We start from the raw sequence: 72,089 nt of genomic DNA on the forward strand, positions 1-72,089 counted from the left end.
TTTTTGTTAGATTTGTATCTTGTGTTTGGAAGTACCAACATAATTAGGGTGATGTAATTTTTTTTTCGTTTTTATTATTTTTTTTAAACGGCTTATTATTATTGTTATTATTATTATTATTATTGCAAGATAGTTTTACAAAATTGTTATCTACAAATATAAAATAATTTTTATTTATTAAAACATATATTTTTTGTACTTAATATCTATACAAATCAAAATTTACTTGACTGTCCATATGGTAAATATAAGGGGAAAATTGTTGGAAATAATACAAATAGAAAATCTGAATCACAATTATGAATACTAGATATTAAAAAGCAAAAATAATATAATAAATAATTATTTAAAATTTAGGACGACATGTTTAGTTGGATCAAAACATGCAAATGCACTGTCTTTAGAGAATATACACATTTTCTATGCTCGATTGTTTAACATTCCTCTTTTAAAATACAACGATTCTTTAGAAATCTTTTGTGTAGTTAAGAATTCCTACGAACTTTTTAAAATACATGTAATGTTCATAATATATTTATATGCAATATATATATATATATATATATATATATATAATCTTTCTATGGTCAAGTCGGATCTGACCAATATGATACAGACAAAAAACATGTCAAAAAATTGGACCATTGGATTCAAATGGTTTTACTCAGACTGCTCAGATTGTAAGAAAGCTCACGTGCTAAAAATTGTCATTCGCACCGAGTCTTTTCTCCTCTAATACCTATTTGCACCATACCTCTTCTCCTCTTATTCCCATCCGTACTTTCCTATTCTCCTATAGTGTTTTTTTCCTCTGCTTCCACCACCATCTCCAGCTCGCACACAAGCCGTTACAACCTTGCCTTACCAAACTCAAACTTACCAGGAAAAGGAAAGAAAAAGAAAAAAAATTACCTAAAAAATTAAAAAACTTTCAAAAAAAATTTCAGAAACTTTTTAAAAAATACATAAAAATTTACAAAATTTACAAAATTTGACGCTTTTACAAAGTAAAAAAGTTGGTGTTGGCCTTCCAATTGTTTTTGTTAACTTTCAATTTTATAATTTTCAATCGGCCTCCAATTATATATATATTTTTTTGTTAACTTCGAATTTTGTAATTTTAAATGATGTTTGTAAAAGTACCAAAAAAATTAGACAAAAATTGCAAAAAAAAAAAAAAATTACAAAAGTCGACATTTCTACATTGTAAAAGCGTAGGCTTTAGCCCCTCAAATTTTTTTTTTGGTTAACTTTCAATTTTGTAATTTCCAATCGACCCCGATTATTTTTTTTTATTAAGTTTGAATTTTGTTATTTGAAATAATACTTGTAAAAGTAACAAAAAAATTTTAAAAATTACAAAAAAATTTAAAAAAAATACAAAAGCCAACGCTTTTACAATATAAAAACGTTGGCTTTGGCCCTCATTTTTTTTTTTTGTTATCTTTCAATTTTATAATTTTCAATCAACTCTTAATTTTTTTTTGTTAAATTTAAACTTTATAATTTTAAATAATATTTATAAAAATACAAAAAATTATAAAAAATTTACAAGCAACGCTTTTACATTGGCTTTGAGTTTGAAGACAAGTTTCGATATGCTAAAGCCTATAACGGTAACTACAAAGGAGATAGCAACGAGGAGGGCCCAAGTTTAGAGAATGCCAAAGCCTATAATGGTAACTTGATTGCACGTCTTCCTTCCAAAGTTGGAACTCCACTCATGCCAAGGAAATCATTGGACACCTACCTCTTCGCTCTATATGACGAGGACTTGAAACCTGGTCCTGCTTCCAAGAGAGCCTTTGGGTTATTCAAGCCTGACCTTTTCATGACTTACGATGTTGGTCTCTCCAATAGCAATAACCAGGACAAAATCTAAATTAAAGAATTAATTAATTCAATGTGGTTTATTTATTTAATTTTAAAAAATTAAATTGCTATTGCCTTTTTCAGGCTCCTGCAATAGATTCACCAAAAACCCCAGTGAATAATCCAGTGCCAAAGCCCCAGAAAAAGGCCGTATGATGTGTGTCTAAGGCTGGAGTATCAGACGCTCAGTTGCAAGCAAATCTGGATTATGTTTGTGGACATGGGGTTGACTACAGCACAATTCAACCTGGCGGTGCTTGTTTTGAACCAAACACAGTAGCATCGCACGCTGCTTATGCCATGAACCTTCTCTATCAAACCTCTGGTAGGAATCCATGAAATTGTGATCTTGCATAGACTGCCACAATCTCCTTCAACAACCCCAATAAGTTAAATTTCTCCAACATGAATCGGCATTTATTTAGGAGTAAGGTTCCGAACTGTAAACAAAGGCTTTTTTCCTTTTTCTCTTTTTACAGGTTATGATGGATGCGTTTACCCTTCTGGAAGTAACTGAAAATGCGGAGACTTCAATTGCATTTAGCGTTAATTAAACAAAGGTTTTGTTGGTCTCTTTGCGTTCACCCGATCTGCTATTTAAAAGATGTTCATGTCATTATTGTTCTCCTCTCTTGTGGCCAAGGCATCGTCTTGGTTACTTTTGGTGTTGTTGAGGGAGTAAGCGAGAGCTTTGGAGATCACTCACAGATCGACTTGTCCTCAAATTCAAAGCCGACTCTTTTAAATTGCAAAATCATCGGTTTTTGTATTTTTTTAATTATTTTATTTTTTAATTTTTTTATATATTTTTTTTTGTATTTTTACAAATATTATTCAAAATTATAAAATTTAAATTTAAATTAAGGATAAATTGAAAATTATCAACCAAAAAACAAAAAAAAAATATTGGAGGCCAAAGCAGAAGCGTTGGCTTTTGTAATTTTTTTTTAATTTTTTGGATACTTTTACAAGCATCATTTAAAATTATAAAATTTAAACTTACCAAAAAAAAATAATAATAATTGAAGGCCTACTGGAAATTACAAAATTAAAAGTTAACCAAAAAAAAATTGGAGGCCAAAGCCGACGCTTTTACATTGTAAAAGCATCGTCTTTTGTAAATTTTATAATTTTTTTTGTTATTAATCGGAATGATTTCTAGCATCCACCACCATGAGTGTTTCTCTATCACTCTCATCATTAGTTAGAGATGCGTCTTAAATCAAAAACCTCATAAAGTTCAAGGTAGTCAAATAAAATAACATTTTTTATTGCCATCTCTTAAAATGTGCTCCATTAAACTTCTTTGATTGCTTAGCATAATTTGAAGGCATAGCAACCCGTGCATGAAGAGTCATTTGGACTACAGAATTGGAGTTGGCACTTGTGCAATGGGCACAGTATCAAAAGTCACATTATTAGATCCACTTGTTATTTTTATAAAATCACAAAAATAGAAATCAATTAGTTGTTATTTTAAACCCCAACGAACTAATTAAAATCAATTTCCAATAAGAAATTAGAATAATGTGATTTTTATGAATTTTTCTTTATACACTTGCAAAATTTCTGTATACACCACACCAAAAAATTGTTGTATACACTCGCAAAATTACTTTATACACCTACTAGGGGATGACATCATGATGATATTATCGCCGATGTCATGCTGATGTGGCACTTTTATGTGGTACCACGTGCTAACGTAGCAATGACATGGCACCTGTTGACGTGGCACCCTATATTGCTGTGGCGGCTAGCTATTGGTAGTCAACTGATGTATCTCGATGATGCGGCACCCATGAGCATTTCTGCCCAATGGAATTGGGGCTACATGGCACACAGTTACGAGGCTATGTGTCGCACAGTGGCAGGACCATCCAAATGTGGGGCCACATGTCAAGCAGAAGGGTGGGCAATGTGTTGCCATTGGCATTGGACACATGTCTGGCCAGGTAGTGCCACGTATTAACTCCAATAGGAGACATGTGTCGCACTGAGGTTTGGCCATGTGGTAGCTATTGGTGACACCTCAACATGACATGTGGCGTGACACATCAACTATATTGCCACATCATCGCGACATGTCAAATTGATATCACACAAGCCCGGACAAATCTATCAACACCAACAGATAAACAAGTTTTGAAAATTTGTTTCTTATTATTCTATAATTTTTATTTCCCTTATTTTCCTACAAGCTTAAAACAATTTTCACCCTATAAGTGCAGATGGTTCAGTGATACTCGTCTCCTAGAATGCAACGAATTTTTCAAACCTTGGACACGACACAACCAAAGTCTTTCTCTGCAAACTTTTAGTACCAAAGCTTACCATCCATACTGTGTAAAACTCATTCTCTAATTTTTTTTCTTTCTGTTTCAAAAGAGGCTATTCCAGAAAATCAAAAGCCTTTTTTTTTGTTTTTTTGAAAGGCTTCTTTTTGTCAAAATCTCTTATTTCTTCAAAAGCCTTACGTTCAGGAGAAAAACCAAAAAATCATGCCATAAATTCACATAATGGCCCATTAAAGACAAATCATTGAGACCCATTTAATGGAAAAACGTTACAGTTTCAAAGCAAGTTATAATCTTACAAGAGTTGGTGGTGTGGTTAGAAACTCAAAGGGGGTTTAGCTTATCAGTTTTACTATGAACCTGGAGAATTCTACCTGTCTGTTGGATAGGTTATAGGGACTTTTTCTTGGTCCAAAGTTGGTCCAAGAAAGGAATTTTCATCATGTTGAAATTGAGATAAGTCTTCTCTTATTGTTTCTTGGGTTACTAATTTAGTTCAGGTTATCATCCTTGCTGTGATATTGTCCAAACTAGGCAATCTTGAAGAGGAATCTCAATTACTTCATCAAGAATTTTTTCCGTGAATTCAAGCGAGTTGCAAATGATTTAACTAATCTGAGTTTAAATCTTAGCCTTGATCATCATATTTTTTATTTTGTCCCTATAGATATTTTACATTTGCTTTTTTTGGACTATATGCGAAGTTAAGTTTTTGAAAATAGAGAACAAAACAATTTTAAATTGTTTTGGAAAAATAGAGAGCGTTTGGCAATCTAGGAACTCTAGGTTATTGTGAGATTTTGCAATGTACAGATTGTTCGGTCAATCTTAATATTAGGCCATTTAAGCATATCCACATATTGGACCCTTTTGGGTGGTCTCAGGCTTTGGGTCCATTTAGATAGTCCTCGGATATCAAAGGCCATTTGGTGTTCTTGGGCATGAGCCCACTTTGACGATCCCGAGCCTCAATTCATGTGATTATAGGCTTCAATCTTGTTTGATGATACTAAATTGGTGATCTATATGACTTTTTGTTGTATTAAAATTATTTTTAAAACAAGGAAAAGCAATAAAATGTTGTTTCTTAACTTATTTTTCACTGTTTTTGTTTTCAAAAATTATTTTAAAAAAAAAAGTTAAATACCTTATAAGTGTTTTAGAAAATAATTTTTGTGTTTGAAAAAAAAAAAAAACTGTTCTAAAAACAAGAAGCCAAACAGGTTTTTAGCTTCTTAGGAATTTTTGTTTTAGTTCGCTTTTTCTATGTTCCCTTGTAATCAAAAAATAAAAGGAAGAAGGAAAACAATGTGGAAAGTAAAAAGGAAAACCACGTCATTTTGTCCATTATTAAGAAAATTAATATTAAGTTTGTATTAAAATAGTGATTTTGAGTTGAAATATAGTAATTTGATCAGTGATATTAAAGATTGAGAGATTATTTGAATGATGTTACTGACTAATTTGGTTGTGTTTTATTATTACTTAGTGCCGTCAAAAAAATTTGCTAAATTGTTTTTTAATAGAAGCCGAATCAAGTGGTGGACCGGGGCTACATCAAATAATATTTTTTTATCAATCAACTTAATTAATAAAAAAAAAAGAAAAGTAATTTTAATGATAGTTAACTTGAATAGGACTAATGGATTATTTTCAAATGCGGTGGATTGAGTTTTACAATAAAAAATTAAATAATAAAAAATAATATATTTGTTTGATAGATATAAAAAATTCAGAAAACAGATTAATACTATATTTTTACAAGTATTGAATCTAAATAAAAATAAAAAGTATAAATGAAATTTATTTTTTTATATATATAAGATAAGTATTCTATCCAATTAGGCTGAAAATAACAACCATACGACATCTTGAGTACTAAAATATTGTAGCTAAAATGGGCTGCTAAATTACGCGGAAGGATAGATAGAGACAGGGGGGAGAGGTGTCACCTCAATAAGCAACAAAGTCTCCACTCAACAGAAATGCAGGTAAAGGCAGCGGCCGCCCACACCTAATCCCTTTTAAATTGTTTTATTCTTTTAATAACTAAAATAAATTATATAAAATAAAATATAAAATTTTGGCGGTTGCTTTTATATTTTTCTGGTTCTTTTGGCTCCAAACGTGGCGCATCACGAGGCCCCATTCACTCTCTCTCTTTCTAATCCAATCGCCTGTGAATGGGAAAATGGGTCCCATTCCTCAACAGCTTTTACACAAACACGCCGACTCGCCGGCGTAACTGTCTGTCCCTATCGACACGTCACCCCACGCACATATCATCTATGCATCCGTAATAGGCATTAAACTTACATTTTTAAAGAGTTTATATTAATTTAAATTTTGATAAATTTTATAAAATTTAATTAAAATTTTATATAATTTTTTTAAAATTTAATAGTATTTAAAAAATTATTAATTTTAAAAAAATTTAAAAAATAATATATTTTAATATATTTAAAAAATTTTAATAATAAAATTATAAAAAAAATTATTAATATAAAATTTAATTTTAAATTTAAAAATTTCTTAGCATTTTTATAAAATTTGGATGAAATTTTTAAAATTTTATAATAATTTATTAAATTTTTTATAATTTATAATTTATTTTAAATCTATTAAATTTTAAATTAAATATATTTTTTAATATTTTTAATCAATTCGTTTCATTTTTTTTATGTCTTTTTGTACTCAATTTTTTAAAAGAATAAAAAAAAATTGTGATTTTGACATGTACCAGTAGAATCATGTTTTAACCCGCTCATCCTAATCCTAGATTCTATCCGACTAACGACTAAACAATAATATTTTAATATTTTCTAAGCTAACTTTTTAAGCCGCAAAAAATGAAATTGAAAATTTTATAATTTTTAAGCTTTATTGTTTTAATTATTCTATCGAGCAAAGTTTTTATTTTTGGCAAGAAAATATTCGGAGAAAATTTATTGATATTTAATAAAATGGCAAGTTTCTTCTTCTTGATGATATAAAGCCGATGACGAAACCAATCTAGCAAAGGGAATCAGTTACAGAACAACTTTAATAGGGACAAATACTAGTGGAAACTTGAATGATTTTCCAATTAAAATTTTTATTAAGACTGGGTTGGTTCAAGGGTAAATATTTTTACAAGATTTTGTTAACTTAATCACGTAAAAGAAACGAGAAAGGAAACATTGTTTGATTACATCAAATTTTAATTTTAATAAAATAAGAAAACATATTAGGGGGAATGAGAAAACAAAATCTTGTGCACAAGATATCTTCCATCCACTGACCAACAAGACCGGGCCCACCAAAAGCGGCAGCCGCGCTCTTCCCACTTCCACTCCTACCGCCCGCCTCCCAAGTGGGTCCCAGCTTTGTTTCCTTTCCCACTTTTTTCGCGTTTTTGAGCAACCTTTTAGTTTTTTCAAGCAATTTGATTAAATCATTAAATTTAATTTTTTATTTTGTTTTAATTGTCATAATAATAATACTCAACTCCAGCAAAGATCGGACGGCCATATATCACGTGCAACCGGGCTTCAATCACTAGAACCACTCGGTCAACATGGAATAACTTTTCGGTCTCAAACCCAGAAAACCATCCACGATCCTCTCACGCGCTTTGATAACTATTTCTGTTTCACTCGCTGGACGCATCTGTCTACACGTGTATAATTTGCAAAAACCAAAATACTCATCTCATTATTTTATCCTTCTAATTTTTCATATAAATTATAATCGCAAGAAAACAATATTTAGATTTTATAACGTGGTTTTCCCATTTCCAAGAACCACACATTCTTTAGATAATTATTAAAAAAAAAAAAAAAAAACTTCACATACTTCTACATTTATAAATTAAATTATCCTTTTCTTCCCTAAACCAAATTAAGTTCCAGAAATTTAAAAAAAAGAAAGACTTAGAAAATAAACTGATAGAAAAGGCCATTAATACATATTAAAAATGTTTTAGGTATTAATCATCTTCCAGGGACGTACGTTTGTTCCTTCCGGGTATTGGTAATTAGGGTGGACCGGTTTTGACGAACTTGATATTCAATCCAATATGCACAATAGCAGATTGTGTTGAATGCTTATCCACAGTATAAGTTTGTAATAGATTAGACTATACTTAAGAAAATCCATACGGCAGCGATTCCCACCTGGGCCACACACTCGATTTGATTTTCCCTGTCCACCAAACAATTAAAACTCCTGGATTGTCCTTACTGACCTGGATATACCGACGGCCATCCATGAAACGATAATCTTAAAACCCAGGAAACAAATGAAAAGGAGACGATGATATTGGACTTTTCAGTGTCAAATTCATTGATGGAGAAAAAAAATTACCAAAATGATATTACAACTGAAAAAAAAAAGAAAAAAAAAAAACTAATTGAGAACAACAGCATAAAACTCATCGTTTCTGTGTTGCAAAAAAGGGCGTATGCACATGGAAAGTGTTCCTCACATTTTCAGCTATCAATTTTATTTCATTTTTTTGGATTTTGGTTCTAGTTTATAAGCGAAATGAAAAACTAAAACTATGGAATCTAATAACCTGCAGCGATGGTTTTATCGTCTGAAAAAAAATAAATAAATAGTTTTAAGCCATTTCTGGTGGCGGGAAATTAAGGTCCAGATCGAGAACTCGGCGAGGCAAATCGTCATGGTTCAGATCAATGACGGAGGACGAGTCCGAATCACTTTGGACCCCACCGGCGAAGGCAGCGGCGTGCAAGTCACAGGACGCGTGGTGATCAAATCTCAGCTCCTTATACTGATGACTCTTCATCATCCCTGCGCGAACAACCGCATCAAAATACAGAAGGTGGTTAGCCGACGGCATACTGAAAACGGCTCCGACAGCCGGCACGTGAGGGAATGGGAATCTCACGCCGGACGCAAATCCACCACCAAGTCCGCGGCCAAGATTGAGATCCAACGGCGAAGAATCAACCATGACAGCCGACTCACGGCTTGAGGACTCCACCGTACTACTCTGGCTGGGGCTCTGATTATTATTCTTACTGTTGACGATACTAGCATCGATTTTGTTGTTCTTGTTGTTGGCATTCTCGGAAGGAAGTGGATAGTTCGTCTTTGCCTTAGCGCCACGAAACTCTCGGGCGGCGGCGTCGTAGGCTCGAGCGGCTTCCTCAGCGGTATCGAAGGTACCGAGCCAGACGCGGCTTTTCTTGCCAGGGTCTCTGATCTCGGCGGCATATCTGCCCCAAGGCCTCTTTCTCACCCCTCTAAAATGCACCTCCTTAACGTTTCCGTTAGCTTTTGTGGCTGCGGCGGCCGTCTTATCCCTCGGAGCCATTTTTTTTCAAATTTAAGGAAAATCGAAAATCCAGAGCTCAAGAAACTGTGTTGTTGTTTGGCTAGCCGGAGAGGCATAAAAACGAGGTTGGCCCGTAGGGACGCAATGGAGAAGTGAGAAGGCAGGGGTTGGTTTTATAGAAGAAATGGGTGGGAATTGAATATAGAGAGAGAGAGAGAGAGAGGCCCAGTCAACGAGGGATTTGACTGAGATGGGTGGGGAAGGAAGAACCGAGGAGGCGGCTGCTCCTGAAGGGAGGGCGTGGAGGAATTTTTCTTTTAGTAAATATAGTTCCCGAAATACGTGGCATGTGGGTTGTCGAGAGAGCATACCATCGTCATTATTATCATTATCTAACGGCTCAGAACGCACAATTCATTTGGGTGTGGTTCTGCATCCACCTCTTGTTACGCTCTCTCTTTGCGCGTCTTGTCCACTCTTCATCTCTTTTTTCTTTTTTTTTAATTAATTTTCTTTCTCTGGTATTTATGTGCTAAGCCACGTGGGAATTTTATTTTTTTTTTAAATTATAAAACATTTATTTGCCAGGCTTGATTTTTATTTCGCACAATGTTAAATTTTTTCCCAAAAGTGACTTACTACCTATTTATTGATAACAGGTACCTGATTAGCACCCAAAGCGATTGTTCGTTACAAAAGTTTTATTCCCTGATTTAAATAATAACTTGACAAATAAAGTTGGTATAGTAATAAACTTTTTCCACATATTTTTTTAAATTTTAGATTCAATTATATTTTTTTCAGTTTTCCTTTTAGTATAATATATATATATATATGTATATATTGTAATATTGGGAAAAAGATCTAAATAATAGCTTTGAAAAATCTTTTTTTTTTAGGAAACATGATCCAGCTAAATTATTTAAAACTTTTATGTGATGTACAAATTAGTTATTAGCCAGTATATAATCTTCAAAATTTTACCAATTTAGTTCACTGTGAATGTTTCTAAATTATTATTAATCGATAAATCTTTATTGATTCATCTTTAAAAATATTAAAAATCACTCCTTTGCATAGTCAATAAGGCATAATCAAGCCTACTACAATGTAATTTCTCTTTTTTTTTTTATAATTCTTATTAAATCCAATATTTTGGTTAAATAAGTTTTATTTTTGTAAACATTTACCTTTTTTTAGCAGCATATTTTTAAAATAAAAAACGAGCGCGTGACTACGGTGTGTCCGAATGGGAAACTCGTTCCAGCAGGTTGAACTAGTTGTCGGCACAATCTGCTATCTCGCCGCGTGACTTGGATCAATTTTTTTATTTATTATTTATTTATTTATTTTGATCCTGATTTTCTATTGAGCGGGGCTGCTTTGCCACTTCATTTTGCTGTCTCTTCTGTCTTCCTCCCACGCTTTTATCCTCCCTTTTGAATCGCTCGCTCGGACCAAGCGGTGTATCACACCAGCCAATTACTTCTCAACACGCGTCCCGATCAGGGCGTGTTCATGGCACCTCAACGCAATCACAGCGCAGTCTAGTTTCTGACAGCGGTACCAAATTCATCCGACAACTCCTCGTTCAAGGCTCCTCAGGGTTTCGTGGTTTTAACGCGCTCGGAAGTTACTATTTTGTTCACGCTGCCCCTCGTAATGACTCTTTTATCCATAAAAGCTAATTTACTTTTTCCAGTCTCGAGCCTTGGGTCAAAATGGATAGAGATGGCAATTTGTCCCCGATTCCTCAATCCACGTGGAAATCGGCCTTTAATGGGGTGGAGAATCTCTAATTAAACAGAATCTGAACGGAAATGGGGCCAAAACTTTACACCGGATTGGAGTCGGGAGTTAGGAATTACATTCCCCGCTCCTCTTTACATATATATTATTAATAAAATATATATTTTTATATTAAATGCAATTATACTTATAATTATGTATGAATATATAATATATTTTTAAAAATATTTATATTTTTTGTTAACAAATATTTTTAAAATATTTTTTATTAATCTGTTTTTTCATATCAAGAAGGGAATTCCTATTCCTATCTTGATCCGTTTCTCTGCTATTTTTTAATTCCCCATCCCGTCCCAATTAAAAATTAATCAAATTACATGGTGGGTATAAAAGTATTTTTAAGGGGCAGGGCAGGATATAGGGGAGGCCGGCCCGACCGCTTTGTTGCCATCCTTAATAACGGGGTAAATTTTGTTCCAGTGGTTAGGTAAATTTATTTATTACTATTTGAGTATCGGTCGGTTTCAATTATGGGGATAAATTTTGAAATAATTTATAATTAAAAAAAGAAGAAGCTATATTTCAATTTTTTTTTTTAATTATTTCAATTTCTGTAATAAGTATCTTCTTTTTTTTGGAAATTTATAATTTCCATGATAAGTAAATTTTGTTTGAAATTGATACTAATGCCTCAAATCTTTTTTCCTTCTTTTTATTTATTTTTTAATAATTCATTTATAAATTATCTAAAACAATAATATTAGAGTGATGAAATTCTTTTTTAAATTTTTCGATGTAAACATTTATGACTAATTAATTTGATTATAAAAAGATTTTTTAAGCAATAAATATAATGTTATTGTTTGTATAAATTATTATTAGTAAGATCTCGTGCCTCCTTGCCATTCTCTTAGTAAAGTCAGGTGTGATAATTCCATTTATGCTGTTTTTTTATTATTTATTTATTTATTTATTTTGTGAAAACTATTGTAACTTATCTTACTATGGTTTATAATAGCAGGAGAGTTACAAGAATACTAAATTAGAGGTCAATAAATGGTAACCCTGTTGAGTTTTTTTTTTTTTTGGGAACCCTTTTTTACCAAATAAACAAATAATAATTAATTAAATGCTTAATATTTCCAAACAATTATTTCTTCTTTTTGGGGCATTTGAAGTTTCAAGTAGGTAATTATCCAACAGGTGTACAAAAATAATGTTTGATATAAATTGTAATGTGAATTTAAAAGCTAACTTATACATTCCTTTTGGACTCCTTGAGGATATTTTAAAGGGATGTATATGGATTAAAATGAAATTAAACAATGATTTTTACTCCTTATCACACTGCAACCAATTCTTAAAATAGTAATTTAAAATTTATTAAATTTAACTTTTTCTTTTATTTTATATTTTATTTTTAATCCTTAAACTAAAAATCTGACATAAAAAAGTGAATCCACAAAAATAGTCAATTAATATGCTACATGGCATATAAATCCTCCTGTAATCGGTCATCCGCATGGACAAACAACATTTTTCTTAAAAATGTGCTGCAAAAATTGGGATGAACAAGCCTCCCCTACAACCCACACCTTGTACTGGAAAATGCTGCCTAATTAATAGATTTCACAGTTGCTCATAGGCTGTATTTCAAGGCGAATATAAATATTTAAAAGAGTAATATTAGTCATATTAATCAAGGGAAAATGAGTGTCTAAGAAGCAAATTACTGGATTTATACATCAATAGATTGAATAGGATATGATGTCAAGATTTAATGCTTACCCAAATGAGAATGCTTCCAATTGCACCCCAACAGCTAATCTGTCGTTGTCATGTGTCTGTTATTAAGTTTTGATAATTTAGGCAGCGTGGCCTCTTTCGATGAAAGCTTTGGTAGGATTTTTTTTTTCTTTTCTTTTTTAAGAAAAATACAAAATACAAAATAAATCAACTAATTTATTTAATGCTCCCAGAATATTCTTAATAAGACATATTGATTTGCGTATAACAACAAATTGATAACATAATTAAATGAGGATATGGAGACACCCAAAACGATCTATACATGTAAATAAATCCAAAAATAAAAGATAAGAATTTTTTTTATCGAATTGATTTGTTACATGCATTATTATATATTAGGATCTTACAATTTGTTGAATTATTATTGATGATAATTATTAATTTACATGATAAATTTAATTGAAATATTTAATTTAATTATTTTTATACTAAAATTTTAAAATTGAACATTTTAATGATTACTATAAAAATAACCATTTAATATGAAAATCTCATTTGTCACCCTGACAAATAATATTTTTTGATATATTATATTATAATGCATACAGTAGGTCAACTTGATATTTTAATATTAGATATTTCTTTATAAGTTATTATATCTTTTTAAAAATTAAGATTTAAAAATGCTTTACATGATCTATTTTTTTCAAAAAAATTTAATATATCATTAAATTTAATATATTTAAGTCCCATATTGGAAATAAACTAAAATCTAATAAAAGAAGATATGATGATCTTTATGCTAAAACTATCAGACCCTTATATAAGATTAACTCTCTCTATATATATATATATATTAATAAATTAGAGCATATTCGATACAAATGCGAATTATAAAAATAAATATGTTATATAAGTAATATTGATGTGTTTTAAATAAATTTTATTCATGATATTATCTAGAACGTATGCAAAGTTGATGTGGCTTAATATTATTATGATAAGCTTTTAAAAGCTTTGTTAGACATTATAAAATTTATCAAACAATAAGATTTTTTTTAAAAAATAAATTTTTCGAAAAATAAAATAAAATATATAATTAATTAATACTCATAAATATTTTTTGTGTATATTACAATTAAGGAACAATTTTAAAATTCCATACATTTAAAGTATTTCCAATGGAGAATGTGGATTTTTCTTTATATGGTATAAAAATTAATATTATTTAAATATATATGGTATAAATGTATAATTAATTTTAAAATTATTTTTTAATAGTAATATGCATAAAAATATATATATTTTAAGAAATTTTATCATATTTGATGGACCTGTAAAAGTAGAAGGTCACCTTAATTATTTTGTTTTCTATTTATTTATTATTATTATTTTATATTAGTTTGATAAAGTGTTTACAAATTCATCAAAGAAGTTTTATTTTTAAAAAAATTCTATGTTTCTTTTTTATATGATACAAAAATTGAACAAATTTATTAAAATATTCTTATTAAATTTAAATTTAAATAATATTAATTTTTATACAACATAAATTTAAAGTTTACGTTACATATGCTCTTTTATGAGAAGAAAATGAAATGAAAATGAAACTCAACGGCTCAACGTACAATAAATTAAATGCTATCCCGTTCCAAATTATACACACTAACCAATATCATCTTTTCAAATTTATTAGGTAATGTTTTGATAATATGAAGTCCATCGGCCCCATGGAGTTCCTATATAAGCCACAAAAACTTTTTTTGTGGACATGAATAAATTAAAGGAAATATCATGTTCAAATCCGATGATTTGCAAACAAAATCCAATATTAGTTTGAACCACAAGGCACTTACGAAAATATGTCCAATTTTCTCTCAAACTTATATCACTTCCTTATTTACCAACCACGTTAAAAATCTATTTCAGATTTCTATCTTAGGAAAAACTATAACATTTGGATGGTATGCCACCCGCTCGTACTTAACATAATTCTTCTCCTATTTGTTGACATCATCCTGAGGAATCAGCAGTCATCTTACCTACGAGCATACATTTGAGCGTAGACTCCATCGTATAAAAGCATGGGCAGGGCCATTATTATTTTATTTATTTATTTATATTTATGTTTTCTAGAACAACCACCGTATCTCACACTTAAATCTTGGCCTAAAAATAAAAATCAATAAAAAATAAAATAAATAAACAACAATATATTTTCTGCCGGGGGTTGAGCTGAAATGGTCCCCACCAAATATCCCCCTCAGGATTGACTTGCTTGACTGGACAGAGGACATCTGTAAAACCTATTTTCATTTTTTATTATTTTCAGAAGAAAAGAGAATAATAATTTGAAAAGGGTCGATGAGTTTGAATGAGAGTACGTGGCAAGCAACGGATGGTGGTACTGTAGATTAGCATGTTATAGAGAGGAGAACAACAAGAAACACGTTGACTGCCACGTATTCCTTTTAACGTGTTTACAGGCTGCACCTACTTTGTGGCTACAAAGGGAAGAGAGGGATTGTAGCAACCACGGCAGCGAACAGCAACAGCAACAGCAGCGTCAACTAATTCGGCACTTTGAAGAACAGAAGCCAACAGAAAAAGAAGGGGTTCCACCACGCGTCAATTTCTTGGTCGACCACCATTTAACGTTAGTAGGTGTGAAAAGCCAAGTGGCGGTGCTTTTCTCGTCATGCGTGGGGTCCATCTGTACGCGTTCGGATTTTTTATTTTTTATTTTATTTTTTGTGGGGTCAAGTATGCATTAGGATTTAATTTGCCAAAGTTTTGAGTAAGGGAATATTTCATGTAAATTCTTTTAAGTTTGTATTAATTTTTATAAATTTTTTATTTTTTTTTTCATATTTCAAATAGTTTTTATTTCTTCTTAATTATTTAATTTATATTTTTTAAAATAATTTTATATAGCCGGATGTCAATTATAATTTTTTAAAATTTAAAAAATTAAATTGAAATTAATGTATCTTTAAAACATTTAAATAAAATATTCCTTTGCAGTAAATTATTAATTTTTTTTAAAATAAATTATTTAAATATAAATTATTCATTTTTCTTACTTTCTATTATTCGAATTCATACTACCACTTAATCTAATTCATATCGTCCAATAAATTACTAATTAAACACGCCGTATTTGCGTGTTGACCGTCAAAATTAATACTCTCTTTGTTTTGATTAAGGTTGATTGGACTTGCTTCCTTTGATTTTCGCTCCTGGTCAAGGGAATACTGTGTGAGAATTGGACTTACTGATCTGCTCCTCCTGGCTAACAAAAGGCCCAAAATTAAAAAGATCTTTAGTTATTCTGGAGCCCAATAGTATACTTTTGTTTGAACAATTTTTGGTGTGGTCCCACCACTTTTTTTATTGAAGGCCCATAAGAAGCATTTTTGTTGCCCTTGATAATGCAACTAGACACCTGCCAAAAGCTGTTTCCCATAAACATACATTCTCATTTCTCCACAGCCAATACCATGTTTCCTTATGCAAACTCTAAAAAAAGGCTGTTTTTAAGAGACATCACATATGACAATTACCGTTACCGTTAACTTCCAAATAATGATTTTGATCACTGTTTATGATATATTAGAATTTTTTATAATTATGTAAACTTTCAAATAATGATTTTGATCACTGTTTATGGTATATTAAATTTTTTTATAATTATCACCTTCAAATTAAATATTAATTCAAAGGGAAATAAAAATAAAAATAGATAGACAATTCTATTGAAAAACAATAATTGGTTCTAATGCCTTCAATGATTAAAAGGGAACTTAACATGTAAAATCAAGATCTTGTCATCTTGATTATGAATCAAAGGGATTAAATGATAATGGAATAGTAAATGACAAAAGAATAAAACAATGAAACTATCCTGATTGATGCCAAAAAAAAATAAAAAAATTAAAAATAAAATAACTTGATCCCAATAGTTATCATACACTTATCCAAAATTTCCATCTCATATAGACCAATTTAATTGTGAATAAATATATAGATAAATATGTTTCTTAGTTATCTGCCTAAATAAAATATTTACTAAAATAGATGTATATATATATATTTTATCAAAATATATATTTATTAAGATAAATATGAAAAATATTATCCACAAACCGATGCTAAAAATTTTCTATCCCACAGTTTATCATATATCCCCCCCCCCCCCCCCCCCCCCCAAAAAAAAAAAAAAAAAAAAAAAGTTGCAACTTCCAAGTTGATCTCTAGAATGAAATGGAAAATGGTCGACAAGTACTTTTGACTTTGTGAGAATCATCGTTTTCGTTTAGCTGTTTGCAACATTCTTTCAGTTACTGTATTTGAAGTGGTATGCGTGTAAATCACGAGGCAAAAGTAACTTTTAAATTTTTAAAAAGTCTTGTAAAAAAAGTGATTTCGGTATCATGTTTTCATACATTATACTCAACTTTAGAACGTGCCGAATAACTTTATTATGAAAAGAAAGGCTTCTAGAGCGGTGGATAACTGGAAAAAAAGAATATATGAGTTATTATTGTTACAATAATATTTTTATTATTTGTTTTTGTTTTTTTGTTTCTACAGGCTTTTGTTTTTTTTTTTTTTTTTTTTTTTTGTGTGCTGGCTACAATAATTAGCTATATGTGTCAGCTATATATGTCAGCGTACATATCACTGCACTGCATCATGGTAATTTTTTTTTTATTTTTATTTTTATAATTTTTTTAAAGAAAGGGTCAAAGTGACTATTACTCACAATGGATCCGACTTTCAAAATCATGACTGATGGTACGGTTGTTACAAAATGCAAGGGATTTGATGAAGGCGAGTCCATATTTATTGAATATGTTAACTCCGTCGACATTCGGAAAATGTTTTCGGAAAATGAATTTTCCGAAAACTTGCTAATTTTACATGAACGGAAAATGAATCTTTTCCAGTAAAATTTTATGTATCGATTAATTTAAAAGAAATTAACACAAATTTTAAAACCAAAAGATTTATGGCCTTTCAGAATGCAAAGAACTCCAAAATTTATGAGCCTTGTATGCCAAAGCCATGCCTTGCACATTTTGTACGGGTGAATGTCACGTGCATTCGTGTAGAACGCATATTCTCATCACGTGCCCATGGGTGATTCAAAGTTCAAAAGTCTCCTTTAGCGGCGCAGATTTAACTTATTCAGAATGCTAACGTTGGCATTACTCTCCCGTTCCTGGTCGTAAAAAACTGAAAAACAGCGTTATTCAATAACGCGTTGACACATGGAGCACAAAGAAGTCTGTTGCCAGCCGCCTTCTAGTCTTCGTTCACATTTTGTCGGAACATTGAATTCCAACTGCTAAATGCCAGTCACTCACCGTATTACAGATTACAGAATTTCATTAATTAAAAAAAAAAAAAAAGAATGAAAAAGAAAAAGAAAATTATCTTTCGCTCCCTCTCGTTGTGGACTTTTGAAAACTCGAAGGCTTAGACCGAAGACCATTTCAATGGGTCTTCTTCGTCCTTTTCTTTCTGTTTTTTTAAATTTTGCACGACATGTGTACTTCATAGAGAATCCGCGAAAAACCCAGAAATCCTCTTAACTGCTGCGGAATTCATCAGAGTCCATGGCTTTCTCTGCATTCAATCCGCAGTCCGCGGCAGATAAGGCGGTTTCGATTATTGGGTTTGGGTACGATCTCTGCAACGATATTCGTTTGCCGTCGTGTAAGCCGGGTCCTTCTGGTTCAAGATTGATTGAATTTGATCAGACCCAGACGAGGGACCTCGTGGTCCCTGGAGGGGTTGTTGTTCCCGATGTTTCCACGTCCATCAAGTGCGACAAAGGCGAGCGCACGAGGTTCCGCTCCGATGTCTTTTCCTTTAACCAGGTTTCTTTTTGTACCTTTATTTTATTATTTATTTTCTTTTTATGTGAGAGAGAATAAAGTAGTAGTCGATTTTGTATTGGTATTACCGGCTGAATTTAGTTAGTAGTTTTGAAATTTGATATATTTGCAATTAGTGATATTTATTCGTTTGGGGATTGTTTATTGATAAAGAATTGTCAAAGGTGTTGCTTTTTTTTTTCTTTGGCATTGCTTGTGTTTAGAGTGTTTTAATAAATGGAAGTGCATACTTTGTTTGTTTATGTGGTGTTTGTTGAGAGATTTCAGTTGAGTTGGTTTTCGTAGAAAATGAACATTTTTATTTGTTTTTTGAATCTGTCATGCCTAAACATTTTCAAACATGGTCTTAGGCGTTGTTCCGGTGTTTGACCTTTGCCAAAACCAATACATGCTCATTTGGTTTCATCGATATGTCTAGTAGAATGGAAATGCTTTTTTATTTTTTTATTTTTTGTCGATATAATCTTGCTACTATAGATTTGAGGACAAAGTGTTCATCTGTTTCTATGTCAATGCAACATTTCTCTTTAATGCAGTGGAAATGCTGAAAATGATGGTTAAGAAAAAAAGGGCCCTGAATAGTGTGGCAAGCCCCTGTATGGTAATGTATTTTGTATGCTACTTAAATCTTCTATATATTTGTTGTATTCCAGATGTCAGAGCAATTCAACAAGGAACTATCCTTATCTGGTAAAATTCCATGTGGCCTGTTCAATGCTATGTTTGATTTCAAAGGCTGCTGGCAGAAGGATGCAACTCCTGTAAAAAGTCTTTCTTTTGATGGTTGGTTCATAACTCTGTATAACATTGAGTTGGGAAGATCTCATATCACACTGTCCAAGCATGTGAAACAAGAGGTTCCTTCTTCATGGGACCCTTTTGCCCTTGCTGAGTAAGAATTTTTTAAACTCAAAAGCTCAATGTCTGAATGTCTTTCATCATGGCTTCAGCAGGAGTTTGTTCCCCGTCAAACTGCCATGATAAACTGAAGGGGAAACCCAAAAAAAAAAAGAAAAAAAAAAAAGAAGAAGAAAAAAAAGGGTGTTTTTATAACTTTTAATAAAAACTACCACGAAAAACTGAAGGGGGGGGGGGGGGGGGGGGGGGGGGAAGAAAAAAAGAAAATTTGTTTCTATAATTTTTTATGAAAACTGCCATGATAAACTGAGGGAAAAAATTAAAAGGTGTTCCTATACCTTTTTATGAAAACTCTAGGGGCTGCATTTTTAAACTTTTTCATTAAAGCGTTGTAAATGAGAAGTGAAACTGGTACTTAAATTGATTCTTTTCCTTCCTAATGGGATTTTTACATTTCTCATGCTTATCTGTTTTCTCTTCCTTTATTATTATTATTATTATTATTATTATTATAATATTATTATTATTTATTTAAGGTTCGAAAATATAGAATGTGAAATAACTACTTCATAAAGTTAAAAGTTTGGAGTTTGGAATGGAGCATGCACTGCCTTGGGATCGTGGTGTAAATTTTAAGTTGATATAATTTTGTCTTAATAAAAATGTCTTAACTCTGTTAGAAAATCTTCTCCACTTGTGATGTAAGAAAATCACTGTGATGTGTAACTGATTTTGGCATGATAAGGCTTTAGCACTAGTTGTTACTGTTTTATTTTTAATGTTTATTTACTTTTTTCCAGGTTCATTGAAAAATACGGTACTCATATTGTTGTTGGGGTACAGATGGGAGGAAAAGATGTGGTTCACATAAAGCAGCTACAAAATTCAAATCTTCATCCCATTGAGGTGCAGAAACAGTTAAAGCAATTAGCTGATGAGAGGTTTTCTGAAGATGTAAATGGTAATTCTGCATCAAATCCTGCCGAATTATCAGGAAAAAGGAAGGTAGAGAATCTAAACTCAGCTTCATCATTATCTAGAGCTGACATTGCTTTTATTCTTATCCTGAACATGGCAATAAAAATGCATGAAAATGATGATTTATGAGATGGGATATGATTAGTAAATGACTGGATGTGTGAAACTTAATTGATTCATAAGTGAAGACTACAGAAATAAAAATATTCTTCTCTCTCAACAAGCTTTTAATCATGGTTGACGGTTTTTACTTTTATCTTAAATTTATGTCCAAATCCATGACCGCGGAATTATCAACTTATGATGAAAAAGGATAAGGTTCCAAAAATCAATACCCATACAATTTACTCTTTGAGAATATTCTATATCTTGCCGATACCAACTTAAAGCATGCCATAGGTTCTATGTTTGATCTTAATCTGTTTTCTAATGTTCTATATGCTACTATTTATTTTGCCTTGATTTGTACTGATAGCAGTGGACTTTATTAAAACAAGAAACTGATTTACTTAAAAGTGGTCGTGTTTTGCTTCTATTGCACAGAATTAACACCTTGATCTGCCACACCTCTACCATTCCCTGTAAAAACAATAATGAAGAGTCAAAAATTCATATGGAGAAAAGAGAGGCAAATTTGTGGAATCTCCAACCTAAATTACCACGTTTAGCTATTTCAATTTGCAATAAGTTCTTTCTTAACTTATTTGACAGGGTATTCGTGGCCATGACAAAGATAACCAAGAAACATGGGAACCTAACATTTTTCTATAAATATGTTTGTTATTTTTGTTTATATCTTTGGTGACAATGCTGGTAGACTTTGATTTTGAGATTACTACTTTACATTGGTAATGCTTCAAGATATGACTTCGTTCTGTTATTGTTAGTGTGGAACTTTCATGCAACAATATTCATCTCGAATTGTGGAAAATTCTGTTTGTATAAATCTATATTATCTGAAATTTTCCTTTCTTACCTTTTTACTTAACTTGGAATTCTCCAACTGCACATATTGGGGAACCTTGTTAATCAGACTTTGAAAATCTGCAAAACTTTGCATTGTCGAATTTTCATGGAAGGTGGATCTTCCTGGAATCACATCTTTTTAAATTATATGAGAAAATGAAATATTGTACCATGCAAATATTCTTTGTAAAATTAGGGCAGATTCTGCCCTTTTTAAGATTACTGTTTATCAAAAAAATGAAAATATTTGTATAATAATTATTGTTGGTCATATCTTACAAACTTTTGGGATGAACTAATATACAAGAGCGGGAGTTAGATATTTCGGTTATTGATACGTTGACCAAGTTGAACTTCATTTCAATATAGAACTGTGTACTATTTATGAAAGAGGAAGTTCAGAAAATGATGAAACAGGTTGCTTTTATTCTGACGGATATATTTCATCATTTCAGGATGAGCACTTTCTAGGCTTGGATCTCCGCAAAGCATTTGCTACCTCAACTAGACCTCCCATCATTACTCACTCAAAGAATGATGTAAGTTTGTATCCGTTATTACAGTTGCTTCTCAAACTGAAACATTTTCAATGAATGGATTGAGACTTTTGTTTCTGCTGAATTTTTATGTAGGATATAGTGAGTATTAGTGTCCGCAGAGGAGGCATTGATATTGGTCAAAGTCATAACCAGTGGCTTTCAACTGTATCACAGTCGCCTAATGTCATATCCATGTCCTTTGTGCCTATAACATCACTCTTAGGTGGCGTCCAGGGCAATGGATTTTTAAGCCATGCAGTGAATCTCTACCTTAGATGTGAGTATGCAATTTCTTATTATAAGATCACAAAGGCCATCTGCAGGTGTTAATAAGCAAGACTTTGTGTTTCTGTCTTTTATGTGAGCAATCAAAGTGTTCCAAGCCTTCATTTGATGAAGACATGTGTTTCCCAGTTTATGATTTTCACTTGGTACAAGTCTGGCGACTCTTGCTGGATAGAATTAAGAATTGTTTCCATTTTTCAAAAAATATTTGTTAAGTTACCACCAGTCTCATAAGCTTAAGGTGATAAAATTTGGCCAGCTATGCATATTAATAGCAGTAGTAGTTCCAACACTCCTCTTTGCATGTAGGCCTACCCATTAACAAATGATTGTAATTGGGGTGTAGAACAATTAATAGAAATAGTTGGAAAGATTTGAATACAAGAATGGACAAATAACCAAAACTCTCTGATACCATGTTAAGTTACCAACAATTCTATAAGCTTAAACTGATAGGAAGGATGTCCAACTATGATATATATCAATTTTAACAATAGTAGTTGTTTCAGCAATTTTATTAGAGTTATTTTTGTTTGTCTAAAGACGTTTCGTAGGTGGTAGGCTTAGTTAATTCTCTCCAGCACACAAAAAATCCAGTTGGTGTTGAAGGAGTTGTATATTTCCTTTAACTTCTGCAGTTGATTTCATCTAGAAAATCACAATTTGGTTCTAGTTTACAAATTCCATGTGGGACATTGATGTGATAAAAATATTCAGATAAACCACCAATTGAAGAACTCCATCAGTTCTTGGAATTCCAGTTGCCACGACAATGGGCTCCAGTGTATGGTGATCTTCCACTCACTCTAAGGCGCAGAAAACAACCTTCCCCTTCATTACAGTTCACTTTTTTGGGTCCCAAGCTTTATGTGAACACAATGAAGGTAAAATTTTGTTCATGCAGCGCATAAGCATTATTAGATTAAGATTTTCTTTTAAGAATGTGAGAGATTCCTTTTGATTTTGAAAGAATACACATTATTTATTTTTTACGTATGATAGTCATTTTAGGAAACTGAATGATTTACTAAATTTGTGTATCTGAGTCCATAAATTCTACAACTTACTTTAAGCATGCATAATTCCAAAAGCACATTAAAGTTGTCCATTTGTGCAACTGTGGTCATTATTTTTAATGCATGTTGGACATTAGTTGTGGAGCCTAATAGAAATTAAATTTTCGGTCAACTAAGTGTATATGAATAATATTCTGTGACCACTTCGGTATTCTTATCCTCGTGTAGGATTGGGGCAAATACAGCTCATTTTGATATTGCTGTATTACTTTCTTCCCATCCTTCAGTATCATATTGATTCCATTATGTACTGGAGGCTGCCTCTCTGTGCTAGTAATTATTACAATATTTCTTTTTACTTTAAAATTATTGTGTCACCTATCCATAAATTTCTGATTACATTCCGGTTTCTAATTCTAAACTTTTAGGTTGACTCAGGAAATCGGCCAGTAACAGGAATTCGTTTATACCTGGAAGGTAAGAAGAATGACCATCTGGCAATCCATCTCCAACATCTTTCAACTCTTCCCAATAACCTACAACTCTTGGATGATCATAGTCATGAATCCATCAACGAGCCTGTAGAACGGGCATACTTGGAACCTGTCAAGTGGAGCATATTTTCACACGTGTACACTGCTCCAGTACAGTACAATGGTGCCTGTATTGATGAATCTGCTTCTATTGTGACAAAGGCCTGGTTTGAAGTTAAAACTATTGGAATGAAAAAGGTTTTGTTCCTTAGGCTTGGATTTTCCATGGTGGCATCTGCAAGGATCCGTAGATCAGAATGGGAAGGACCTTCAAACTCATCACGAAAGTCAGGGTTCCTCTCGGTGCTGATTAGTACAAGGTTTAGTTCTGGATTAAATCCACCGCAGAAGCCAGCAAAAGTGGATTTAAATTCAGCTATCTATCCTGAGGGACCGCCTATGCCGACAAAGGCACCAAAACTGGCGAACTTTGTAGATACCAAGGAAATGGTACGAGGTCCGGAGGATCCACCTGGATATTGGATGGTCACCGGAGCGAAGCTGTGTGTTGAGGGTGGCAGGATTTCAATCAAAGTGAAGTACTCATTATTGACCATAATGTCAGAGGACTCTATGATGTTGATGTAAAACTCATATAGAGGACCAGTGTTCTCTGGTAAATGTTGAATTGTACATTGTTTACTCAAAACTTTATTTGAAAGGAATCATTTGGCCAAAAGCCATCCTGATATATACGCCATTGTTTATATTTGGGAAAGAACACTTTACATTTACAAATGACCTTTTTAGCGACGACTTCTTGACTTTTTTCATGCTTTTAGCATTATTTTTAAGTCAAAGCTTGAGAATAACAGGTTTTTAATGCACCTTGCCCTAATTAGCCTGATGATTCGCGTTAACTTGCAAAAAAAAAGAAAAAAAAAAAAAAAGGAAGAAAGCCAGAAAACAGAAGAAAACAATTTGCAACTATACTTTTATGATATATGATTGTTATTCTTATATATGAATAAAATATAAAATAAAATATTTATAAGAAATGTTGGAATTATATGGTATTTTAATACCACACTAAATGGTGAATGAAATTTATAATGGTATTGGCTTTTATGATGTCAGATAAATTGGATTAATGGTAGATTATTTTGATAAAGGAATGTTTCAAAATTAATTAGAAGTTATGAAATTAATTGAGATATTATAAAATTAACTGGTGGAAGTAAAGAGCCAATTGTAGTCACCCCTGCGTGGATGCTTATAAAACAACGTCTATTCTTAGTTTCGAGTGTGGAATTTTGCTAGAAGCTCTCGTGCTTTTCTTCAATGTATATGTCAAATAACCTTTAATGGTTATATGTACCAATGTGATACAGGAAAGACAATTTCAAGTTCGTATAAGATTTTGAAGCTTCTATTAATCCATTGTAAATTGGGAGGCAGGTGCATCTGGATTCACTGGCATCGGTGAGTGGTGAATCTGTGTTAAGGACACTAGGTGAAAACACAGGCCTCATGTCAAAATTTAATTCTACATCCAATTTCAATTTTACTGGTTTTATATTAATATTTTGTACATTTGTTTATTTATTATTATTATTTTGTTTGTCAAGATTATACAAGCTATTGTAAATATAGCATGTTTTTTCATAGGTTGTTTTATTATTTCTTTAAGCTTTGTATATTTTATATTTATAAGCTTATTTTAGTAAGCTTAATATTTGTAATATTTTTATGTAAGCCCTATATCCTTGCTATTTATTATCTATATTTTGTTTTTGTATAATTTTTTAACAAAAAGTATTTTCTTAAATTTGAATAATAGTTTAATACAATAGAGTAAAAAGCTATAAAAGGAATAATACAAATTTATTACAGTACTATTTAGGAAAATTTTTAAAAATTATAATGATATGAATAATACCATAGTTACTATTTAGTCTACCAAGTTATTTAAAAATATATGCATATCGTTATTTAATTGATTTATATTTAATTACATTTATCTTTTTAAAAATTGATTTATTTATATTTAAGTTGTATTAATATGTTAACCAATCGAATAATAAGATATGTATATTTGGTAAATAACTTGATAATTAGACAAATATGTAATTATTTTAATTTATGCTAATATTTTCACTAAATTTTCACATAATTATTCTGACAAGTTATTTTAAAAATAAATAACAATTTTTAGACTTTTTATTTTGTATAATACTATTGTCAAAAATATATTTAGTTAAGCAACATCTAAGTAAAAAATCAATATATTAAGTACATAGGAAAAATGATAAGTTAAATCAAAATTTTAATTGCAATAACATAAAATTAGATATTTTGATAAAGAGTATTTCTTTTTACACTTTTATTTTATCACTATACAGTTTCATACATTGTAAAATGTCAAAAATATCCAATTATTATTATTATTATTATTTTTAATACTGCAACTACTAACCTTAACTATGTTTCCAACTTAAAGCAACATAGTTTGATTTGTCATTTAAAATCATTTTTCTCATCAAAAAACATGTTTGAAGCTGGTGGGTATGAGAGGATTCCAGCAGCAGAGTTTGATTTTCATCACTTTTTTCACCATTTTCAATATATATATTTTTAATTAAACCCACCTTGCCATTTTCTCACACCAAAAAACATAGAAAAAACTGGTGGATGTGAAAGGAATCCAACAACATAGTTTGATCAAACTCACCTAATCATTTTTCAGTAGTTTTTGGCTAACCGAGTACTATGGCCAAGAAGATCGACAAACACAAAGGTAATGATTTCGTCATTGGAAGTCTGAAACAGGTGGCAAATGGGGTTAACACTGCTATGGCTGGTTGGATTGAAAAAAAAAAAAAAAAAAAAAAAAGAGAGTGAAATTAAAGTTTGGACATTTTTGATATTTTAAAATAATGGAACAGAATAAAGTATTTTTGAAAGTACAAGTAGAATTTCAATTTGATAAATGAGAAAGGCACTACAAAAAAATTAGGTATGAGCCACAACAAAGCGTTCTTGCTGTACTATTTGGCCACAACCTTATACATTTGTTGTCGTTAAGAATGCTTTTAGCTATTACAAGTTGTTGTTGCCAAATGTCAAGCAATGGGCCACACTGTATATATTGGCCACAGTATTTTGTTGCAACTAAATGCTTTAGCCACAGCTTTTTCATTGTAGCTAAAAGTAATTTAATCACAATATTTTGCTCTTGCTAAAGGTGATATAGACCTGTATAATTTGTTGTGGCAAATCGTGATTTTGCTTTAAAATAATTCTTAATGCATATATATATTAATTTTAATTTCTAATATTTTTCAAATATTAATAATCTGTCAAAAAAATATACGCTTAGAATAAATTTAAAATCCCATGTAATGTTGGTGTTGCATATATACCCCACAGTGCATAGCCTTGACTCTGAAATTAGAAAGTAGAATGAATTTTAGATGCATCCGCAAGACTAACATGACAGTATGTTGAGAATTTGAGATACAAGCTCCATATAAAGGAATAAAAAATAAACAAAGCTTAAAGAAAAAAATAAAAAATAAGGCTAATCGTACTCGCACAATTTTAAAGATAAGTTATAAGGCATATATAATTTATAAAGATAAGCATATATAATAGTACACATTCACAACACTAAAATTAGAAAGCAGAATGGATATTAGATGTATCAAATCTCATTGCTAGGCTAGGCAAACATGATGGTATATTGAGAAATTGAGATACAGAGCTTCATATAAAGGAATAAAAAATAAACTGAAAACTAAAAAAAACATAAGGCTAATCAGTAAGTTCACACAATTTATAAACACAATTGTTGTTGATATTTTCTAAATTTGTTATTTGGATTTCTTCCTAATAGATGATTAGTTGGACTTTTAGAGTTGCATATATTCCATATATTCCAAACTTTCGTACATAGCTCTCTAACTATAGGACATAATTCCATAACTTAGTGCTGCTATAAAAGACGTCCGAAACTCACATGATATGTATAACAAATAATATTAGAGTTATCATCTTTTATGCTAAGCAAGCAGAAAATAATACAAGAATTATGGCTGGAAATATGAAAATTTTGATTTCCATGTAGCACATATAGTGGTTTTATAAGAACCTAACCATACTTCTTGTTGATTGCAAGCTAATTTTTCTTCAGCTACTCTATGAACAATCATCAAACCTATTTCTATGATTAATCATCAAATCTAATTCAATAATTATCAAATCTAAATCAACAACCATCAAATATGGAAAAGACAAAGAAGTAAATGAGGGCTTCAACTAGGGCTTTGAGCAAGAAGGACATGAGGGTTTCAATTTGCAAATTCTTCAATTTATAGCCAAATGAGAGAGAAAAGCCTCATATGAGCTTCAAAGCTTCATATGCGATCGAGAAATTTAGCAAGAGCTTTAGAGCGAGAAGAGCTAGAGAGCTTCAAAGCTTCAATTCAGAGCAAACTCTCTATCCGTTGCCAAGCTTTCCTAGAAATTTGGCCACGCCTCGCAGGTAAATTAAAATGGTCTTTTATCATATTGCCCTTACAGTTGGTGACGAAAGATTTTCAAAAGGATTGAAAGAGCCATTGCCAATACCTTTGTTCCTTGCAGTGAGGGGTAACTTGTAGCGACGAGATTGCTAAGACAATCCAACTATGTTGACACCCCAAAAACAAACCACAATATAAATTTTATTAATGAATAAAAAGAAACAGATTAGAAGAGGAAAAATTAAAGAAATAGCTGATAGGATCCAAAACAAAACACCACCAGCCTTACAAGTAAAGAAGCCAGAAGAATATTACAAGACATGGGTGTATTCAATTTAGAATTTGAAGGATTTTAAAAATTTCTAGAAGTTTAGAGGTATTCGATTTAGATTTTAAAGAAGTCCATATAAGTTCAATGATATTCAATTCAGATTATAATGGATTTTACTAAAATCCATTAAAATTCAAATGTATTAAATTAAAACTTTGTAAAATTCTTTTAAAATCTACAGGTATTTAAAAATTTATTGATTCTAAAAAGTGATGAATTTCAATAGATTTGAAAGGATTTTAAAAATAAAATTGTGAAGAAAATTATCGATATAAAATCTAACTTTAATCTCAAAAATTTCGTTGGATTCTTATTAATTCGTTATGGAGTCTTTGAAATTATATAACAATCCATCAAATACTTCAAAGTTTATAATTCATTTTAAATTCATTAAACTTTAAATTAAAACAAAATTTAAGGTCTAAACCCTAAAAGATCATTCACGTGATGTTTAAGACAGAAATTTGGAACTTGGAATGACCAAGATAACATAGTTGTAGTTAAGGCACCTTCACAAAAAATATGAAAAACACTGAAGCCTATGAAGGACAACCAATATAATATAGTTGCAGTTAAAGCAGCTTTTGAGAGAACATCAACCGCATTTCCTTCATAAAAGATATGAGAAACTTTAAAATCTAAGGATGTGTTTGGACCATAATAATAATTTTCCCAATTAATATTTTTAATCTATTGAAATATTATTTTTGGAAGATTAAAGAATTGGCATTAGTCCCAATTAATTAGAGATGAGAAGTGATTGATTTGTGACAACTATAAATTAGAATTTTGAAGATATGAAATATGCAATCTCAAATGGGAAGCACATGAATCTGCTATATATTCTCTCCTATACAAATTGAAGTTTCATTGGCATTGGAGAGAGACCCCAACCTTTACGCATCAACCAAACAAATAAATGACTTAGTTTAATACCCTTTAGAATTTTAATTTAGTTTAATTAATTGTTCATCATTGTTCTTAGTTGAAATTTTATTTTTAAAATCTTTTAATTATTAAGGCATTTGAACTTTGTCAATTATTTAAATTCTCCAATAATTAATTACATTCTTTTCTTTAAAATGTTTTTAATTTGTGGTTGCATGCTTGCTCAATAGGAGACGAGAGATAGTTGACTATATTACCAACATATCTTTTGGGCATGCTTAATAAGATAACAATTTCAATCGAGAACGTGTTTGGAACACGATTGAAGACTCAGATCTCTGGCACCCACAATAGTGATAGTAGCTGAAACATGTCGAATGAAGCTAGTTAGAGAGATGGAGTCAAGAAGACTTCGGATACAATGGAGATGTTTGTTGGAGACACTATCCATGAAATGTCTTAGAACTTCAAGAATAGTCAATAGAGAATGGAAAAGTTATAGGAGACCTAACAACAAATAATGCTGAAGATTTAATGGGTGATGGCTGAGTTATTCAAAGGTCTCTAGATTGTATAAGAGAACACTTGCAAGCTACCTAGGTTGTACTAAATGGAGTAAGGTTAAATAATGGCTAGGATGAACAATAAGTGCCAATCTCTTTCACCGTATCCAATGACAAAATGTTAAAGACTGAGCCACCGATCTTTCAAGCCGCATTGAAGTCTAGCCTTATATTTCCCCATTGGTCAGAAACTAGACATATTCCAAGGGCATGTTGAAATCAAAGGTAGAATGTCAGAGATAGTCAAGATGAACAGGTGGTATTTGCCCCTCATGCTGAACCTAATGCTGTTTAAGTTCTTCAAGCTGCATTTTATGGTATGCAGGCCCCTTAGGTTGCACACAATGATAATGAAGTAAGGGTAGACTTTTTGCCCTATGTCTTCTCAACTGTCCAGAATCAAGTTTATGGTGAAGGCATAGCGACCATTATAATCAAAACTTTAAAAATGGGCATAATGAGAATCACTATTATCAAACCGGTTATTACTGTCTGGCATGGAGGAACTATCATAGTGTCTAAAACTGGATGAACAATGGATATGGTAATAATAAGTCTACCCATATATATTATAGATATAGTACCATTAGATAATAAATCTCTACTGAAGTTATTTTTGTTGACTATGTGAAATCAAACGATAACATTGCAGAACTACTAACTAAGGATTTGAATGAAGAATTAGTTGATAAAATCATCAAGAGGAATAAGACTAAAGCCCGTGAAATAAAAAGTCTATATAATGGTACCTAACTTAGTTGACTAAAGATCTCAGATTTATATTTAAAGGGACAACCTAATTGTAAAGATTAAATTAATTCATTGTTGGTGTTAATCTCTTATCTATTCCTATAATAAAACAATGATACCAGTTGGAGGAAAGGCTAAGTTATGATTTTAATGGTTCAAATGCATTGGGAAATCTAAGCGAACCAATGCGGGTTACTTTTAGATAAGAAATTAGCTATGTGAAAAAAAAAGTGGAGAAGCTTCAAAGGAGAACTATATAGGACTCAGTTCTTTAGGAACTCTCATAGAACCAGTAGCATTTTTGTGGCCAAAATGAACATAATAATGAATACTGAAATATTTTAGAAAAATCTTGTGTGAGATATATCACATTTATCATTTAGTGAATAAAGTAAATGTGTTCTCACAAGAGAAGGTTCAAAAGGTAATACTTACCTATTTTATGTAGATTTTGACCGTCGAACACCATCACTAGGTTCAAACTTTGTGTCCCGAGTTTCTTTTTGTGTCAATTTGTTAATTTTATTCAAGTGGGGGACTGTTGGAAAAATATAGTTTAATTACCATGTTAAATGGTATCTATGAAGAATGATATTTAGGTGAATGGAAATTAATACCCAAATTATGGCATAATGGCTGAACATTTCGATAATTATTGTAGAATGTTTTGTTTTAATAATAGTTATGGGATTAAATGTTTGTAGCAGCCAAGTGACATGAATTTCTAAACAGTTTTGAGGATTAGCTGTTAAATGTTTTAGACATTTTAAAATTAATTGGAACATTTTAGAATTAATTGGTTGAAGGTGAAAACATTCCTATATGGAGCCAATAAATTGACTTCTTTATTCTCTATTTTTGATAAAGTTGACTTTTCCTGTACTTTATTCTCCAATTTTTTTTTTTTTAGGAGCGTTAGGTTTCTAATGTGGTGGAGTTCAGGTCATTATTAAAGTTTACCAAATAGAAGCTTTGAGGGTGTAACATATTACAGCTTCTAACGATCCATTGTATCATAGAAGATGGAAGCTTCAGGCTCACAAGCATTGGTGAGACAGAGCGAATCTGTTTTAAGGATATTGTGTGACACACAAGCAGCCTTAGATTCAAGTTCTTCCTTCCATCTATAATATTGTTGGTTTTTCCAGATTCAAATTAGTGTAATCCATTTCCAAATTATTTTTTGAATATTGGTTTTTGTTCATCTATCAAGCTTCTTGTATACATGTTATTTTTCTAACGAAAAATAAAAATAAAAATAAAATAAAAGTAAAAATAAAACTCATCCATCCTTTGTTGTAAGGTATGCCAAACAATTAATTTCAGGGTAATTGTGTCATATGGTTCATCGACCCCAACTACACCAACAAAGTGCTGTAATATTTTGTGGGTTTCATTCTTCCAATTATTTTTAGTGTAAATTACATGATTAATCTCCAAGGCATATCACTATTTACAAGTTGTTCCATGAAATTTTTTTTTCCAGCATTTTAGTCATTGAATTCATTAAAACATTGCACAGATAGTCACTTCATCTAAAGTCATATTCTTTTAGAGAATAATTCATAACACAAGATATAGTTTGGGGATTAATTTTTTAATGCCTGACATAACTACATATTTAATGTTTAAATTATAGAAGACGTTATATATTGATCCCCACATTATATCCTATCTTACAAATTGATTCTTACCACAAAATTTGCATAGTTATTTAACAGTAAATTATGGACATAATAATATCGAAGAGCTAATGGTTTAATATTTTAACGAGTTCAGAGATTAAAATGTTAAAAAAAATATTTAAGGACCGAGATATAAATGACACTATAGTTTACGAACCAATGATATGATTTACCTTTATTTTTAAGTAAAAAAGAATTAGAATGAAATCCCACAAAATGGTGAAGTAAAAAAGAATTAGAATGCAAAAAAACTTATTTGGCATTAATTATGACCAATATTTACAAGACAGTGTAGCTCAAAATTACAGCTAAAGCCGTTTGAGAAATTAATTCAAACTTATAATTATTGCAAAAGAAAAGATGTTCAACTTATAATTTTATTATTTTTGGTAATTAACTTATAATTTTATGATATAAACAATAATAAACCTATAAAATATATTTTTAAGGGGTCACCGCAGCTGCAAGCTACCTTTCACTTTGCTTGAGCGATCTATCATCCTCTTTTCTATTTTTCCAGCTCTACCAGCCGACAAATCCCAGAAAACTGAAACCGCAAGGAATATATTGCAGAATTAGAAGTATAATTTTTTTTTTCCCCCCATAAATTTTGGTTGGATGCATATATTTGAGTATGCATGGCAGTTTTATAGCGAGAAAACTAACAAAAGCGCAAGGGGATTATAATATCCAATTCAGCAAAAAACATGAAAAAAAGAAGGATTTTATCCAAAGTAAATTGAAAAATACCCTTAAAGGCTCTCTTAAGAAGAAAATAACAATAATAATAAGAAAATTTGGATAATCTTTTGTTTCGTTCCTAAGCAGCAAGTATATATTTCCATAACAGAGGTAGATCATATCCCAAAAAGAAATTAAAGAACTGAAAAAGGAATAGTTTAAAACTGTCAAATTGAACGAAAAAGGATTTATTTGAAAGATAAACATATATACATATATATATAAATTCCAGATATAACGAATGAATAAAAAAGTTGCGGATTACTGAGATTACCTGAGAGATCTAAGGGCAAACTGCTGAGATAAAAAGTGGAAGAAGAAATGGGCTCCGTGAAGGAACAATACAACTCCTGTGCAACCCAGCACAAATAGCTCCAGCATCATCACCTTTTTCTACACACAAAACGCACCCAAATAGCTACACAGAGATTATAGATAAGAAAGCAGAGCAAGATATCAGCTTTTTCTTTGTCTGTGCCCCTGATCCCTTCCTTATATCATATATGATGATCGGATAATGACATATAACTTTGGGCTTTTTGAGCATGGTAATGGTGGATTTCATCGGTAACATTCTAGTTGGACCTATTCTTCCACACCATTTAACTTTAAAATGGAGAGCTGACGTCATATATTCCAATTTTATTGTAAAAGATGATCCATTTCCAAGCGTTTGTTAAATAGGTATTTGTTTAATTTCTTATTAGTATTATGAAATTTTAAAATTAGGTGAATTCAACTTTAAATTTTGAATTGTTTAAATTTAATTTTAAAATTTTAAATTTATTGTAAATTAATTCAATTGATTAATATTAATTTTACGATTATGATATCAATTGATATCAACATGCTGATACCAAGTTGATTTTATAATTCATTTTTCAGTTAAAACTTTTTTTGAGAAAATAAATTTTTTATTTAAAAATTTTATCCATTCCTATTTTATTTAAATTAAAATTTTAAAAAAAATTAAATGTTTTTTAACCTAAAATTAGATAAAAATAAAATTGAAATTTTTGCTCTAACAAAAAAAACTTTGTTCGATCAAAAATTAAATAAAATAATTTTACTATATGAAAAAATAAATAATATTTTTTGTGCCTAAATCATAAAAGAATTAGACCAAAATTACAAAAATAAAAATTAGACTTAAAATTAAACAAAAATAAAAATAAAACTAAAATTGAATTTTTTGCTCTAGTAAAAATATTTTCATTAGGCCAAAAATTAAATAAAACAATTTCAAACCAAAAATTTATAATAATTGTTTTCAACCAAATTATATAAAAATAAAAATTAGACATAAATAAAAAATAAAAATAAAAATAAATTTTAATTTTTCTAAAAATAAATTTATTATTATTGATTTTTTTAATTTTTAATTTTTAATTGGTTTAATAATTTATTTTTATTAGTTTTACATCCTTATCTTTTTAATCAAACTTGGTTCATTCTATTTCTAATTTTTTTTTAATAATTATTCATTCTTTATAAAATCCAGTTACTCACAAGTTAGTTTACGTTTTACTTGAATTGTACTAATTTTTATAATATTAATTAGTAAAAGGTAAGTTTATCTACATTATAAAATAAAAAAACTGCATCACAATTTAAATGATTTTTTAAATATTTTTAATATAATATAATTTTTAAAATATTTAATACTTAAATAGTCTTAAAAATTATAAAAATAAAATTTTATTAGATACGCTACAACAATATACTGATTCACTTTTAATATTAATTTTAAAAAAAATTATAAATTAAGCGAATATCATAAAAACATATATGATAGTTGTATCTTTGCCCCTGATCTCTTGCTTATATATATATATATATATATATTTTTTTTTTTTTTTGGCTGAAAATCTCTTGCTTATATTATATAGGATGATTGATAATGACATATAATATTGGACTTCTTAAGCATGCTCATGGTGGATTCCGTCGGCAACATTCCAGCTGGACCTAATCTTCCGCACCACTCAATTTTAAAATGGAGAGTTGACGTCATATATTCCAATCTTTATTCTAAAAAATGATCCATTTTCCACGCAATTATTTTTTTATTAATATTATTTTCTAATCCAGTTTAAGGATAGTTGTTTTTCATGCTAATCTGATTTAAATTACTTATGATCTATGGACAGAGAAAGTATCATTGGCGATGCGTGAGTGGCTGAGATACGACCAACAGCAGTAGTTGAAAACTTACTAGACTAATGGATCCCTTTTTCGAGTAGAGAGATTTTTTGTTTTTTTTTTTTTTCGTTTTTTTTTTCTGTTTTTTTGTTTTTGTTTGTTTTTGTTTTTTGATGTTTTTTTTGTTTTGTTTTGTTTTTTAAAGTACAGGCTTAAGGAGGGGCAATGGCACTCCTTCCAAATTCTTTTTTCCCTTTTAAAAGTTACTTCTAACAAATTTTAAAATTAATAATAAATTTTTTTAAGTAATTTCACCCACTAATATATAATAAGACATCAAATAGATTTTCATCAACTAAATTGTTGTTGTAAATGAAAATAAAAATACAAATTCGATTCTATAATTCTACTAACTCAAATATCAATTGCTTTTAATATAAATAAAATGGACCTAATTTATATTTTAAAATATATAGCAAAATCAAATAAATTTTTTATTTTTTTTTGCTTTTTTAATAGTTAGGTTATAAATCAAGGTGGATGAATTTTGGTGATAAATAGAGTTTTTTTAGAACTTTTGTTGTACTTTTTCTCAATTACATCTATGATTTTTATTTTGTCTTCAATTACTTGTATATATGATATATTATAGATTTTAATAGAGGTTGCTGCTAATATTCTTCATGATACTATTTCACCTAATAACCAGTGAAAATTAGATGCTTTCTCGGGACTTTACTAGAAGGAAGACATAATATGAAGCAACTTTGCTAAATCTCAAAGACTAATTGTGGGGTATAAATTCTTTCTGCATTAATTTTATCTACCCTTATTTGGAAGGAGAGATGGAAAGTAGAAGTGATAGAAAAGGAAGGAGGATGGAAAAATTAATATTTATCTCTTTTATTTGGTATGATGTGAAAGGTAGAAAACTATTTTTCTTTTTTATTTAGTATAAAACATAAAAATGGAAGGAAAAAAAAATTGGATATCAAATAACTAATGTTTTAAATGGAATGCCTAAAGCTAGGCTTGTGGTTCGACTCGAGACTTAAAATTGGAGCATTACACTTACGAGACGCACACTTAAGAAAATAGTGCATATGCTTTGGGCACAAGAATGTTCTTTTTCGCACCTCTGGTAGTAAGAAATACGCATCAGAGATATAGTTAAATTTGTTTATTTATTTTAAAATCTATGTTATCCTTACTTAATTAACAATAATGGTATAGATATAAAACAATATTCATCAACTTTATTTAGCAAATGATATGTGTTAAAATGTTATTTGTTGATATATCTATGTAATCTAAATATAAATGAATAAATCTTTAAATGAAAAATAAATTAAAATATAAGCTAATTAAATATTGTTATATCATTTGTAGATCATTTGATTAACATATTGAGTAAATATTTTAGTAAGTATAATATTATTATTTAGTTAACTCTATTTTTTATTTTTTATTTTATTTTTTAATTTTCTAATTGTTAATTTATATTTTATTTTGTTATAATTATATTTTATTTTAAAATAAACCTATCTTACTCTCACATGGTTAAATTTAATCTTTTTATTTTTTATTTTATAAATAATCTAGATACCAGATGGGTTCTTAGGTTCCATTTGGTACATAGGGTAGGATTGGACTATTATTTGGGATGAGATTGAATAAGATAAGACATGATAAAAAACAAATCGTCTTATGTTTGGTATCGGTCGAATTGTACTAATTTTTTATATATGAACAACTAAAAAATATAATTTATCATTTATCTGTTGACTTTTAAATAAAAAATGGTTTCAATTTTAAAAGTTATTTTGAAAGAGATTTGTCAAAATAGCTGATTTTTCAAAAAAGTTATTTTGAAAGAGATTATCTAATTAACCTTATATATAATTAATACGAATCATCAAAATTGTTGATTTTAATTTAGACATTTAAAAAATTTCTATGTAGTTGCGTATAAAATAAAAAGAGTAACTATAATATTGATCTGTGTTAGAGAAAAATATCAATGAAATGAAGGCCCATCTTCCACTAGCTTAAGCTTTTGGGATTAGTGATATTTCAATTTGGTATCAGAGCCAAAATCCTAGAGGTCCTGGCTCAAAACTCAACAACTCTACCTAAAATAAAAATAACAAATGTTAGGAACCCGAGAGAAGCCCAAAAGAGACCTACATGTGAGAGTTTAAGCTTTTAGGATCAATGGTATTTCAATAATCTGATAGAAAAAAAAAATAAATATAAACCAAAAAAAAAATGCAAAAACAAATATAATGGAAAAAAACCTATATACTACTAACATAAAAAGAAAGAGACATAACCCAAAAAAAAAAAAAAAAAAAAGAAATGAGAAAAACGAAGGAAAGAAACAACATTCCAAAAACTGATGAAAAATTTCTATAACATGAAAATATTGATAAAAAAAAAAAAATGAAAGGAAAACGGAAATAGAAAAACAAAGTGAGAGATAATCCTCATGCTTTTCCTTCCATTAATTTCTCCATATTTAGAGGGATTATTTTAGATGGAAAGTCATCTTTCTAACTTTCCATTGTTCTTCTCCTTGCTAATCTACAACCTATCTTCTTTCCTTCCACTTTTTCACCAAACCAAACAAAGCTTTATAGAGCTATTTATCATTATGCTTTTACTTGCGCACAAATTGCATAGTCCTGATTAGAAAGTAAGGATTGTATGAATTTTCTATTCCAATGCTCCATACAACTTTTGAAAGGATGAAATGACTTGCAAAACAAAGCAATGAGGTCTAGATCTTGGCATTGGTATGGTATTGGCCATAGAAGCTTCAATGTTCAAGTTAGCCAAGAGATCATTTTTTCTGAAGAAAGGAAGAGATAAAGTTTCCAAGGGTCTTACAGGTACTTGCTTTGGGAGCATCGAATTGTATTTATTAGATTCACAAATCTTAGTTAGGGTTTAGCCACATGTCATAACCCTAGTTGTGATGGATTGATTCATTTAGCTCGATGGAATCTCCCTTAGTGGTTGATGATGTCCAAACCAAACTTCTATCTAGACCATTTTGTTAGGCCATATAGCCTATCAATACCCATAATCCTAAATGGATAGATTTTCCCTAGTTGAACTTCAGTTTAGCCATTGAGGACCTGTCCATGTTTGTGATCTTGTGCAATTGGCCCATGAAGCTTGGTTTGCAAGTATATGGTCAATCTCACTAGGTGTTGTGGCTATATTTCTCAATTTAAAAGTATACGAATGAAGCAATATAGGAGTGAGTTAAATATGGATGTCAAACCCTTAGGGAATAAAGATTAATTTGTTTTGCTTTTATTGTTATATTAATTAAATTAAAAAATACTTTTGTTGTATAGCAAATAAAAAAAAAAAAAAAAGAACTAAAGAAATTTAAAACTAATGAAAATGATTGAATTAATTAAGAAGAAAAAAAACGATTATGAAAGCAATAGTACTCATGAATTCAACACTAATTAATCTGGTCTTGATATTAAGCATGTAAAATTTGAATTTATCATGGTATAAATTTATCACACTTAATCCACATATATTTAGGAATAACTTTCACATAAACCTAAACAAAATTGTCTTGAATCAATATAAACCGCAAGCGTATGGATTATACAACCAATAAACTGAATGAGTAGAGTATCATTTTTATGAGGATTGATTTTTAACTACTAAGCGTATTCTAGGTAAGTGCCAAAGAAATTCACTAGCTAATTTTATCTAGGAAATTCAATTCAAAAGAATTGCAAATTAATGAGAAATTAAAGTCAAATATAATTAACAACTAACGTGCAAATGACAAGATTGCTCCAAGGGTTGTTTCGGGCACTAAAGATGGTTCCACTTAGGGAAACCTCACTAAACAGGTATCGAGAATTTAGTGGAACCTCCCTATAAATTGAATATAATTTAATAGCATAATAGAGAATAGTAAATACTTTTGATAGAAATTTTGAAATCATAGTCATAGCTAGCAAGGGTTCCAACTTAAAAAAAAGAAAAAAGAAAAAAAATAAACATACATATTAGGTCAATCTACCAGGGGAGTAAAGGATTCCAAAACTAAATAAAACAAAATATATAATAGTCTCAAAAGAAAGCACAAAAGAAACAATACATTAGCAGCAGAAAGTTGATAAACTTGAAGCTACGATAACAACAAAATATACGAAGTGATGATAATGAAATGGTGCCTAGATGTAGTATGCATCAATTGTCAACTAAGTCCTAGTGGAGTAATTTAAGAAAAAAAATTATAAGACAAACTCAATGCATAAATAAAAATAAAATTTGAAAAATAATTATGCTACTAAAACATTTCCATCAAGACTTTCCATTCACTCGTTATAAAATCTCCTATTTTGAAAAAGGATTTTACCAAAACCCAAAATGGTCCCCCAAAATCATAACGCATTCTTTGGTTCATTAAATGACTTCAAATATTAAAATCAAATCGTAATTCTTATAATTTAATTAAATAAATAAACAATTATTTCTCAAATATTAAAACATTGAGTAAAAATGCAAATCCCAATAACCATAACCCAAATAATTGTCATCCGTTTACCATATCTATTATCAAATACTATCATACGACCACACCTAACATCGTAGTTTGTTGTAAAGCTATGGAGAGGGGAAAACCATCTTATGGTCCCTAATGTTTTAAGGCGGTGCAGAGCTAGGACTTCACATCCAATCTCATTAAAACACATAATTAGTGGGGGATGGTGATATAGCATGCATAATAATATCTGTCAAATCCAACAATCAAGGTAAGTTAATAATACACCATAATTCGTAAATCCAAAATTCCATAACCTATATCCATGTGTCCAAAATATAAATTTTTCACCATTACCATTATATAATAAACTATGGATACCCACTATTATCCAAAAAAATAAACTATAGATACCCACATAACCTACACTCTTATGTTTATAAATAAATATCAAAACATATTTCCACCATAATACTTTTGCAATCATTCTAAAAAATAATAAAATATTAAATCATATAAGGCATTTATTGTATAAAGTAAAACAATATAAAATTTGTATTTCTAAATGCAATTAGTAAAATAAAAGTTATCTATAACCCCAAAAATTTTCGAAAATAAAAATTCACTCATAGAAATTGGCTCAAGCTTGATCCGCTGATTGATTGCCTCTCAGTCTCGATGCCTAAAATAATTATAAACTATTATAAGATTCCAAAATTTATACCAAAAACATTGGGTGCATACCCATGTCCCAAAATGACTTTAATAACTTTAAAATTTCTAAAATTAGACATCGAACAATCCAATTATATTGTAAGTCCAAATTATCTGATACCTTAAATTAGGAATTTTTTCACTTGTAGGCCAATTTATTGAAATCAAAACTGCTATTAGTCCCATTAACACCTAATTACACTAATCCACCTTCAATTTGTCTAATTTATCCAATTGTGTTGAGACACAGGTCAATATTATCCGATATTAAACTAATTGACTTAAAACATGGAAAAATTATCAAGGGAAGTCCAAAATTTAAAAACCTTATATCAATAGAAAACCCACAAGACGAGGAATATGATGGTGAACTCATCTTGGTCCAAAAACCTCTCCAGTGTCTGGAAAACCTCCTCCAAGTCTCTAGTGAGAAATTTCAATAAATGGAGGATAGAGTCAAACTCAAAGAATCCAAATTGGGGGGGGGGGGGGGGGGGGGGGATAGAGGTGATGTGATTCTACCCGTGCCCATTCAATCGACTACTCGTTGGGGTACAACTCCTATACAAATGAAGATGGAGCCAATCACCAGGGCACAAGTTAAAATATTTAAGGAAAAATTGGCTAGCTTTATTCATGCCATGATTCAATCTCAAGAGGACATGACAGTACCTGAAGATACAAGACCCGTTTTAAGCCTCCAAGTGGTGGAGATCGATACGGACCCGGGTGGTTATTTTTGTGCAAATTTGGACTCCGAACAACAAGGAATGGTTCTAACACTTCTTGAACTCAATGAATATTGTTAAGAGGACATGTAATTCAGCCAAGGCAGAATCAAAAGCATCTAAAAATGACTTGTATGGAAAGCCCCTCAATTTGACCAAAAATGTGCTGTTTTGCCGTTGGCTTTGACTTTTCTTCTTGTTTGACTTATTCCAATCAAGGGGAAACATGTGGGAATCATTATTAATCATATTTGGAATTCTACATGTCATATGGAAGCTGATTTAGAGCCCAAACAAGCTGGAGATTGGTCAAAGATGCCTTAGTAGTCAAACTAGTCAACTAATTTCCTAATTTGATTTTGATTTTTCATTTTAGGAAATTAGTCTTTTATTTTGATTTTTATTTATTTATATGCTGGAAAAATAATTTGAGGAAAGTTATTACTTTAGTATTTCAATTGTAAATTAATTAATTCCTATTTCAAAATAAAGGAATTAATTAATTCAAATTAGTTTAGGAAACTAAGAAAAATTAGGCACTTTCCTTTTCTCTGATTTCCTTTTCTCTACTTTCTTTTTCTCAACACTTTGTGTCCGGTTTTGAATTAATTTTTTAGGGCTTTTGCTTTGCAATCTTACCCTATTTAAAGGCTTATTTTCAATGAGAAATCAAGCTTGAATTTTATACAGAAAATTATTTGTGAGATTGAATTCTCTTTGTTCTTTTGAACATTTAAAACACTATTAGTGAATGAGTGTTTTAGTTTGGCTTATCAATAGGCCTTCCATCACCTATTGTGGCATATACATTGTATACTAAGGTTTCTAATCACAGGTTGGTTAGGGGTCAAGGTGACCATTATAACTTGAACATAATTAGATTCGGGCTAATATTATATGGGTTTAGGAGTAGATCGTCCTAGGTTCGTATTAAAAGGTATGGGGTGGTTTAGAATGGTTGAAAAAGGACCAAACTTTGGTGACCTGGTCAGAGCACCGTTGAGGTTTTATTTGCTAGCGAGTGGCCTTATCGAGCGTGTTTGGCAATGGTTCTCACTAAAACTCCAATGTTTTAGTCGCCAACAAGTGGCCTTACTAGGTGGCCTATGTGTGTAGAAAGGTGGTGGTTGGATGTGGCTCAAATGGCAATAACTTTGTTCATCATCCAAAAGGGTTTGGGGGGTTTGATTCAAGTCTGTCTAGTTTGGGAAGGTTTTGGGACATTTTAGATATTTTTTGATTTGCTTAATGATGACATGCATCTCTATGAATATATATATATATATATATATGCTTAGGATCCATTGAATGACAAAATTTAGGATTGCTTTGGACACAAATAAATATTGATATTTAAAAACTTCATAGAAACATGACTTTCTAATCGTAACTTAAAATTAGATATGTTGTTAGTCTACGAACTCGTATCAATAAGCTTTATGATATGGTGTATTGGTTAAATCAAAATTTTTGATTAATAAAAAGTCAAACTTAGCATCCACTCACAGTCTAACTAGTCAATTTGGAACAAATCAAATCAAGTTTATATTTTAATTTCTAGTTTTGGAATGTCACAACTAACCCCCCTTAAAGAAATTTCATCGACGAAATTCATATCTTAGTACTAGAAAAGTTGTTAATGCTGACTCCACATCTGGTCCTCTATCTCCTATGTCGCCTCCTCTACCATATGGTTCCTTCGCAAGACTTTTATCTATGGTCTTGGTATGAAGCTTCTGATATCTGCAGTTAAGCTTCTATACCTACTGCTTCTTTTTAGATAAATTCTCTTTCAAGTGAATTTACTGAGTCTTTAACACATATGAGGGATCTGGTCTATACTTACTAAGCATGGTCCCATGGAAAACATCATGAATCTTAGAGAGCTCCATTAGTAAAGCAAGTCGATAGGCAATAGGTTCCAACCCTCTCAGTGATCCTATATGGTCCAATATATCCTGGACTCAATTTCCCTCGCTTCCTAAAATGCAATACTCTTTTCTAAGGTGATAGCTTCAAGAACACTCTATCTCCAACCTTAAGCTCAAGTCCTTTCTTTTAACATCTACATAACTCTTCTGTCTACCTTGAGCTGCCTTCAGTTTTTCACGAATGATCGTAACTTTATCAATTGTCCATTGTACATAGTCACAACCTCTAGGCTATTACTCACCAATCTCATTCCAACATAGAGGAGTCCTACACTGCCTCCTATGCAGGAACTCTATGTAAACTCACAGTCACCTTCATATAAAGCTTGGCCAAATCCTGCTATGTATAAGTTTCACAAATCGAAAAAAAGTACGCAAACTTTATGAGTTGGTCAATAATCACCCAATACCATCATGACCTGCCAGAATGTGAGAAAGCTGCCAGAATATGAGAAAGCTTGAATAAAAAGTCCAGGGTGATATTCTTCCACCTTTATATTGGAATAGACAATGGTTGCAAAAGTTCTAAAGGCTTTTTCCTTTCTGCCTTCACTTGCTGACATACTAAACACTTGGATAAATGATATATAACTTCCTTCTTTATTCTTCGCCACTAATAATACTCTCATAAAGTGCAATACATCTTGGTGCAGCTAGGATGCATGGCATATCCTGAGCTGTGAGCTTCATCAAGAATCTCCCTCTTAAGTCCCTCATCTATAGGAAGGCTAAATCTAGTACCTATAACCAATGTTCCATCATCTCTAATTATGAAAGCTGTAGTTGAAGTCTTTGCAACCATGCCTCTTAACTTCATAAAAAAAAAATCATGAAGTAGGGATTACAATTGCTATCAATAAGTATGTCTCAAAGTTGAAAACTAGCCAAAAGAGGTCCATGTGGGTTCATCTTTAACTCAACTCTAAACTTCCACAGCTCTATCATCAAAGGAAGCTGTGTTGGAGTTTGGTGTGGTTTTTAGGTTCACTTGGACAAGAGTGTTATACATAAGGTATTAGTCTTGTGCACAACCTTTAATTCGGTTTTCGGTTTAGTATTTAGGTGATTTTTGTGTTTGTTTTTGATATGGTGATATTGAGCTTTGTTAAGGTTTTAGTTTGGAAGGAAGAAGAAGAAGATGAAGAAGAAGAGAAGATCCTAAAGTAGGCCACACAAACTGGACAACACAATTCATTTTTTTATTTCATTCATTTGTTATGTAATATAGATACAAAACTTGTCTCACACATGTGAAGTGTGTGTGAGACCAAATGGAAGTCTTTAAAATTCAAAAATTACATATTTCCCACCCAATAATTTGATACAAAATGTTCAAATACCAGCTCACATATGAGTGCACAAATATGGCAAAGGTTGGTGAGATTTTAAACTTCAAAAGACTATCTCTACCAAATCGGGTAATGCTATTTTGATCTGATAGAAGGCTGGGATATCTTCATGTAAATTGCTTGAATTTTGACATGTTGCATGTTGAAATATTAAGGATAAAATATGGAGAAAACTAGGTCCAAAAGAATTGGCTAAGGCCTCCAATTCATCTCAAATCTGTGGGTCATAACTGTGGAAATCTCAACAGTTATGCCAATTTGCAACCTGCATATCTTGGGCTTCCTAAGTCCTTTTTGAGTCATTATTTTTGCTATATTTTCTTTTATATGTCTATTACAACATATCCAAAAACCATAATCTTGTTCTAAAAACCCAGAATATTCCAGCCCCAACAATGGACCTATGTTGCTGGAAACACAATTTCTAGCATATAGTCATTTTACAAAACAAAATCAATACCCAACAAAGAGACAATTCTTAAGCTAAATACTACAAAATTTATGCATTAAAAAGATATTAAAAGGAACATAAAATATACACATAAATATTGCTTTAAGACATTTAACAAAATATTTCTTATGAAGAAAGAAAGATGGTTCAAATCTTGGTGGATTTTGGCTTGTGCAAGGTGGCAAGATTACTACCTTTTCAACAAGCTGCACTCTTTTCATGTATTCTAAAGAATTTTTAGCCTTTCTACTTAAAGCATCAGCTACCACATTTGCCCTATCAGGACGATAGTCAATGATGCAATCATAATCCTTAAACAGCTCCATCCATCATCTTTGCCTTAAGTTTAACTCTTTTTGTGCAAATAGATATTTAAGGGTCTTATGGCCAGTGTAGATCTTATAGGGATTAAATAGATATTTTGTGCAAATTCTATCTTACAAAATAATTTTTATGTGAATAATGTACTGAATATTATTAATAAAACAAGCTCTTAAATAGACAAAAAAAGGTTACAAAATAAAACCCTAATTAACTAGGTAAAACCAACCACATAGAATAGGAAACCTAATGATGGTCGAAAATTACCTCCTTTCCTAATCTAATTTAGATTAATTATTTCTTAATTTGAAATAATAACTTTTCTAAATTAATTTTTCAAGAAAGTAAATAAATAGAAACCAAATAAAAGACTAATTTCCTAAAACAAAAAGTTAAAATCAAATTAGGAAACAAATTGACTATCTTTCTAAGTAAGCTAACTTTGACCAATCTCTAGCTTGTTTGGGCTCCAAATCAGCTTCCATATGCCATGTAGGATGCCAAATATGATTAATAATGATTCCCACACGTTTCCCCTTGATTGGAATAGGTCAAACTTGCTTGAACTAGAAGAACAGTCAAAGCTAGTGACTAAACAGCACATTTTCAGCCAAATTGACTTGTTGTCTGTACAAGCCCATTTTAGATGATTTTGATTCTGCATTGGCTGGATTACATGTCCTCTTAATGATATTCATTGAATCCATAAAGTATTGGAACCATTTCTTGCTGCCCGGAGTCCATATTTGCACCAAAACAACTATCCGGGTCCGTATCGGCCTCCACAACTTGAATGCTTAAAATGGACTTTATATCTTTGGGTATTGATAAACTCCTTTGAGAATTAATTAGTCCCTGGATAAAAGTAGCTAGGTTATCCTTAAATTTCTTAGCTTGAGCCCTAGTGATCGGTTCGGTCTTCATCCGTATCGGGTCAGCATCCCAATAGGTAGTTGGTTGTGCGGACACGGGCAGATTCTCATCAAAAAACCTCTTTCAAATTTTGGCCAAATTTGATATTGATGGGTCTCTCAAATTATGAGGAATTTTGATAAAACTAAGGCATGATTCGAGTTTAGAGGGTCCAAAATAAAGGGGATAAGGGAATGGGGCAGCTTGGAATGATTGAAAAATGGGCAAATTCTAGCAACCCAGTTTGAGAACCACCACCAGATTCGCTAGCCTGATCTGGGCATTTCCAATGGCACTGCCAGCTGAAAGTCCTAGGTTTTGGTATCCGATGAGCACCTTTACTAGGTGGTTAGCACATGTAGAAGGATGGTGGTCAGAAGTGGCTCAAATGGTAGCAACTTGGTTCGTGGTCTAAATGGGTTGGGTAGGTTAGATTCAGGTCTGAGAAGGTTTTTAGGACTTTTTGGATTATTTTTGGTTTGTTTATTGATGGCATGCATGCCCATGAATATATAGGCCTAGGGTCTAGTAAATGATAAAACCTAGGATTGGTTTGGACACTGATAAAATATAGGTAGTTAAAAATGTTTAAAAACCATAACTTTCTAATGGTAACTCAGAGTTAGGAATGTCATTAGTTTACAAACTTGTATCAACATGCTTTATGCTATGGTGTACCAATCAAACCAAAATTCTTAACTAATAAAAAGTCAAATGTAGGACCTACTCAAAGTCTTACTAGTCCATCTCTGCCAAACCAAATAAAATTTAAATTCTAATTTCTAATTTTGGGATGGATCATCATGACAAGTTTCAAAGGAAATAAAAACAACAGCACACAATCGTAATTGAAAATATATGAATTAAAGTATCTAGGACCATGAATTTTCTTAAACCCATCTTATAACTATTTAATTTGTTAATTAATGAGCAATTTGACTTCAATTATTAACAAAGGGTTTCCAAATTTACACACACATACACACACACACACACACACACACACACACACACACACATTCTCTCTCTCTCTCTCTCTCTCTCTCTCTCTCTCTCTCAAGGTAAGCAAGATGTACTGAAAATTTACTTAAATTATAACCTCTTCTATATTTTACCAATTAACCATGCAATTAATTCTCCTTTTAATTACCCAAGCCGAATTGGTTCTTTTAAACTCAATTTAAGCCAACATCTAAGTTGCTTAGGCCTAATTTACTCTCCGAAGCTTTAATTATGCTCAAATTATGTTTTCCTAGTGCTCTATTTATTAAATTAGGCTTTTTAAAGATTTAATTGTTCAATCTAAACAACATCTAACCGAATTTTCATTCTAATTAGACATGTTCTTTAATTAATAATAAGGAAATACAAATAATTGGGGGGAAATTAAACCATTAATAAATTAAAACATCACAATTAATATTTAAGCTATATCAAGATCCTAGATCAAAGATCCAGCCAATCATGCTCGTAGAAATAACAAATAGATAAACAAAATAGAATTCCAAATATCCAAACATTGTCTTGTACAAATATCCAAGAATCTTATTACAAAATACTAAGAAATAGTGAGTAGAGATTAGAGGGAAGAGAAATCCTAGGTAGAAATTGCTCCTCCAAGTACCCAAGGCCTTGGGTCTTCAAGAAATTCCCATGTTCTTAGAACTTTTCTCTCTAAAAGCCTTTCTCTTTTTAAATTGCGGTGTAGTCCCTAAGATTGATATGATGTGTGGATAGATCCTTGCCCTTTTAGGAATAATATAGTCACCTTCTCAAGAGCCCTTATTATGCCTAATATTCTCCTTTAGATCTTTATCTAATGACTTATAAAATGGACATGTGCAAGTCACATTCCTTATTAAAAACCGTTGTCTCTTCCAACATTTAGCCAAAATAGAAGATATTAAAGGAAAACTTCAATTGGCTTGTACACCATTGGAAATGGAGTGTACACGCCATTTCTTCTTGTATGGTGCTTAATGATACACTTTTTCAATGAGAGTGAACACACCAAACTTGATGGTTCTTGCCCATTTGCAGCTCAAAAGTGGTGTTTGCACTTTCCTTGTGAGAGTATCCATGCCACAAACATTAATTCCTTAAGGTTTTCGTTAACTTTTTGACTTGACACTCAAGAAATAGCTTCAAGATATCTAAAAAATTCAATCTTTAAGCAAATAATCTCCAAATTCTATAATTGAATTTTTTTCTTACAAAATAGATCAAAACATATAGAACAACACAAAAAACTAAAGGAAGCAAACAAATAATTTAGCAAGAATATGCTAGATTGGTGAGTATAATGCTCATTAATCATACCCTCAAATTTGACCATTCAAAATAAAAAGCATCAAACTACTAAAGTAAATAAACTAAAGCTAAAGCTTAAAAACTAAACCTAAAAACTTACTTGATAACAACTTAAAAAGAATTGAAATTTAAAAAACAAGTGGTAAGCAATATGATTATGGTGGCCTTAGACAATTCAATCATTAGTGTTAAATGATAACTTTAAAGTATATGCAACTTATACCAAGTTTTCCATTCTACAAGCTATTGTCTCCAATGTGTATGTGTGCGAAATCAAGTCAATCACTTAATGTCATACATGTAGATGGATATACACTAAATAAGGCCTTAAAATCAAGTACTAGCTTTATATGATTGACATGATCTTAAGATCTCTACTAATGTAGAATAAATGCAAAACTAGGGATCAATAGGTCTTTATAGGCTTATAATTAAAGGCTAGAGGAGAAAGACTCAAAGAAAGAAAGAAAAATAAATACTAGAAGAAAACTTTATATTAAAGATCAATGACAATGTGCTCAAGTAACAAGTACTCCTTCACAATTGACAAGTCTCTCAAGGACAAAACATTCTTCTCATAGTTAGTTAACTCCTTTCTTACTATCAACCTATCCAACTCAATTTCCAGGCTTTCCATCACTCAAAATTACAACTCAACACCCATTGAAGCATAAAGTTTTGCGTACTTCTAGCATAATACTCCACCATACTCATGTGTGTCTTTATAACTTCATAGCATATGCCTAAAAACTTATTAAAGAATCTATTGCTCTTCAACTATAGATTTTTAGAATTGAACACCCACAAACTTATTACTTTTGATATTTTCTTTTTCTTTTTCAATATCTTCTTTCTTTTAAAGGGTGGGAAATCACTCTTTTTTTTTTCTTCTTTTTTTTAAAAGCATATTCTCACTTTTGCTTCTCTTATTCTTATTAGTATTTAAGGACTAGATTGAAAATTCTAAGCAACCCATAAATAAGAACATCATTACCACATAACCTTTATTTTGAACATCATGTTTATTCTAGCCTAAAACTCGCACAAATGCACAAGAACCACCATCTCTCTGCCAAACTTATCTCATAATTTTTCCTTCTTTAAGTATTTCATAAACACATTTTCATGTGAATTTAATAACAAGCTATCTCAAAACTTGCCAAGGTAAGATAAAAATAAAACATGAAAGGTAAGGTTAATGAGATTAAATCAAAGAAAATTCTCTAAACATGCATTTTATGCATCCTAACAAGCTCAAAATAGGTACTAGCAATTAATAATGTTTTAGGTAGAATTAACAAAGGCCCAAACTCAAACAATAATAGCCTAAATCACTTCCCAAGTTAAACATTTATCTTGGGTTTTGCCTTAAGCAACGATCATGCAAGTTATAAAGCTAGAAAAAATAATGTACCACTACTTAACGTAAATCTTCCTTATAAAGCAAACTAAATCATGCTTAACTTGATTATTTGCTTATAAAATGATTGGAAACATTAATAAAAGAATGAACTTGAGGAGAAAAAGTCAACATACAATCAATCCAATATCACTTAAGCTAGTAACATTTTTCAATCTCACCATCGGCCAGTCATACTACATACAAAAAGCAAAACAACTTAAAACTAAAATTAAAAATATTTTTGGATTTTTAGAAACTTGCTATAAACAAACTTCTTTTTGATTTTTTAAAAGATTTTAAATTAAAAGGAAACTAAATAATATTTTTCATTTTTAAAATTTCTTTTCATGTTTTTATTTTTAATTTCTAGGATTTATTAAAAAACAAAATGCAAAAATTGACATATTTTTGTAATATTCTAAAATTTCCTTAAAAGAAAAACTATTTTGGATTTTTAAATTTTCTTAGAAACTTAAAAACTCAAAAAAAAAAAATGTATAAAACTTGAAAAGCTTGAACCCAAAAACTAACAATCCAATCCATTGGAAACTTAAGCAACTTTAAATACAAAGACTCAAGCTTGAAATGGGAATAACCAAAGCCAATTTCAAAATCATGCAAAGGTTGAATCAAATTGCCAAAAGAATCAATGAACATATCAAAGACAACAAAAGTGAAGATTGACAAATCTAAAGCACAAAACCCAAACGAACCAAATGTTCCCCCAGACTTAAATTAGACAATGTCCTTAATTTTCGCCCAAAGAAAAAATCTTTAAGGAGAAATGCAGCTTACTTGGTATGGCACCCTTTTAGGGTATCCTCACTATCACTACAGTGCCACTCCTTATTTAAACTTTAGCCATCATAACAACATAATTTCCATGAACATCTTTTTGAATTCCTTTGATTGACAACTTGGAATGATGGAAATTTGCAAAGTAAAATCTCCGAGTAGGGAAGAATAACATCTTTGAAGCATTCGAACCATTCTTTGCTTATTGCCTTAAAGCATTGAAAAATTGAGCTTCATAAGTGGTCTTCTTAAAGAACCTTTGTTGCCTATCCAACATTGCATTCCTCATATGGTTATCTTGAGATTGTATCCCATTAGCAACACATGTTGTTTGATCATCATCTTTTGCATTTCTCTCATAAAAAAGGGACCACTTTGGCTTTAAGACGAACTAGACTCTTGAGATTGGTTAGGAAAAAGCTTTTGGAAGTATTGCTCTTCTCTAGTCACTTTAACTCTCAATTTCTCAATTTGCTTCTTGGTGTATCCTTTTTTGTAATCTTTACTAAATTTGTTTTGACCACAAAGATCTCTTAGTGGTGGAAAACTTAATCTAGATAATGAAACCGAAACTCAATAGTTCATGTTGGTCACTCTTTACATTTTGTAATTGAAAATTGATACGAACCTAGGACGACCTGCTCCTAAACCTGTATTATATTAGTTCGGATCTAATTATGTTCAAGTTCTAATCGCCACCTTGACCCCTAACCATCCTGTGATTAGAAACCTTGGTATATAATGAAGATGCCACAATAGGGGATGGAAGGCCTATTGATAAGTAAAACTAAAGCACTCATTCACTAATGGTGTTTTAGGTGTTCAAAAGAACAAAGAGAAATTCAATCTCACAAAATAAATTCCGAATATTATTAATGGTGTGTTCTTCCTAAAAAACAAGCCCTTTTATAGGCTAAGAAAAAAAAAAAAAACCCGAAAACAAAAAGGAAAAACCGGCCATGCAATGAAGAATCCTAATATGGCCGAAAGTCTCCTCATTTCCTAATCTAATTTGGATTAATTACTTCCTTTATTTTGAATTATGAATTAATTAATTTACAATGAAAATAATAAAATAATAACTTTCCTAACCTTATTTGTCCAGAAAATAAATAAATAAAATCCAAAATTTAATGGTAATTTCCTAAAGCAAAAAGTAGAATTAAATTAGAAAACTAAAATACTAGCTTTTTGACTAAGTTTACTTTGACCAATCTTTGACCCATTGAGCTCCAAATCAGCTTTAATATGCTTTTTAGGAGTTCAACATGTTTCCCTTATTGGAAGAAAGAGAAAAAGCCAACTTAGCAAAATACAGTAAAGCCAGCAAGTAATACAGCAATTTTCGGTCAAATTTTGAAGCTGTCCGTACAAGTCCGTACAAGTTGGTTTTAATTATTTATTGACTTGTTTCCATGACCTCTTAGTGATATTTATTGAATCCATAAAGAGTTGGAACTATTTCTTGCTGCTTGGACTCCATAAATACACCGAAATCGCTACCCGGGTCCGTATTGGCTTCCACCACTTGTATGCCTAAAATTGGTCTTGGATCTTCGGGTATGGACAAGCCCTTTTGAGAATGAATTACTCTCTGGATAAAGGCAGCAAGGTTTTCCCTAAATCTTTTGGCTTGAGCTCTAGTGATTGGCCTGGTCTTCATTCGTATCGGGTCAGCACCCCAGCGGGTTGTCAGTTGTGCGGGCTCAGGCGGATTCGCATCATTCCCCTCCTCTTGAAAGGATTTGCCCTCAAATCAAAATTATTACCTGCAGAAAATGGAGACAAATCAGAAACATTAAAGTCACCACTAACATTGTACTCACCTGTTAATTCAAGATTGTAGGCATTCTCATTAATCCGCTTCAAAACTTGAAAAGGTCCATCTACAAGCGGCATAAGCTTTGACTTTCTTTGTTTTGGAAACCTCTCCTTTTGTAAGTGAAACCAAACCAAATTTCTGGGTTCTAATTCTATCACAAAAAAATCTAGAAATACATACTCAGAATGGAAAAAATTACACTTTTTAAATTTAGCAAATAATCGTTTCCAAATTTTCAAATTTCCACAAAGTAAAGCTCTCAACAAAGCAGATAAAGCTTTATGCAACAAAAGCATTTTTAAATAAGCATCTTTATAATTCATGACCAGTAATGATTTCTTATTCAAAATAGCTTTATTAACATCCCCAAAACTCAAATAGAAATTTTTATTTTTCCTTTCTTTTCTTTCATTTCCTTTCTCACTCACGGTTTCATTGAATTTTACATCACTCTTGGCTTTTGCTCCAAGTTTCTCACTCTCATGTTTGTTAAAATTTTTCCACTCAACCTAGATTTTAGAGGACTTACCTTGGATAGCAAGCTCACCTTTCTCCTCTTTAATGGATGGTGAAATCGTTGGTGCCACACTAGTCTTCTCTTTGAGCTTCTCGGCTTCCCTACTTTGTTGGATTTGTAGTTGGTCTCTAAAAACCTCCTTCGGGGTCAATGGCTCTATCTTGACCTTCTTGATTTTAAGCTTAAAAAAAATAGAGTTCTCTCTCCCATAATGTATGGCATCTTTTTCAAATTTCCATGGCCTCCCCAACAATATATGACCAGCTTGCATAGGCACAACATCACACAACACAACATCCACATATTTATCTATGCTAAATTTTAATTTGGATTGTTTATTCGCTTTCATCTCACCACTATCATTAAGCCATTGTAATCTATAAGGTTTGGGATGTTTAATAGTTTTTAAGCCTAATTTATCAACCACAATGTTACTAATTACATTTGTACAACTTCCACTATCAATAATCGTACTACAAATCTTACCTTGGATTTCACATTAGGTGTGGAAGATGTTTTCTCTTTGAACATGATCTTCATCCTTGTATACAGCCATCACTCTCCTAGAAACCAAATTTAATTCAGCATGGGAAGCATTCAAAGTTTTGGCCTCACCTTCAAGCTCTTCCTCCTCCTCTTGCTTGGTTTCATCACCTTCCTCACTATCTGATTCTAGCTCACCATTACCCTTTAACACCATGATTCTTCTATTCGGGATTGGCTAGCGATGTGTCCTTGTCCCTGGCATTTAAAACAAATAATTTCTCTTGATCTTGAAGGTTTAGGATAAGATTTTACCTCATTTTTATGTGCTTGGACAGATTCGGCTTTAGGCTCCCTTTTTGGCCGATTGGTGCTTTTTTCTCCCACCTTCGGCTTTGGCTTGCTTTCATAGGTAGGATTATTTCTCCAGCCACTTGGAATTGATCTTCCAATGTTCGAAACTCCTCCAAACTGTGAGCCCACATCCTTCTTCTTGAATTGATGCTCCAATTTAATAGCCACATGCAACATCTCTTTCAATTCCACATATTGTTGCAGTTCTAGTTTATTGGCTATCTCATGATTCAAACCACCAAGGAGTCTTGCCATGGTTGCTTCTCTATTCTCATTGAAGTTTAACCTCATCATAAGCATCTCCATCTCCTTGTAATAATCCTCCACGGACCTATTTCCTTGAGATAATGATTGAAGCCTTTGATGCAGCAACCTATGATAATGTGACGGTAAGAACTGCTTCCTCATGGCTCCTTTCATTTGTCTCCATATAGTAATCAAGTCATCACCAACTCTCCTTTGGATGCTTTGCTCATTGGTCCTCCATTGGAGTGCATAATGACCAAACTCCATTGCTGCCAACTTCACCTTCTTAGCCTCCGAATAATTATGACAATAAAAAATCATCTCCATTCTCTCCTCCCATTCCAAATATGCCTCCAGATCACTTTTTCCATGAAAGCCTTGATATTCCCTAGATTATCATCTTCATTCCTTGCTGGTCTCCCATGGATTGGCCTTTCTTGAAGTTCAAATATTTCATTAATCCCCTCATCCAAGTCATCTCAAAAGTTATTTCCCCTGAATTCCTTTCTTGGTCGTCCTCGGCCTCCTCGACCTCCTCGACCTCCTCGACCTCGGCCTCCATGAGCATCTTACCTTATATTCGGTCCTCCTTGTGATGTTTCTATCCTATCCATCCTTTGATCTATGTTATCAAATCGGGCATTCATCCGCTGTAATTGCTCCAATATAGCCCTCATGTCCGTTTGCTCACGATTTCCTGTAGCTCGGGAACCACCATGGAATCCTATGGACTCTTCTTCATTAATTCTTAAAGGTGGATCTCCTCTTCTCACCCTTGAATCTGCCATGTTAGTATGAATAATACAAAAATAAAATAGGACCTTACCAAATTCTCCCCCTCACGTGTTTTGCTCAAATAAGGACTCGACACTTGTGTTTGTACACTAGTTTTGACTTTTACCCTCTTTGAAGCTCACGCTCTCTTGCCTTTTTCCACTCAAAAAAATCTCTCTAAGTTCTAATTCAAACACCCAAAAAATAGTAATTAGATCAAAAGTATGTTTTAATTAAACTTATCAACAAAACAGTAGCAAAAAGTAAGCAATACCGAATGAATTAACAAAACCTAGTTTTCGGCTTTCTAGGCAATAAAGCAAAAAAATAAGGAAAATTTCAGAATTAGCAAGAACTGGACCAGATAGTAAGAGATTAAAGATTCAAGAATAAAACTAGAGGAAAAAGAATTTCAAACACGAACAAGAATCAAAATCGAACAAAAAAAAAAATATAGAATAGTGTTGGTTGTTGTCCTTGTAATTCAAATTTTGTATCAAATCCTTCAACTAATTTTGATCCAAATAATTTAAGCATCTGAAATTCAAATATCCAGTAGTAAAATAATTCTCCAACAACTCCAAATATTGAATAAATAATCAACAGATCAGTAGTTCCAACAAATTTCCAGCAACAAATTTCATCACCAAAATCAAAAAACCGAAATTTTTTTCTTATATATTAGGCTTTTTCTTTCTTTTTTTTTTAACTCACAGAACATAAGACAAATGAAGTAGCAAGAATCAACACCTAAATTGCAATTCCAACACCAAATAATCACCAAACCTGTGACCACCAACAAAAAAAAAAGTGCAGTTTTTTATTTTATTTTATATGTGGCCGTAAACCCCTCTCTCTCTTTTTTTTTTTTTTTGAATATATGAATGCAAATATTTAAGACTAAAACAGCAAAGATAAATCAACAAAAACCAAAATTAACAAGGACAATAATGAAATACAACCAACCAAATAGGAAACAAAAATACGGAAGAACAAGGAAAACCTAATTTGACTAGGAATTGATTTTTTTTTTTTTAAATATGCAGAACGTGTATGAGATAAATGTAACCTTAACCTAATTCCTGTAATTAACAAAAAAAGAAATAAAGTAAATAAAGATAGATCAAAGCTGAACAAAATTCGTCTCTGATGCCAAATGATATGAACCTAGGACGACCTGCTTCTAAACCAATATTATATTAGCTCGGATCTAATTATGTTTAAGTTCTAGTGGTCACCTTGACTCCTAACCAAACTTTGATTATAAATCTTGGTATATAATGAAGATGCCATAATAGGGGATGGAAGGCCTATTGATAAGTCAAACTAAAACACTCATTCACTAATGGTGTTTTAGGTGTTGAAAATAACAAAGAGAAATTCAATCTCACAAAATAAATTCTGAATATTATTAATGGTGTGTTCTTCCTAAAAAACAAGCCTTTTTATAGGCTAAGACAAAACAAAATAAAACCCTAAAACAAAAAGAAAAAACAGGCTATGCAATGAAGAATCCTAATATGGCTAAAAGTCTCCTCCTTTCCTAATCTAATTTGGATTAATTAATTCCTTTATTTTGAATTAGGAATTAATTAATTTACAATGAAAATAATAAAACAATAGCTTTCCTAAACTTATTTGTCCAGAAAATAAATAAATAAAATCCAAAAAGTAATGGTAATTTCCTAAAGCAAAAAGTAGAATCAAATTAGAAAACTAAAATACTAGCTTTTTGACTAAGTTCTAATGGTCAAATTAGGAATCAAAGACCCCTTATTTTTCCCGAACAATAGAAAATTATTTTTTGTTCTATGTTTTGAAAACATTGTTTTAAAAATATAAAACAAAAAAACATGGCCAAATAGGCCCTAGACTTCATGAGGTGGAAATAAGTGTATAAGTGGCTTTTTATGATATGTGGTTTGATGAATTAGTAGCAAAATAAGCACTAAGAGTAGAGTTGGGTCAAGCTTATAGAGATAGGTCAATTTTTTGACCTTTTTCTAAAAGGCTACAGGAGGAATTACTATACCCATAACTTATGCATAGAAAGCCCCTGAAAGTCATCTTTTTAAAGAAATTTACAGATCAATCTTCTAAGTTTTCTAGAGAAAGTTATGATGGTCTAAGTGACTATATGTTTGACTGGCCAATCCAATTTTGGATAGGTTTTGGATCCTATTCCGTGGGCATATGAGTATAAGGGTTGGACAAGTTTTGGATAGGAAAAAGGCTTTTTCAATTTTTATTTATTTTAAGTAGTGTAAGATAATAAAAAGGAAATATTTATTATTTTTTTTAATTATCTTTCCTAATATTAGTTAAAATAGGTTTTGAGAAACCCTAAAAGTATTTAAAGGTAAAGCTAGTACTCTCATTATTTTCATGATACAAAACCTATAGAGGAAGAGAGAGATAATATAGAGGAGAAAAAGGAAAAAGATCAATAGTTTTTTCTAAGATTTCTAAAGAAAAATTAAAGGAGCTTGAAGGTCTATAAAGAAATTGAGGTATTCCTTACAATTGTATTAAGGTTCTAGATATTTTGATGTATTCTCTAATATAAGATTATTTTGCTTTTTTTTTGTTCTTTGTTTTCTTAGTGGAAAATCAAGATCAAGGAAGATGTTTTGTTTCATGAAGAACCAACGTAATTTTCTTTGTTATAGAGTATAGCTAGGATGTGTTCTATATGTATTTGATCAAGATTTTATGTGTTATTTTGATTTAGTTGTCTTTGTATTATTAGATTGTATTTACTTATGTTTTTATATGGATCAAATGGACATGTACATTTGGTAAGATGAACTTTTTTTTTTTTTTTTTGGTGTGTATAAGAGATTCATGTGATATGATTTCTTCTGGATTAAGGGTTAAAAATTTTTAGTTCAAAAAAAACTTTCTAACTCACTCAAATAGAACCTATTTTGTTCACTTTTTCAACACCATAACGAAATTATTTTTCAAAACTAAATTTATCCTAGAGACTAGATTTATCAATGAACATTTTCTATTTGAATCAACCTCAAATGATTTTTACTAGATTTAGTTTTGATTTTTCAAAATTGATCTCTATACATTGTTTGCAAACCTGGACCACTTTTATAAACTTGAGATTTTAGTTTATTGAACTTGATTATTGATCTTTGAGTATAATATTTTTGAATATTAGACTTCTTACATCTTTCTTATAAGCTAGGATTAATTAATTTTGGATTTTTATAGATTCATTGATAATTTTTGGAAGTTGAGTACATTACTGGGAAACTTGAAACATTCATATATAACTTGAGTGATTCGTATTTGATACGAACCTAGATCGACTCGCATTAGAACCCGTATTATATTAGCCTGGATCTCAATTAAGTTCAAGTTCTTATGCAAAAATCTTAATACCTAACCAATCTATTATTATAAACCTTGGTATAATGAAGATGGATGTCCTATTGATAAGTCAAAACTAAAACACTCACTCTCTAATGGTGTTTAGGTGTTCAAAGAGAACTAAGAGAATTCTATCTCATAAATATTTTTTGAATAATATTGAAGGTGCATTCTGATTGAAAGATAACCCTTAAATAGGTTAAAATCACAAAGCAATTAACCCTAAACGTCTAAGAGAAAACCAGCCATACGATGTCAATTTCCTAATGTGGCCGAAATTCCATTCCTTTCCTAATTCTAATCTTGATTAATTAATTCCTTTATTTTGAATTAAGAATTAATTAATTTACAATGAAAATAATAAAATAATAACTTTCCTAAGTTGATTTATCCAGCAAATAAATAAATAGAAACCAAATAAAAGATTAATTTCCTAAAACAAAAAGTCAAAATCAAATTAGGAAACTAGTTGACTAGTTTGACCGCTAAGCTATCTTTGATCAAATTGCAGCTTGCAAAGGCTCCAAATTAACTCTCATATGTCATGTAAGATGAAAAATAGGATTATTTATGAGTCCCACACGTTGCCCTTGCTTGGACTAAAGAGAAAATGTCAAAACAAAAAAATACAGTAAAGTCAGCAACAATTACAGCAAAACCGGCCAACTATTCCCTCTATGCGCAAATGCCCATTGTTGTTGCTTTTGATTCTACATTGGCTTGATTCCATGACCTCTTAATGATATTCATTGAATCCATGAAGTGTTGGATCCATTCCATGCTGCCTGGAGTCCATATTTGCACGAAAACAGTTACTTGGGTTCATATCCGCCTCCACCACTTGGATGCTTAAAACAGGCTTTGTATCTTTGGGTATAGACATGCCCTTTTGAGAATTGATAAATTCTTGTATAATTGTAGCCATTTTGTCCTTAAATCTCTTGGCTTGATCCCTAGTGATTGGCCTAGACTTCATCCGTATTAGATTAGCACCCCAGCGGGTAGTTGATTGTGCGGGCATGGGTGGATTCTCATTAGTATTTAATGATCTTTTTGCCATGTTATGATTCAATTTTTACTTGAATGTTCTTACTAAGTAAAATAGACACTATACTAAAAATTTAGAATTTTTGTTTCACATCATTTGGACTTATATTCAATTTTTAAATGAATTTAAAAATTTATGTTTGCTTGCTGGAATCTTACAATGCGAATAGTGATATGATTTTGTTTATTTTTGTTAATGGGAAAAATAAGTCTAAAAATTTTGAAATTTGCCATGATGATTCCTTTGTGTGTCCATTTTTAAGACTAGATAATTAATATTTTTTGAGTAATTGAATTTTTCTTGAAATATGTTCCGTGTTGAATACTAATTTCCAAATTCTGACATAAGATTTGAAATATTGAGTTGATAATGGGTTTATGCTTTTCTTTTCCTTAGAAAATTTACACATATTCTTTAACATTTCTATTTCAATCTTGGAAAGTGTCATTGAAAAACATGATAGTTTGCTTGTTTATTTATTTTGATATTGACTATGGTTATATGAAAGTTTAAAAGAATATGTTTGTATTGTTATTACAATGGCTTGAAATATGCATTAAGGTATGAAACATGCATCTGTTATGAACTTTAATGTATGGCATGATATTATAATATGTTAATAAGTTAAAATGAACCAAACATAAGACACAAAGTTTTGGTATCTTTGTCTAAGTTAATTTTGAAAAGCCATGGTGCTTTGTACCAAAATATGAAAAGTCGCGTGCACTATCATAAAGATATGATATGATAAATGGGTGTTTTATACCTTATGAAATACAGTAAGTGGATATTTTACACCTTATAAAAATCCAATTTAAGTTCCCTATACTTTATTATATGACACCTAATAAGAGTTAACTATGTTTTGATTGATTGATAAGCTACATGTTAATATACGTAAGTGTTGATTTACATGTTGTGGAATATATGTTATATGATAAATTTTATATGTTTCAATATGAATCATACATATGTTATTGTATATATAATATGGAACAGATTATGAACTTACTATAGTCATTTCATGTTATCATTATGCCATGTGCATTATATGATAAGGATTACTTGGTTTGCTATATGCATGTTGGCATGGTAGACATATTTATGTTTAATATTTATAGCTTGGAAAATTGCTGGTTTACTTGTAAACTTACTCATGATTTGTTATTTCTTTTAGTATTGTCAATGAGTAAGCCTGATATGTTTGTCCTGTTAAAAAGATGTTAAAACTACTTTTTGAAATGGTGAATTAGATGATGAGATTTTCATGGAATCTAAAGGTTTTATTATTGATGGTTAATAAAAGAAAGTTTGCAAATTAGTTAAATCATTTTATAGTTTAAAATAAGTGTCAAAGCAATGATATGAACAATTTTATTCTGTGATTCTTTCATATGATTTTGTTATTAATGTTACTAATCGATGTATTTACATCAAATTGTTAGAAAATTCATCTATGATTTTTTGCTTATAGACAATATTCTTATTTTTTATACAAATTTGAATGCAATCAATGGTATAAAAAATGCTTTTGTCCAAAACTTGATATAAATGATCACAACATAGCCAATATTATTTTAGGTGTAGAATTGATAAAGTGTAATGTAGGAATTACTTTGATACAGGTACATTATGTTGATAGTTTACTGAAAAAATTCAATCTTTATGCTACGTCAACTCCTTTTAATCCCTATTCCATGTTGACAAAAAAAATAAAAGGATTCCAATATTGCAACCTTTATATTCTTAAATTATTGGTTCTTTTATGTCCAAGTGATCCAATATTGCAGTGTTAACAAAAAATAAAAGTGATATATCATATGTTGTTAACAGATTAAACAAGTATACTCGTAATCCTAGTAGTGATTATTCGATTACTATAGAAAAGATTTTTAAATACCTTAAAGGACTAATTGATTAGAGTATTAATTATAGTTTTCCTACAATCTTGGAAGGTTTTAATGATACTAATTTAGATTTAGATGAAACTAATGCCATTAGTGATCATATTTTCACTTTGGGAGGTGCAACAATAGCATGGAAGTTAACAAAGTATTCTATAATTTCCATACGAAATTATGGAAGCTAAATTTATTGCTTTAGACCTTACCAGTAATAAAGAAAAATGGTTGAGAAGTTTCATCCAGTTCATATTGTACCTTTGCAATGTGATAGTCAAGCAATTATTGTAAAAGCAAACAGTAAAAATTAACAATGAGAAAAGGAGAAATATCATAATTAGACATAGTACTACTAAAGAATGACTGATTTTGTTAGATCTAAAAAGAATATTGTAGATCGGCTTACAAAAAGGCTTGGTGTGTGGGTGAGTTATTGAATCATTAAGGAAATGGGATAAAAGCCTATAAAAATAGTCACTATAGTAGACAACCAACCCTTGTGATTGGAAATCCCATGAAAGTGGTTCAATGAATAGAGCAAAACTATAATGTGACTATGAAGTATTATTTTAAATTAAGGAGAATTTGTTAATTCCATTTCTATGATGATAGTACTTAAAATTTATGATGGTATAAGAAGAGACTCATTATAGATGAAACCATAGCATGTTTAAACGTAGGGAGTTCATAACAAACAATCCTTAAAGGATTCACCAAAGTAAATATTGTAGTGTGGTTGCTACTATAAGAAATTAGGCTACTCCATGAAATATTTTTGATAAAAAATACTTGCACATAACCATTAAAGCTAAACCAAACTGGCACTCAGAAAAGCTTAACTAAATAGTATGTATTGTAAGTCAAAATCTTGCTTAAATGTATTGTTAGACATTTCGTTCACTATAGCTTTTCAGATGAAAGCTTTATAAATGCTCAAAATATATTTATTCCATTTTAATAATTTTTAATTAAATTATGATGGGGATTGTTATATTCATTTAAACAATTATTATTTAAATATATTTTACATAACAGATTTTTTGGTTTTGGACTGGAAGACCAAGTCATGTTGTCTACATCTATAGTTTAACTTGTTAGTTGGATATGCTTGGTAGAATTCTAGTTAAATTGGTTTAAAGATATTTTAGTCTTATAAATGTTGGGTTGTGTATTTATTGATTTAACATTGAATAAACTGTCAACATATTTATTAAATTGTTTAACATTTATTTTTTAGTTAAAAATATCAATTATTTTGTTTCTAACAAGTAGAATATTTCGACCATCTAGTTTTTCCCTAGTCTTATAATTAGGAGCTCTTTTTTTATTTGAAAAAAGAAAAAAAGAAAAAGAAAAAGACTTCTATATTGACGGGACTACTCTTGAGGTCCTTTTCGGATGTCCTGGAGAGTTTGGTCTAGGTAAACCCTACCAAATTTCCTATTGAAAATTGAGTAAATCCTCCTTGTAATTTGGATATAACTAGGGGTGGGCAAAATCCAATCTAATCCTTACAAACCGACCAATCCAATATATTTTTAACAGTTTGGATTAGGTTTTTACATAAATTGGATTGGATTGGGTTCAAAATATCATAAATTATTTGGATTGGATTGGTTATTGTGTTGAAAATATTAACCAAATCCAAATCATATATTATATGATTAAAAAATTATATATATATACAGTTTTTTTTTTTCATTTTTATACACTAATTTATAATAATTTTTTTAACATATCCCAAATTCCCAAATGAAATTGGTGAACCAGTAAAAGTTGATTGACTTATGATTTACCAAAGTTTTAAGGTTAAAAAAAAATAAAAAAGAATTAAGCATTGAATCTTGAGTATTTGAATTGATGAATGTATTATTTTACATTATTTGTTCTAACAATTTTAATTTGATTTTGTACGAGTGAGATGATGACTATTATTGCTTGCTCCTTGATAAGAACCTAGGACGACCTACGCCTAAATCTGTATTATATTAGCCCAGATCTAATTGTGTTCAAGTTTTAATGGTCACCTTAACCCCTGACCAACCTATGATTAGAAAACTTGGTATATTGAAGGTGCCACAATAGGTGATGGATTTCCTATTATAAGTCAAACTAAAACACTCACTCACTAATGGTGTTTTAGGTGTTCAAAAGAACAAAGAGAAATTCAATCTCATAAAATAAATTCTGAATATTATTAATGGTGTATTCTTCCTCAAAAACAAGCCCTTTTATAGGCTAAGAGAAAACAAAATAAAACCTAAAAACGAAAGGGAAAATCGGCCAATAGGATTAGGAAACTAAGTATGGCCGAATTTTCTCTCTCCTTTCCTAAACTAATTTTGATTAATTAATTTTTTATTTTAAATTAGGAATTAATTAATTTTCAATGAAAATAATAAAATAATAAATTTCCTAAACTTATTTGTCCAGAAAATAAATAAATAAAAACTAAAAAAGTAAAGGTAATTTCCTAAAACACAACGTAGAAATCAAATTAGGAATCTAAAATACTATCTTTTTGACTAAGTTGACTTTAACCAATTTTTGACCAATTTAGGCTCCAAATCAGCTTCCATATGCTTTGTAGGATGCCAAATAGTCTGATTATGAAGTCCCACACGTTTCCCTTGCTTAGAGGAAAGAGAAAAAGCCAATTCAGCAAAATACAGTAAAGCTAGTGGAAAATACAGCAAAACCCGGCCAATTTCTCTCTCATGCGCACACCACTTAAATGACCAGCTTAGCTTTGGAATTGAACAGTTCCCATGGCTTATTAGTGATATCAAGTGAATTCAAGAAGATTTGGCCCCATTTCATGATGTCCGGAATCCATAAATGAACCAAAACCGCTATCTGGGTCCGTATTGACTTCCACCGCTTGTATACTCAAAACAGGTCTTGGATCTTCGGATATAGACAAGCCCTCTTGAGAATGAATTACACACTGGATAAAGGCAGAAATTTTGTCCCTAAACCTCTTAGCTTGAGCCCTAGTGATCGGCTTAGTCTACATCCGTATCGGGTCAGCACTCTAGTGGGTTGTCGGTTGTGCGGGCACGGGCGGATTCGCATCACTCCTGGATGAAGTGCATGATGTGTATCAGTCGCTAACTTTTCTTATTTACTTTGCATTGAAGAGTTTTTTTTTCTTTTTTTTTTTTTTTTAACATCGATGAGTGTTGTTGAATATTATAGGTTGCATACTTATAGATTGCAATATTATATTTTATTCTATATGGGATTACTCTAATTGTATTTTATGTTTGGATAACTCCAATTTATTATTTTTATTTTATGTTTGGAAGATTTTTAATTTGTATTATATATTTATAGACTAATAAGTTTCAAACTGATTAACCAATCCAAACCAAACTGATCATAAATGGTTTGGTTTGATTTGGATTTAGTGCTTTAATAGTTTGAATTGAATTCTCTATTAGGTAAATTGAAGATTATGGATTAGATTATATTTTAGTCCAAACAGTACAGAAAAATATCAAAGCATTTTTAATAAAATTTTCACAAAATCATCAATCAAAGATAATATAAATACAAACTTAATGAGTGGACATAACCTGTCAACTAAAGCGTAGGAGAACAGTTCAAAAATAAAATTAAAGGACAAACTCAATGAGTGGAATAAAATAATAATATGAAAAGTTTTGAAAATGTTTGAAATAGTAATTAATCTTAAAGAAAGTTTCGACAACCTTTGAAATAGTCATTAATCTTAAAAATCTTTAACTCAAGACTTTATTTCCACTCTTTTGAAAAGTTTCATTTTTTAAAACCATTTCACAAAATCCAACTTGTACCCAAAATATATATTATAAAATGAGCATTTCATAATTAAGAAAATTAAAATATTAATAACCAACTGAAACATAAATTTAATATTAGACAATAAACAATATAATCTTAAGCAGAGAAGAATAATGAAAACGTTGGAAAACTACCAATATATGTATATCTGCTAGAAAATCATACAATGTGCTATACGATATACCTAGCACTATCAATTGGTGTAAAGAGTCCTAAATGACCACTAGAGAATAAAGAGACATAAAGAAACAAATGTCATGAGGGACCAACATACAATTCGTCATCAATTCAAAAGAATGGTACTTAATGTAATCATCATTCTCTCATATCATGGCAACCTATCATTCTACGGTCAATGAGAGAATGGCATCCAACTCATCATCATATAAAAAGAATGGCACATAACTCATCACCGTTCTCTCATATTGCGATTACGAATAGGATAACTAAGCCAGCTGATGCGAAGTCGCCCCTGCCCGCACAACTGACAACCTGCAGGGGTGCCAACCCGATACGGATGAAGATCGGACCGATCCCTAGGGCTCAAGCTAAGAATTTTAAGAAAAATATTTCTGCTTTTATCCAGGGAGTAATTGATACTCAAAAGGGCTTATCCATACCCAAAGATCCAAGACCTATTTTGAGCATACAAGTGGTGGAAGCCGATACGGACCCGGGTAGCGATTTTGGTGCATTTATGGAGTCCGAGTAGCAAGAAATGGTTCCAACTCTTTATGAATTCAATAAATATCACAAAAAGGTCATGGAAACAAGTCGAGGCAGAAGTAAAACCAACTTGTATGGACTTGTATGGAAAGCTTCAAAATTTGGCTGAAAATTACTGTATTTTATTGAGTTAGGTTTTTCTCTTTCCTCCAAGCAAGGGCAACTTGTGGGACTCGTAATAATCTTATTTGGCATCCTAAAAAGTATATAGAAGCTGATTTGGAGCTCAAATTGGTCAAAAATTGGCCAAAGTCAACTTAGTAAAAAAGCTAGCATTTTAGTTTCCTACTTTGATTCTACTTTTTGTTTTACGAAATTACCATTACTTTTTGGGTTTTGTTTATTTATTTGATGGACAAATAAGTTTAGAAAAGATATTATTTTATTATTTTCATTATAAGTTAATTAATTCCTAATTCAAAATAAGGGAATTAATTAATCCAAATTAGATTAGGAAAGGGTGTGAAATTAGGCAATTTCCTAATTAGATTCTATGTTGGCCGAAATTTCCTAATCCTTTTAGGGTTTTATTTTGGTCATTCAAAGCCTATTTAAAGGATTATTTTCAATGAGAAATCAAGCTTTAATTTTATACAGAAAATTATTTGTGAGATTAAATTTTCTTTGTTCTTTTAAACACCTAAACACCATTGATGAATGAGTGTTTTAGTTTGACTTATTAATAGGCCTTCCATCACCTATTGTGGTATTTCATTATATACCAGGATTTTTAATCACAGGTTGGTTAGGGGTTAAGGTGACCATTAGAACTTGAGTATAATTAGATCCGGGCTAATATAATATGGGTTTAGGAGTAGGTGGTCCGAGGTTCGTATCATTTGGTATCAGAGCCGAATTTTGTTCAGGTTTGATCTATTTTTACTTGCTTTCTTTGTTTTTTTGTTAATCTGCTATTTTAGGATTAGGTTAAGGTTACTTCTATCGTCATACATGTTCTGCATATTAAAAAAATAAAAAAAATTCATTCCTAGTTGAATTAGGATTTCCTAGTTTTACCGTATTTTTGTTTCCTAGTTTGTTGGTTGTCTTTTATCATTGTTCTTGTTAATTTGGTTTTTTGTTGATTTTTCTTTGCTGTTTTAGTCTTCAATATTTGCATTCATATATTCAAAAAAAAAAAAAAATATATATATATATATATTCAAACAGATATATAAAAATAAAAAATAAAAAAAACTACACTTTTGTACTTTGTTGTAGGTCACGGGTTTGGTGATTATTTGGTGTTGGAATTGCAATTTAGGTGTTGATTCTTGCTACTGCAGTTTTTTTATGTTCTGTGAGTGAAAAAAAAAAAAAAAAGAAGAAGAAAAGCCAACTAAAAAAAAAAAAATTCGGTTTGTTGGAATTTGATTTGTTTGCTGGAAATTATTGGAGCTGCTATTTTATTGATTATTTATTAAATCTTTGGAGTTGCAGGAAAATTATTTTTGTTACTGGATATTTAAATTTTGGGTGTTTAAATTATTTGGATTAAAATTAGTTGAAGGATTCGATACAAAACTTGAATTACAAGGACAACAACCAACACTATTCTATATTTTTGTTTGATTTGATTCTTATTCGTGTTTGAAATTCTTTTTCCTAAATTTTATTCTTGAATCCTTAATCTCTTACCATCTGGTCCAGCTGTTGCTAATTCTGAAAGTTTCCTTATTATTTTGCTTTATTGGCCTAGAAAGCTGAAAACTAGAATTTGTTAAATTCATTAGGTATTACTTTCTTTTTGCTACTGTTTTGATGATAAGTTTAATTAAAACATACTTGTGATCTAATTGTTGTTTTGTGGGTATTTTAATTAGAACTTTGAGATACTTCATTGAGTGGAAAAGGGCAAGAGTGTGTGAGTTTAAAAGAGGGTAAAAGCCGAAATTAGTGTGAAAACATGAGTGTCGAGACCTTGATTGAGTGAAACATGTGAGGGAGTGGATTTGGTGAGGTCTTATTTTATTTTTGTATTATTCATACTAACATGGCAGATTCAAAGGTGAGAAGAGATGATCCACCTTTAAGAATTAATGAAGAAGAGTCCGTAGGATTTCATGGTGGTTCCCAAGCTACGAGGAGTGGTGGGCAAACGAACATGAGGGCTATATTGGAGCAATTGTAGCGGGTAAATGCACAATTTGATAATATAGATCAAAGGATGGATAGGATAGAAACATCACAAGGAGGGTCGAACATAAGGTTAGATGCACATGGAGGTCAAGGTCGAGGTCGAGGTTGAGGAGGCTGAGGGCGACCAAGAGAGGAATTCGAGAGAAGTAACTTTGGAGATGACTTGGATGAGGTGTTTGATGAAATTTTTGAGCCTCAAAAAAGGCCAATCCATGGGAGTCTAGAAAGGAATGAAGATGATGATCTAGGGAATATCAAGGTAAACATTCCACCTTTCATGGGAAAAAAGTGATCCGGAGGCATATCTGCAATGGGAAGAGCGTACGGAGATGATTTTTGATTGCCACAACTATTCGGAGGCTACGAAGGTGAAATTGGCAGCAATGGAATTTGGTCATTATGCATTCCAATGGTGGACGGATGAGCAAAACAGCCGAAGGAGAGCTGATGATGACTTGATCACTACATGGCGACAAATGAAAGGAGCCATGAGGAAGCGATTCGTACCATCACACTATCATAGGTTTCTGTATTAAAGGCTTCAATCTTTATCTCAAGGAAGTAGGTATTTGGAGGATTATTACAAGGAAATGGAGATGCTTATGATGAGGTTAAGTATGAATGAGGATAGAGAAGCAACCATAGCAAGATTCCTTGGTGGTTTGAATCGTGAGATAGCCAATCAACTAAAATTGCAACAATATGTGGAATTAGAGGAGATGTTGCATGTGGCTATTAAATTAGAGCATCAATTCAAGAGGAGGGGTGTAGGCTCACGGTTTGGAGGAGTTTCCAACAGCGGAAGATCAAATCCAAGTGGCTGGAGAAACAATCCTACCTTTGAGAACAAACCAAAACCAAAATTTGGTGAAGAAAGTTCCAATCGGCCAAAAAGGAAGTCCAAGATCGAATCTGTCCAAGCACCAAAGAATGGGGTAAAATTTGATCCTAAATCTTCAAGATCTAGAGAAATTTTTTGTTTTAAGTGCCAAGGATGAGGACACATCGCTACCCAATGCCCAAATAGAAGAATCATGGTGTTAAAAGGCAATGGTGAGCTAGAATTGGAAAGTGAGGAAAGTGGTGATGAAACCAAGCAAGAGGAGGAGGAAGAGCTTAAAGGTGAGGCCAAAACTTTGAATGCTTCCCATGCTGAATTAAGCTTGGTTTCTAGGAGAGTGCTGGCTGCATACAAGGATGAGGATCAAGTTCAAAGGGAAAATATCTTCCACACCCAATGTGAAATCCAAGGTAAGATTTGTAGTATGATTATTAATAGTGGAAGTTGTACAAATGTAATTAGTAACATTGTGGTTGATAAATTAGTCTTAACAACTATTAAACATCCCGAACCATATAGATTACAATGGCTTAATGATAGTGGTGAAATGAAAGTGAATAAACAAGCTAAGATAAATTTAGCATAGATAAATATGAGGATGTTGTTTTGTGTGATGTTGTGCCTATGCATGCCGGACATATACTATTAAGTAAACCATGGCAATTTAATAAAGATGCTACTCATTATGGTTGAGAGAATTGTATTATTTTTAAATTTAAAGGTAAGAAGGTCAAGCTGGAGCCATTGACTCCCAAGGAAATATATAGAGACCAATTGCAAATACAACAAAGGAGGGAGGCCGAGAAGCTCAAGGAGAAAGCTAGTATGGCACCTACGGCTTCACCATCCATCCAAGAAGGTAAGTCCGAGTTTTCTATCCAAGGTAAGTCCTCTAAAACCCAGGTTGAGTGGAAAAATTTGAACAAAGCCAAGGATGAGGAATTTAGTACAAAAGCCGAGAGTGAAGCAAAATTCAATGAATTCGTGAGTGAGAAAGGAAAAGAAAGAAAAGAAAGGGAAAATAAAAATTTTTATTTGAGTTTTGGGGATGTTAATAAAGCTATCTTGAGTAAGAAACCATTGCTGGTCATGAATCATAAAGATGCTTATTTAAAAATATTTTTGTTGTATAGAACTTTATCTGCCTTTTTGAGAGCTTTACTTTGTTGAAATTTGAACATTTGAAAGAGATTATTTGCTAACTTTAAAAAGTGTAATTTTTGCCATAATAAGCATGTATTTTTAGATTTTTTTTGTGTTAGTGTTTGACCCAGGAGATTGGATTTGGTTGCTCTTAAAAAAGGAAAGGTTTCCAAAACAAAGAAAGTCAAAGCTTATGCCGCGTGTGGATGGACCTTTTCAAGTTTTGGAGTGGATTAACGAGAATACCTACAAACCTGATTTAATAGATGAGTACAGGTGATGACTTTGATTTGAGGGCAAATGCTTTTCAAGAGGAGGGGAATGATGCGAATCCATCCATGCCCGCACAACTAATAACCCGCTGGGGTGCCAACCCGATATGGATGAAGACTGGGCCGATCCATAGGGCTCAAGCTAAGAAGTTTAAGAAAAATATTTCTGTCTTTATCCAGGGAGTAATTCATACTTAAAAGGGCTTGTCCATACCCAAAGATCCAAGACCTGTTTTGGGCATACAAGTGGAAGCCGATACGGACCTGGGTAGCAGTTTTGGTGCATTTATGGAGTCTGAGCAGAAAGAAATTGTTCAAAATCTTTATGGATTTAATAAATATCATTAAGAAGTCATGGAAACAAGTCAAGGCAGAAGTAAAACCAACTTGTACGGACTTGTATGGAAAGCTTCAAAATTTGGCCGAAAATTACTGTATTTTGTGCTGGTTTTACTGTATTTTGTTGAGTTGGGTTTTTCTCTTTCCTCCAAGCAAAGGAAACTTGTGGGACTCCGTAATAATCTTATTTGGCATCCTAAAAATCATATAGAAGCTGATTTGGAGCTCAAATTGGTCAAAAATTGGCCAAAGTCAACTTAGTTAAAAAGCTGGTATTTTAGTTTCCTAATTTGATTCTATTTTTTTCTTTAACGAAATTACCATTACTTTTTGGGTTTTATTTATTTAGTTGCTAGACAAATAAATTTAGGAAAGTTATTATTTTATTATTTTCATTAAAAATTAATTAATTCCTAATTCAAAATAAAGGAATTAATTAATCCAAATTAGATTAGGAAAGGGTGTGAAATTAAGTAATTTCCTAATTGGATTCTATGTTGGCCGAAATTTCCTAATTATTTTAGGATTTTATTTTGTTCATTCAAAACCTATTTAAAGGCTTATTTTCAATGACAAATCAAGTTTTAATTTTATACAGAAATTATTTGTGAGATTAACTTCTCTTTGTTCTTTTGAACACCTAAAACACCATTAGTGAATGAGTGTTTTAGTTTGACTTATCAATAGGCCTTCCATCACCTATTGTAGCGTCTTCATTATATACTAAGGTTTCTAATCACAGGTTGGTTAGGGGTCAAGGTGACCATTAGAACTTGAGTATAATTAGATCCGGGCTAATATAATACGGGTTTAGGAGCAGGTCGTTTTAGGTTCGTATCACTAGAATATGACTAATAACATATAACAAAACCACTTATACTATATGGTACACATTTTTAAAAATAATAGTACAATATTTATAACAATCATTTCAAAATCATACTTTCTATTTTTTTAAACAAATACAGTACCATAATTAGGAATTTAATATTCAAACTTGACCATTTATTTAAATATTCCAAATCATCATTTTATGCAAAAACATAAAGATTAATAGTGAAAAATATATCATCACAAACCACTTTAAATATCTTTAAAAATCCAACTTCCAATTCCCTTTCTTAAAACCAAATATTTTCCAAAAATATTAAAACATCAATACAAATACTATAATTTTTAAATACCATGATTCTCAAGTTCTCCATGAACTCGTTAAAATTTAAAATCATTTAAAAACTTGTCAAAAATCAT

At 31.0% G+C, this 72,089-nt stretch overlaps 2 protein-coding genes and 1 long non-coding RNA gene across 4 annotated transcripts; 1 reads left to right on the forward strand and 2 right to left on the reverse strand.

The window, feature by feature from the left end:
- Positions 1-8,624: 8,624 nt before the first annotated feature.
- Positions 8,625-9,698, reverse strand: LOC107425282 (ethylene-responsive transcription factor 4). The gene has a single exon (XM_016035262.4). It carries the CDS (start codon positions 9,487-9,489, stop codon positions 8,770-8,772), a length of 720 nt encoding a protein of 239 aa, XP_015890748.3. The 5' UTR covers positions 9,490-9,698; the 3' UTR covers positions 8,625-8,769.
- An 8,613-nt stretch (positions 9,699-18,311) lies between these two features.
- Positions 18,312-24,717, forward strand: LOC107425227 (MACPF domain-containing protein NSL1). Of its 2 annotated transcripts, none has more exons than XM_016035185.4 (7): positions 18,312-18,833; positions 19,505-19,743; positions 20,510-20,714; positions 22,109-22,192; positions 22,286-22,469; positions 23,195-23,361; positions 23,922-24,717. In XM_016035185.4, the coding sequence occupies exons 1-7, from the start codon at positions 18,570-18,572 to the stop codon at positions 24,612-24,614; spliced, it is 1,836 nt and encodes a 611-aa protein (XP_015890671.3). In that variant the 5' UTR covers positions 18,312-18,569; the 3' UTR covers positions 24,615-24,717. The 2 variants fall into 2 exon arrangements, with proteins under 2 accessions (XP_015890671.3, XP_048318418.2); XM_048462461.2 differs by having other exon boundaries at positions 18,694-18,833; positions 19,388-19,743.
- An 8,350-nt stretch (positions 24,718-33,067) lies between these two features.
- LOC112489444 (uncharacterized) lies at positions 33,068-34,106 on the reverse strand. Its single transcript, XR_003053719.3, has 2 exons — positions 33,722-34,106; positions 33,068-33,253 (listed from the first exon to the last, which is right to left on the reverse strand). It is a non-coding gene; the product is annotated as an uncharacterized LOC112489444 (long non-coding RNA).
- Between the last annotated feature and the right edge of the window lie 37,983 nt (positions 34,107-72,089).

The sequence above is a fragment of the Ziziphus jujuba genome, chromosome 1 (assembly GCF_031755915.1).
Source record: "Ziziphus jujuba cultivar Dongzao chromosome 1, ASM3175591v1".
Taxonomy (NCBI): Eukaryota; Viridiplantae; Streptophyta; class Magnoliopsida; order Rosales; family Rhamnaceae; genus Ziziphus; species Ziziphus jujuba.

Bases quoted from the DNA above. Each gene is read 5' to 3' on its own strand.
- LOC107425282 (XM_016035262.4), bottom strand. From the start codon at position 9,489: ATGGCTCCGAGGGATAAGACGGCCGCCGCAGCCACAAAAGCTAACGGA.
- LOC107425227 (XM_016035185.4), top strand. From the start codon at position 18,570: ATGGCTTTCTCTGCATTCAATCCGCAGTCCGCGGCAGATAAGGCGGTT. The intron at 18,834-19,504 runs GTTTCTTTTTGT...GTTGTATTCCAG, and splicing joins ATGTCTTTTCCTTTAACCAG to ATGTCAGAGCAATTCAACAA. The intron at 20,715-22,108 runs GTAGAGAATCTA...TCATCATTTCAG, and splicing joins AATTATCAGGAAAAAGGAAG to GATGAGCACTTTCTAGGCTT.